The sequence below is a fragment of the Triticum urartu genome, chromosome 5, assembly GCF_003073215.2.
Source record: "Triticum urartu cultivar G1812 chromosome 5, Tu2.1, whole genome shotgun sequence".
Taxonomy (NCBI): domain Eukaryota; kingdom Viridiplantae; phylum Streptophyta; class Magnoliopsida; order Poales; family Poaceae; genus Triticum; species Triticum urartu.
In genome coordinates, this window is record NC_053026.1 from 559761537 (window position 1) to 559833625 (window position 72089).

General features: G+C 44.5%; 4 protein-coding genes and 1 non-coding gene across 5 annotated transcripts; 1 reads left to right on the forward strand and 4 right to left on the reverse strand.

Annotated features, from left to right (window-relative positions):
• Positions 1-36852: 36852 nt before the first annotated feature.
• On the reverse strand, positions 36853-40782 carry LOC125510704 (probable hexosyltransferase MUCI70). The gene is made up of 6 exons (XM_048675956.1): positions 40366-40782; positions 39422-39624; positions 38938-39114; positions 38702-38857; positions 38119-38395; positions 36853-37467 (listed from the first exon to the last, which is right to left on the reverse strand). Exons 1-6 carry the CDS (start codon positions 40667-40669, stop codon positions 37229-37231), a joined length of 1356 nt encoding a protein of 451 aa, XP_048531913.1. The 5' UTR covers positions 40670-40782; the 3' UTR covers positions 36853-37228.
• A 363-nt stretch (positions 40783-41145) lies between these two features.
• LOC125510705 (30S ribosomal protein S9, chloroplastic) lies at positions 41146-43128 on the reverse strand. Its single transcript, XM_048675957.1, has 2 exons — positions 42663-43128; positions 41146-41581 (listed from the first exon to the last, which is right to left on the reverse strand). Exons 1-2 carry the CDS (start codon positions 43050-43052, stop codon positions 41294-41296), a joined length of 678 nt encoding a protein of 225 aa, XP_048531914.1. The 5' UTR covers positions 43053-43128; the 3' UTR covers positions 41146-41293.
• A 3645-nt stretch (positions 43129-46773) lies between these two features.
• On the reverse strand, positions 46774-46847 carry TRNAE-UUC. Its single transcript has one exon. It is a non-coding gene; the product is annotated as a tRNA-Glu (tRNA).
• Positions 46848-48898: 2051 nt separating this feature from the next.
• Positions 48899-53114, forward strand: LOC125510703 (BTB/POZ domain-containing protein At3g50780). The gene is made up of 3 exons (XM_048675955.1): positions 48899-49631; positions 50374-51070; positions 51768-53114. The coding sequence occupies exons 2-3, from the start codon at positions 50441-50443 to the stop codon at positions 52713-52715; spliced, it is 1578 nt and encodes a 525-aa protein (XP_048531912.1). The 5' UTR covers positions 48899-49631; positions 50374-50440; the 3' UTR covers positions 52716-53114.
• Positions 53115-61741: 8627 nt separating this feature from the next.
• LOC125506010 (probable calcium-binding protein CML41) lies at positions 61742-62647 on the reverse strand. The gene has a single exon (XM_048670893.1). It carries the CDS (start codon positions 62570-62572, stop codon positions 62012-62014), a length of 561 nt encoding a protein of 186 aa, XP_048526850.1. The 5' UTR covers positions 62573-62647; the 3' UTR covers positions 61742-62011.
• Between the last annotated feature and the right edge of the window lie 9442 nt (positions 62648-72089).

A 72089-nucleotide genomic window follows, 5' to 3' on the forward strand; every position in this document is an offset into this window, starting at 1 on the left:
ATTTTTCCAAGGTTTGGAGTCCCTAGATATTTAATGACGGATGGTGGTTCACATTTTATTCATTGTGCCTTTCTTAAAATGCTTGCTAAGTATGATGTTAATCATAGAATTGCATCTCCATATCATCCACAGTCTAGTGGCCAAGTAGAATTGAGTAACAAAGAGCTTAAATTAATTTTGCAAAAGACTGTTAATAGATCTAGAAAGAATTGGTCCAAGAAACTTGATGATGCATTATGGGCTTATAGAACTGCATATAAAAATCCTATGGGTATGTCTCCATATAAAATGGATTATGGGAAAGCATGTCACTTACCTCTTGAATTAGAACATAAGGCATATCGGGCTATTAAAGAGCTCAACTATGACTTCAAACTTGCTAGTGAGAAGAGGCTATTTGACATTAGCTCACTTGATGAATGGAGAACCCAAGCCCATGAGAATGCCAAACTGTTTAAAGAAAAAGTTAAAACATGGCATGATAAAAGGATACAAAAATGTGAGTTCAATGTAGGTGATTATGTATTGTTATACAACTCCCGTTTAAGATTTTTTGCAGGCAAACTTCTCTCTAAATGGGAATGTCCTTACGTTATCGAGGAGGTCTATCGTTCCGGTGCCATAAAAATCAACAACTTCGAAGGCACAAATCCGAAGGTGGTGAATGGTCAAAGAATCAAACATTATATCTCAGGTAATCCCATAAATGTTGAAACTAATATTATTGAAACCGTAATCCCGGAGGAATACATAAGAGACACTTTCCGGAACGTTTCAGACTCCGAAAATGAATAGGTACGTTGTACGGTAAGTAAACCGACTCCAAAACAGTTCTAATGGCAATATTTCTCTGTTTTGGAATATATAAAAAATAGGAAAATAAGAAGCAGACCGGAAAGGACACGAGGCCTCCACGAGGGTGGAGGGCACGCCCCCCTGCCTCGTGGGCACCTTGTGTGCTCTCCGGACTTCGTTTTCTTGCACGATACTTCTTTTGGTCGGTAAAAATTCACTATATAATCTCCCGAAGGTTTTGACCACCGTATCACGCAAATATCTCCTGTCTTTGTTTCGAGCTGTCTTTCTAATAGATCTAGGTCGCCATGTCGTCTTCAAGTGCCCCCAAGGACAAGTTCTTCGAGAAGGTCATCAACCCCTATCTCGCAGAGGTACTGCAACACCCACAAACTATTGCGATGTGTGAGGGGTTGTTGCACATCCGCGATGTGGAGGGACCAAGGAGGACCGGAAGCATGGAGAAAAGGCTTGAGGCAATGGAGCAACAAGTTTTCAAGTGCCAGGAGATGGTGGAGCGTGGACTCGACTCCAATCACATAATGATCATGAAGTTCACCAACAACCACAAGCTGGACGCCAAGGACATTGGGGAGGCCATCTTCAAGCTTCATGAGAAAATCGAGCACCTCCAAGCCCAGATCTATGACCTGCAAAATCAAAACTGTGAGTATGAATATAGAATCAAGAGGATGATTTTGGCTGCAGATTTGAGGATTCCGGAGACTCGATCATCCTGCTATGATGGTGAGTCTATGCCTTGGAAGAGGGACGACAAGCCTACATCATCAACAACTCCATCTCCTTCACCAGCAAAAGAGATATAATCACATCGGGTATGGGCACTCCCCTTGGAAACTGCCAAGCTTGGGGGAGTGCCTCAGTATCGTATCACCATCATACCTTTTATCTTTACTGTTTTTCTTAGTTCGATCCTTTTGGTAATATCTTGATCTAGTAGAATAAAGTTTTAGTATGATCTAGTTGTGAGTTTTGCTTTATGATCTTCCTATGTAATCGAGTCCGTGAGCTATATATAATAAAGATTAGTGTTCAGTCAAGGGCTTGATTACCTTGCTATGATCTTGAGGGAATAAAATAAAATAGAAGAAATAAAAAGAAATAAAGAGATCATATGGATCTTATGGAGAGTAATGGGCTCACATATAAAGAGTATGATGAATAAAAGTTGTTGAGAGTTGACAAACATAGTTTTGGTCATCGTTGCAATTAATAGGAAGTAATAAAGAAAGAGAGGTCTTCACATATAAGTATACTATCTTGGACATATTTTATAATTGCGAGCACTCATTAAAGTATGATATGCTAAAGAGTTGACGTTGGACAAGGAAGACAACATAATGGGTTATGTTTTCTTACATCTAAGATAAATTATATTGTCATGGATCATCCAACATGTTGAGCTTGCCTTTCTCTCTCTTCTTAGAAATACTACTTGTGCTTCCAAATATCCCTAAACCCCGTTTTGCCATGAGAGTCCACCATATCTACCTATGGATTGAGTAAGATCCATCAAGCAAGCTGTTCTAAGAATGATCATGATGCCCTCATGTCTGTATTTTATTTTTATCGACACCTCTATCTCTAAACATGTGGACATATTTTTCAATTTCGGCTTTCACTTGAGGACAAGCGAGGTCTAAGCTTGGGGGAGTTGACACATCCATTTTGCATCATGCTTTTATATCAATATTTATTGCATTATGGGCTGTTATTACACATTATGTCACAATACTTATGCCTATTCTCTCTTATTTTACAAGGTTTACATGAAGAGGGGGAATGCCGGCAACTGGAACTCTGGGCTGGAAAAGGAGCAAATATTAGAGACCTATTCTTCACATCTCCAAAGGTCCTGAAACTTCACGGGAGCACGTTTCAGAATATATAAAAAATATTGAGCGCAAGAAGTACCAGAGGGGGCCACCCACCAGCCACGAGGGTGGGGGCGCGCCCTACCCCCTGGGCACGCGCCCCTACCTCGTGGGCACCCTGGTGGCCCTCCGATGCCCATCTTCTGCTATATGAGGTCTTTCGTCCGAGAAAAAATCATAAGCAAGCTTTCGGGACGAAACTCCGCCGCCACGAGGCGGAACCTTGGCGGAACCAATCTAGGGTCCGGCAGAGCTTTTCTGCTGGGGAAACTTCCCTCCGGGAGGGGGAAATCATCACCATCGTCATCACCAATGATCCTCTCATCGGGAGGGGGTCAATCTCCATCAACGTCTTCACCAGCACCATCTCATCTCAAACCCTAGTTCATCTCTTGTATCCAATCTTTGTATCCAAACCTCAGATTGGTACCCGTGGCTTGCTAGTAGTGTTGATTACTCCTTGTAGTTGATGCTAGTTGGTTTACTTGGTGGAAGATCATATGTTCAGATCCATTATGCATATTAATAACACTCTGATTATGAACATGAATATGCTTTATGTGTAGTTACGTTTGTTCCTGAGGACATGGGAGAAGTCTTGCTATAAGTAGTCATGTGAATTTGGTATTCGTTCGATATTTTGATGAGATGTATGTTGTCATCCCTCTAGTGGTGTCATGTGAACGTCGACTACATGACACTTCACCATTGTTTGGGCCTAGAGGGAGGCATTGGGAAGTAATAAGTATATGATGGGTTGCTAGAGTGACAGAAGCTTAAACCCTAGTTTATGTGTTGCTTCGTAAGGGGATGATTTGGATCCATATGTTTCATGCTATGGTTAGGTTTACCTTAATACTTCTGTTGTAGTTGCAGATGCTTGCAATGGGGGTTAATCATAAGTGGGATGCTTGTCCAAGTAAGGACAACACCCAAGCACCGGTCCACCCACATATCAAATTATCAAAGTACCGGACGCGAATCATATGAACGTGATGAAAACTAGCTTGACGATAATTCCCATGTGTCCTCGGGAGCGCTTTCATTCATATAAGAGTTTGTCCAGGCTTGTCCTTTGCTACAAAAAGGATTGGGCCATCTTGCTGCACCTTATTTACTTTTATTACTTGCTACTCGTTACAAATTACCATATCACAAAACTATCTGTTACTGATAATTTCAGTGCTTGCAGAGAATACCTTACTGAAAACTACTTATCATTTCCTTCTGCTCCTCGTTGGGTTCGACACTCTTACTTATCGAAAAGGCTACGATAGATCCCCTATACTTGTGGGTCATCACACCCACACATGATAGTCCTATTATCTTTTGAATTCCCCTAACTACATTATATCAGAGAAGTTTGTTGTTATTAAGGATTACATTGATGGGTTGCATTCTACTATTGCACATGATGATTTTGATGAGTATAATATGCATATGCTTGCTGTTCGTACTTGCAATTATTATGAGAGAGGAATTACATCTCCGCCTCTCTATGTTTCTAGTACGATAAAATTGCAAGAAACTGTTTATACTATGCATTTGCCTTTACTTGATGTGCATGAATTGTTCTTTTATGACATGTCGTTGCTTAGGAAGAGAGTTAGACTTTGTCATTGTATGATATATGTTGTTTTGTGCTCACTACAAAATTACAAATCATTGTTAATTAAAATTGACTTTGATAAACCTTGGGATCCGTGTGCATCAATTACTTGAGCATGATATGCCTAGCTTAATGGCTTTAAAGAAAGTGTTGCCTAGGAGACAACCCAGAAGTTTTAGAGAGTCATTTATTTCTATTGTGTGCTTTCAAAAAGTTTTAGAACAAAAAATATATAGGAAAACCTAAAAACTTTTTCAAAAAGAGAAATGATTGGAAGATGATACGTCCATTTTACATCATGTTTTCCCATTGTTATTTATAGGAGTTTTAATCATTACAACACTTTGTGAAGCAATTCTAATGCGTTTTCTCTCTTAATATGCAAGATTTACATGAAGAGGGAGATTGCCGGGAGCTAAAATTCTAGACCTGAAAAAGCTATGTCAGAGATACTACTACCTCTTGAGCACCGCGTTGGTTTTCCCTTGAAGAGGAAAGGGTGATGCAGCAAAGCAGCCTAAGTATTTCCCTCAGTTTTTGAGAACCAAGGTATCAATCCAGTAGGAGACCACGTGCGAGTCACCTCGTACCTACACAAACAAATAAGAACCTCGCAACCAATGCGATAAAGGGGTTGTCAATCCCTTCACGGCCACTTGCAAGAGTGAGATCTGATAGAGATGATAATAATAAGATAAATATTTTTGGTATTTTTATGATATAGATTGAAAGTAAAGATTGCAAAATAAAATAGATTGGAAACTTATATGATGGAGAATAGACCCGGGGCCATACGTTTCACTAGTGGCTTCTCTCAAGATAGCATAAGTATTACGGTGGGTGAACAAATTATTGTTGAGCAATTGATAGAAAAGCGAATAATTATTAGAATATCTAGGTATGATCATGTATATAGGCATCACGTCTGTGACAAGTAGACCGACTCCTGCCTGCATCTACTACTATTACTCCACACATCGACCGCTATCCAGCATGCATCTAGAGTATTAAGTTCATAAGAACAGAGTAACGCCTTAAGCAAGATGACATGATGTAGAGGGATAAACTCATGCAATATGATATAAACCCCATCTTTTTATCCTCGATGGCAACAATACAATACGTGTTGTTTCCCTTTCTGTCACTCGGATCGAGCACCGCAAGATTGAACCCAAAGCTAAGCACTTCTCCCATTGCAAGAAAGATCAATCTAGTAGGCCAAACCAAACTGATAATTCGAATATACTTGCGAAGATAACCAATCATACATAAAAGAATTTAGAGAAGATTCAAATATTGTTCATAGATAAACTTGATCATAAACCCACAATTCATCGAATCTCGACAAACACACCGCAAAAAGAGTTACATCGAATAGATCTCTAAGAAGATCGAGGAGAACTTTGTATTGAGATCCAAAGAGAGAGAAGCCATCTAGCTACTAGCTATGGACCCGAAGGTCTGAGGTAAACTACTCACACATCATCGGAGGGGCCATGTAGTTGATGTAGAGGCCCTCCGTGATCAATGCCCCCTCCGTCGAAGCTCCAGAAAAGGCCCCAAGATGGGATCTCTTGGGTACAGAAGGTTGCAGCGGTGGAATTAGGTTTTCGTGGTGCTCCTGGATGTTTGCGGGGTATATGGATATATATAGGAGGAAGAAGTAGGTTGGTGGAGCAACGAGGGGCCCACGAGGGTGGAGGGCGCGCCCCTGCCTCGTGGCCTCCTCGATTGTTTCTTGACGTCCACTCCAAGTCCCCTGGATCACGTTTGTTCCAAAAATCACGCTTCCGTAGGTTTCATTCCGTTTGGACTCCGTTTGATATTCCTTTTCTATGAAACACTGAAATAGGCAAAAAAACAGCAATTTGGGCTGGGCCTCCGGTTAATAGGTTAGTCCCAAAAATAATATAAAAGTGTAAAATAAAGCCCAGTAACATCCAAAACAGATAATATAATAGCATGGAACAATCAAAAATTATAGATACTTTGGAGACGTATCAAGCATCCCCAAGCTTAATTCCTACTCGTCCTCGAGTAGGTAAATGATAAAAACAAAATTGTTGATGTGGAATGCTTCCTAACATATTTCTCAATGTAATTTTCTTTATTGTGGCATGAATGTTCAGATCCAAAAGATTCAAGATAAAAGTTTAATATTGACATAATAATAATAATACTTCAAGCATACTAACTAAGCAATCATGTCTTCTCAAAATAACATGGCCAAAGAAAGTTGATCCCTACAAAATCATATATTTTGGTCATGCTCCATTTTCATCACACAAGAATGCTCTCATCATGCACAACCACGATGACAAGCCAAGCAATTGTTTCATACTTTAGCAATCTCAAACTTTTTTTCAACTTTCACGCAATACTTGAGCGTGAGCCATGGATATAGCACTATGGGTGGAATAGAATATAATGAAGGGGGTTATGTGGATAAGACAAAAAAGGAGAAAGTCTCACATCGATGCGGCTATTCAATGGGCTAGGGAGATGCCCATCAATTGATGTCAATGCAAGGAGTAGGGATTTCCATGCAACGGATGTACTAGAGCTATAAATGTATGAAAGCTCAACAAAAAAAACTAAATGGGTGTGCATCCAACTTGCTTGCTCACGAAGACCTAGGGCACTTGAGGAGGCCCATTGTTGCAATATACAAGCCAAGCTCTATAATGAAAAAATCCCACTAGTATATGAAAATGAGAAAACAAGAGACTCTCTATCATAAAGATCATGGTGTTACTTTGAAGCACAAGTGTGGAAAAAGGATAGTAGCATTGCCCCCTTTTATTTTTATATATTTTTTTCTTTTTTTGGGCCTTCTCTTTTTTTGGCCTTTCTCTCTTTTTTGGAGACAATGCCCTATTAATGATGACCATCACACTTCTATTTATTTACAACTCAGTGATTACAACTCGATACTAGAACAAGTATGACTCTATATGAATGCCTCCGACGGTGTACCGAGATGTGCAATGACTCATGAGTGACATGTATGAAAGAATTATGAATGGTAGCTTTGCCACAAATATGATGTCAACTACATGATCATGCAAGACAATATGACAATGATGATGCATGTCATAATAAACGGAACGGTCGAAAGTTGCATGGCAATATATCTCGGAATGGCTATGGGAATGCCATAATAGGTAGGTATGGTGGCTGTTTTGAGGAAGATATAAGGAGGTTTACGTGTGATAGTGTATCGTATCACGGGGTTTGGATGCACCGGCGAAGTTTGCACCAACTCTCAAGGTGAGAAAGGGCAATGCACGGTACCGAAGAGGCTAGCAATGATGGAAGGGTGAGAGTGCGTATAATCCATGGACTCAACATTAGTCATAAAGAACTCACATACTTATTGCAAAAATCCACAATTCATCAAAAACCAAGTATTACGCGCATGCTCCTAGGGGGATAGATTGGTAGGAAAAGACCATCGCTCGTCCCTGACCGCCACTCATAAGGAAGACAATCAAATAACACCTCATGTTTCAAATTTGTTACACAACGTTTACCATACGCGCATGCTATGGGACTTGCAAACTTCAACACAAGTATTTCTCAAATTCACAACTACTCAACTAGCACAACTTTGATATCACTATCTCCATATCTTAAAACAATCATCAAGTATCAAACTTCTCTTAGTATTCAATGCACTTATATGAAAGTTTTTATTATGCCTAAAAGAAAATTGCCATGTTGTTCTAAAGGACTCTCAAAATAATATAAGTGAAGCATGAGATATCAATTATTTCTATAAAATAAAACCACCACCGTGCTCTAAAAGATATAAGTGGCGCACTAGAGCAAAAACTATATAGCTCAAAAGATATAAGTGAAGCACATAGAGTATTCTAATAAATTCCAATTCATGTGTGTCTCTCTCAAAATGTGTGTACATCAAGGATGATTGTGGTAAACTAAAAAGCAAAGACTCAAATCATACAAGATGCTCCAAGCAAAACACATGTCATGTGGCGAATAAAAATATAGCTCCAAGTAAAGTTACCGATGAACGAAGACAAAAAGAGGGGATGCCTTCCGGGGCATCCCCAAGATTAGGCTTTTTGGTGTCCTTGTATTTACCTTGGGGTGCCTTGGGCATCCCCAAGCTTAGGCTCTTGCCACTCCTTGTTCCATAATCCATCAAATCTTTACCCAAAACTTGAAAACTTCACAACACAAAACTTAACAATAAAATATCATGAGCTCTGTTAGCGAAAGAAAACAAAACACCACTTCAAGGTACTGTAATGAACTCATTCTTTATTTATATTGGTGTTAAACCTACTGTATTCCAACTTCTCTATGGTTTATAAACTCTATTACTAGCCATATATTCATCAAAATAAGCAAACATCACACGAAAAACAGAATCTATCAAAAACAGAACAGTCTGTAGTAATCTGTAACTAACGCAAACTTCTGGAACCCCAAAAATTCTAAAATAATTTTCTGTACGTGAGGAATTTATCTACTAATCATCTGCAAAAATAATTAACTAAATAGCACTCTCCAATAAAAAAATGGCAGCAATTCTCGTGAGCGCTAAAGTTTCTGTTTTTTTACAGCAAGATCAAAAAGACTTTCCCCAAGTCTTCCCAATGGTTCTACTTGGCACAAACACTAATTAAACACAAAAAACACAACCAAAACAGAGGCTAGATAAATTATTTATTACTAACAGGAACAAAAAGCGAGGAACAAAAATAAAATTGGGTTGCCTCCCAACAAGCGCTATCGTTTTACGCCCCTAGCTAGGCATAAAAGTGAGGATAGATCTAGATATTGCCATCTTTTAATTTTTTAGCAGAGTCATGCTCGAATCCGGGAGGTTCTTTACGTTTACCTTCATATTCGGAAATTTTTAGATCCAAAGAGTCCAACCGCTTATTACAAAGAGTGATCAACATATTCATGCGGTGAAGATTCCCGCTAACACTCTTAAGAGGTTCAAGAGATTTTTGTAATATTTTCGTTACTTCACAAATTTTCTCAAAAACTTGGGTTTCTTCCTGGGTATGATGAGGCCCCTTTTGTTGAGGTAGTGTCCCCACTATTCCCTCTATAATTTCATGCGCAATACTGGGATCAATTTCGATAAAATTTCCTTTGGCAATGCAGTCCAAGAGTTGTCTATGGGACATATTTAGTCCAACATAAAAATTACGAAGCAAAATTCTAAAATTCACCTCTAGGGTGCAATTACGATAAGATTCCATCATCCTAAACTATGCATCTTTTAAGTTTTCTCCTCGTCGTTGTTTGAAGTGAAGAACCTCAAACTCGGGAGACAAAGGAACGGATAAAGGACTATCCATAACGACAAAGCAAGCGGAAAAGGGGCGAACGAAAAGAGAGGGCGAAAGGAAAAGAGGGCGAATAAAACAGTAAGGGTGAAGTGGGAGAGGAAAACGAGGGGCAAATGGTAAATAATGTAATGCAAAGGATAAGAGTTGTGATGGGTACTTGGTATGTCTTGACTTGGCGTAGATCTCCGCGGCAACGGCGCCAAAAATCCTTCTTGCTACCTCTTGAGCACTGCGTTGGTTTTCCCTTGAAGAGGAAAGGGTGATGCAGCAAAGCAGCGTAAGTATTTCCCTCAGTTTTTGAGAACCAAGGTATCAATAGTAGGAGACCACGCGCGAGTCACCTCGTACCTACACAAACAAATAAGAACCTCGCAACCAACGCGATAAAGGGGTTGTCAATCCCTTCACGACCACTTGCAAGAGTGAGATCTGATAGAGATGATAACAATAAGATATTTTTTTGGTATTTTTATGATATAGATTGAAAGTAAAGATTGCAAAATAAAATACATTGGAAACTTATATGATGGAGAATAGACCCGGGGGGCCATAGGTTTCACTAGTGGCTTCTCTCCAGATAGCATAAGTATTACGGTGGATGAACAAATTACTGTCGAGCAATTGATAAAAAAGCGAATAATGATGAGAATATCTAGGTATGATCATGTATATAGGCATCACGTCTGTGACAAGTAGACCGACTCATGCCTGCATCTACTACTATTACTCCACACATCGACCACTATCCAGCATGCATCTAGAGTATTAAGTTCATAAGAATAGAGTAATGCCTTAAGCAAGATGACATGATGTAGAGGGATAAAATCATGCAATATGATATAAACCCCATCTTTTTATCCTCGGTGGCAACAATACAATGCGTGTCGTTTCCCTTACTGTCACAGGGATCAAGCGCTGCAAGATTGAACCCAAAGCTAAGCACTTCTCCCATTGCAAGAAAGATCAATCTAATAGGCCAAACCAAACTGATAATTCGAAGAGAGTTGCAAAGATAACCAATCATACATAAAAGAATTCAGAGAAGATTCAAATATTGTTCATAGATAAACTTGATCATAAACCCACAATTAATCGGATCTCGACAAACACACCGCAAAAAGTGTTACATCGAATAGATCTCCAAGAAGATCGAGGAGAACTTTGTATTGAGATCCAAAGAGAGAGAAGAAGCCATCTAGCTACTAGCTATGGACCCGAAGGTCTGAGGTAAACTACTCACACATTATTGGAGGGGCCATGAAGTTGATGTAGAGGCCCTCCGTGATCAATGCCCCCTCCGGCGGAACTCCGGAAAAGGCCACAAGATGGGATCTCTGAAGGAAATATGCCCTAGAGGCAATAATAAAGTTATTATTTATTTCCTCATATCATGATAAATGTTTATTATTCATGCTAGAATTGTATTTGCCGGAAACATAATACATGTGTGAATACATAGACAAACATAATGTCACTAGTATGCCTTTACTTGACTAGCTCGTTGATCAAAGATGGTTGAGTTTCCTAGCCATAGACATGAGTTATTATTTGCTCAACAGGATCACATCATTAGGAGAATGATGTGATTGAATTGACCCATTTCGTTAGCTTAGCACTTGATCTTTTAAGTTTACTGCTATTGCTTTCTTCATGACTTATACATGTTCCTATGACTATGAGATTGTGCAACTCCCGAGTGCCGGAGGAACACACTTTGTGTGCTACCAAACGTCACAACGCAACTGCGTGATTATAAAGGTGCTCTACAGGTGTCTCCGATGGTGTACGTGGAGTTGGCATAGATCAAGAATAGGATTTGTCACTCTGATTGTCGGAGAGGTATCTCTAGGCCCTCTCTGTAATGCACATCACTATAATCCTTGCAAGCAATGCAACTAATGAGTTAGTTGCGGGATGATGCATTACAGAACTAGTAAAGAGACTTGCCGGTAACGAGATTGAACTAGGTATTGAGATACCGACGATCGAATCTCGGACAAGTAACATACCGATGACAAAGGGAACAACGTATGTTGTTATGCGGTTTGACCGATAAAGATCTTCGTAGAATATGTAGGAACCAATATGAGCATCCAGGTTCCGCTATTGGTTATTGACCGGAGACATCTCTCGGTCATGTCTACATAGTTCTCGAACCCGTAGGGTCCGCACGCTTAAAGTTCTATGACGATCGGTATTATGAGTTTTTATGTTTTGATGTACCGAAGGTAGTTCGGAGTCCCGGATATGATCACGGACATGACGAGGAGTCTCAAAATGGTCGAGACATAAATATCGATATATTGGATGACTATGTTCGGACACCGGAAGGGTTCCGGGAGGTTTCAGACATATACCGGAGTACCGTGGGTTACCGGAACGAGTAAAGAGACATGCCGGTAACGAGATTGAACTAGGTTTTGAGATACCGACGATCGAATCTCGGACAAGTAACAAACCGATGACAAAGGGAACAACGTATGTTGTTATGCGGTTTGACCGATAAAGATCTTCGTAGAATATGTAAGAACCAAGATGCATTACGGAACGAGTAAAGAGACTTGCCGGTAACAAGATTGAACTAGGTATTGAGATACCAACGATCAAATCTCGGACAAGTAACATACCGATGACAAAGGGAACAACGTATGTTGTTATGCGGTTTGACCGATAAAGATCTTCGTAGAATATGTAGGAACCAATATGAGCATCCAGGTTCCGCTATTGGTTATTGACCGGAGACATCTCTCGGTCATGTCTACATAGTTCTCGAACCCGTAGGGTCCTCACGCTTAAAGTTCTGTGACGATCGGTATTATGAGTTTTTATGTTTTGATGTACCGAAGATAGTTCGGAGTCCCGGATATGATCACGGACATGACGAGGAGTCTCGAAATGGTCGAGATGTAAAGATCGATATATTGTATGACTATGTTCGGACACCGGAAGGGTTCTGGGAGGTTTCACACATATACCGGAGTACCGTGGGTTACCGGAACCCCCCGAAAACTATTGGGCCTTATGGGCCTTAGTGGAGAAGAGAGAGAGCAGCCAGGAGGTGGCGCGCGGTCCCCCTTGCCCCAATCCGAATTGGACAAGGGGAAGGGGCGGCGGCCCCCTCTCCTTCCTTCTCTCCACCTCCCCCTTCCCCCTTCCCCTTCTTGGAATACGAAAGGGAGGGGGCAAACCTACTTGGAGTAGGATTGCCCCCCTTGGGCGTGCCTCTCCCTTGGCCGACCCTCTCCTCCTCCCCCCTTTATATACGGTGGTAGGGGGCACCCCAAAGACACAAAAATTGATCTGTTGATCTCTTAGCCGTGTGTGGTGCCCCCCTCCACCATAATCCACCTCGGTTATATCGTAGCGGTGCTTAGGCGAAGCCCTGCGACGGTAGCCTCATCAACATCGTCACCACGCCGTCGTGCTGACGGAACTCTCCCTCGAGCTCTACTAGATCGTGAGTTCGCGGGACGTCACCGAGCTGAACATGTGCTAAACGCGGAGGTGCCGTACGTTCGGTGCTGAGGATCGGTCGATTGTGAAGACGTACGACTACATAAACTGCGTTGTTATAACGCTTCCGCTTAATGGTCTACGAGGGTACGTGGACGACACTCTCCCCTTTTGTTGCTATGCATCACCATGATCTTGCGTGTGAATAGGAATTTTTTTGAAATTACTACGTTCCCCAACAGTGGCATCCGAGCCAGGTTTATGCGTAGATGTTATATGCATGAGTAGAACACAAGTGAGTTGTGGGCGATACAAGTCATACTGCTTACCAGCATGGCATACTTTGGTTCAGCGGTATTGTTGGATGAAGCGGCCCGGACCGACGTTACGCGTACGCTTATGCGAGACTGGTTCTACTGACGTGCTTTGCACACATGTGGCTGGCGGGTGTCAGTTTCTCCAACTTTAGTTGAACCGAGTGTGCCTACGCCCGGTCCTTGAGAAGGTTAAAACAACACTAACTTGACAAACTATCGTTGTGGTTTTGATGCGTAGGAAAGAATGGTTCTTGCTCAGCCCATAGCAGTCACGTAAAACTTGCAACAACAAAGTAGAGGACATCTAACTTGTTTTTGCAGGGCATGTTGTGATGTGATATGGTCAAGACATGATGCTATATTTAATGTATGAGATGATCATGTTTTGTAACGGAGTTATCGGCAATTGGCAGGAGCCATATGGTTGTCACTTTATTGTATGCAATGCAATCACCATGTAATTGCTTTACTTTATCACTAAGTGGTAGAGATAGTCGTAGAAGCAATAGTTGGCGAGACGACAATGATGCTACGATGGAGATCAAGGTGTCGCGCCGGTGACGATGGTGATCATGACGGTGCTTTGCAGATGGAGATCAAAGGCACAAGATAATGATGGCCATATCATATCACTTATATTGATTGCATGTGATGCTTATCCTTTATGCATCTTATTTTGCTTTGTTTGACGGTAGCATTATAAGATGATCTCTCACTAAATTTCAAGGTAAAAAGTGTTCTCCCTGAGTATGCACCATCGCCAAAGTTCATTGTGCCGAGACACCATGTGATGATCGGGTGTGATAAGCTCAACGTTCATCTACAACGGGTGTAAGACAGTTTTGCACACGCAGAATACTCATGTTAAACTTGGCGAGCCTAGCATATGCAGATATGGCCTCGGAAAACTGAGACCGAAAGGTCGAGCGTGAATCATATAGTAGATATGATCAACATAGTGATGTTCACCATTGAAAACTACTCCATTTCACGTGATGATCGGTTATGGTTTAGTTGATATGGATCATGTGATCACTTAGATGATTAGAGGGATGTCTATCTAAGTGCGAGTTCTTAAGTAATATAATTAATTGAACTTAATCTTATCATGAACCTAGTACCTGATAGTATTTTGCTTGACTATGTTATTGTAGATAGATGGCACGTGATGTTGTTCCGTTGAATTTTAATGCGTTCCTTGAGAAAGCAAATTTGAAATATGATGATAGCAATTACACGGACTAGGTCCGTAACTTGAGGATTATCCTCATTGCTGCACAGAAGAATTACGTCCTGGAAGCACCGCTAGGTGCCAAACCCGATGCAGGAGCAACGCCAAATGTTATGAACGTCTGGCAGAGCAAAGCTGATGACTACTCAATAGTTCAATGTGCCATACTTTACGGCTTAGAACCAGTACTTCAACAACGTTTTGAACGTCATGGAGCATATGAGATGTTCCAGGAGTTCAAGTTAATATTTCAAGCAAATGCCTGGATTGAGAGATATGAAGTATACAATAAGTTCTACAGCTGCAAGATGGAGGAGAATAGTTCTGTGAGTGAACATATACTCAGAATGTCTGGATATCATAACCACTTGACTCAGCTGGGAGTTAATCTTCCAGTTGATAGTGTCATTGACAGAGTTCTTCAATCACTGCCACCAAGCTATAAGAGCTCTGTGATGAACTATAATATGCAAGGGATGGATAAGACAATTCCCGAGCTCTTTGCAATGCTAAAGGCTGCGGAGGTAGAAATCAATAAGTAGCATCAAGTGTTGATGGTCAACAAGACCACCAGTTTCAAGAAAAAGGGTAAAGGGAAGAAGAAAGGGAACTTCAAGAAGAACGGCAAACAAGTTGCTGCTCAAGAGAAGAAACCCAAGTCTGGACCTAAGCCTGAGACTAATTGCTTCTACTGCAAAGGGACTGGTCACTGGAAGCGGAACTACCCAAGTATTTGGCGGATAAGAAGGATGGCAAGGTGAACAAAGGTATATGTGATATACATGTTATTGATGTGTACCTTACTAGAGCTCGCAGTAGCACCTGGGTATTTGATACTGGTTCTGTTGCTAATATTTGCAACTAGAAACAGGGACTACGGATAAGCGAAGACTGGCTAAGGATGAGGTGACAATGCGCGTGGGAAATGGTTCCAAAGTCGATGTGATCGCCGTCGGCACGCTACCTCTACATCTACCTTCGGATTAGTTTTAGACCTGAATAATTGTTATTTGGTGCCAGCGTTAAGCATGAACATTATATCTGGATCTTTTTTGATGCGAGACGGTTATTCATTTAAATCTGAGAATAATGGTTGTTCTATTTATATGAGTAATATCTTTTATGGTCATGCACCCTTAAAAAGTGGTCTATTTGTGTTGAATCTCGATAGTAGTGATACACATATTCATAATGTTGAAGCCAAAAGATGCAGAGTTGATAATGATAGTGCAACTTATTTGTGGCACTGTCGTTTGGGTCATATTGGTGTAAAGCGCATGAAGAAACTCCATACTTATGGACTTCTGGAATCACTTGATTATGAATCACTTGGTACTTGCGAACCATGCCTCATGGGCAAGATGACTAAAACGCCGTTCTCCGGAACAATGGAGCAAGCAACAGACTTGTTGGAAATCATACATACTAATGTATGTGGTCCAATGAATATTGAGGCTCGCGGCGGGTATCGTTATTTTCTCACCTTCACAGATGATTTGAGCATATGGGTATATCTACTTAATGAAACATAAATCTGAAACATTTGAAAAGTTCAAAGAATTTCAGAGTGAAATGGAAAATCATTGTAACAAGAAAATAAAGTTTCTACGATCTGATCGTGGAGGAGAATATTTGAGTTACGAGTTTGGTCTATATTTGAAACAATGTGGAATAGTTTCGCAACTCACTCCACCCGGAACATCACAGCGTAATGGTGTGTCCGAACGTCATAATTGTACTTTACTAGATATGATGCGATCTATGATGTCTCTTACTGATTTACCGCTATCGTTTTGGGGTTACGCTTTAGAGACGGCTGCATTCACATTAAATAGGGCACCATCGAAATCCGTTGAGACGACACCTTATGAACTATGGTTTGGCAAGAAACCAAAGTTGTCGGTTCTTAAAGTTTGGGGTTGCGATTCTCATGTGAAAAAGCTTCAACCTGATAAGCTCGAACCCAAATCGGAGAAATGTGTCTTCATAGGATAGCCAAAGGAGACTGTTGGGTACACCTTCTATCTCAGATCCAAAGGCAAGACATTTGTTGGTAAGAATGGATCCTTTCTAGAGAAGGAGTTTCTCTCGAAAGAAGTGAGTGGGAGGAAAGTAGAACTTGATGAGGTAACTGTACCTACTCCCTTATTGGAGAGTAGTTCATCACAGAAACCGGTTCGTGTGACACCTACACCAATTAGTGAGGAAGCTAATGATGATGATCATGAAACTTCAAATCAAGTTACTACTGAATCTCGTAGGTCAACCAGAGTAAGATCCGCACCAGAGTGGTACGGTAATCCTGTTCTGGAGGTCATGTTACTTGACCATGACGAGCCTACGAACTATGAGGAAGCGACGATGAGCCAATATTCCGCAAAATGGCTTAAAGCCATGAAATCTAAGATGGGATCCATCTATGAGAACAAAGTGTGGACTTTGGTTCACTTTCCCGATGATCGGCAAGCCATCGAGAATAAATGGATTTTCAAGAAGAAGACTAACGCTGACGGTAACGTTAGTGTCTACAAAGCTCGACTTGTTGCAAAAGGTTTTCGACAAGTTCAAGGAGTTGACTATGATGAGACCTTCTCACCCATAGCGATGCTTAAGTCCGTCCGAATCATGTTAGCAATTGCCGCATTCTATGATTATGAAATTTGGCAAATGGATGTAAAGACTGCATTCCTGAATGGATTCTTGGAAGAAGAGTTGTATATGATGCAACCTGAAGGTTTTATCGATCCAAAGGGTACTAACAAATTGTGCAAGCTCCAGCGATCCATTTATGGACTGGTGCAAGCCTCTCAGAGTTGGAATAAACGTTTTGATAGTGTGATCAAAGAATATGGTTTTATGTAGACTTTTGGAGAAGCCTGTATTACCAAGAAAGTGAGTGGGAGCTCTGTAGCATTTCTAATATTATATGTGGATGACATATTGTTGATTGGAAATGATATAGAATTTCTGGATAGCATAAAAGGATACTTGAATAAGAATTTTTCAATGAAAGACCTCGATGAAGTTGCTTATATATTAGGCATCAAAATCTATAGAGATAGATCAAGACACTTAATTGGAATTTCACAAAGCACATACCTTTATAAAGTTTTGAAGAAGTTCAAAATGGATCAAGCTAAGACAGGGTTCTTGCCTCTGTTACAAGGTGTGAAGTTGAGTAAGACTCAATGCCCGACCACTGCGAAAGATAGAGAGAAAATGAAAAGTGTTCCTTATGCTTCAGCCATAGGCTCTATCATGTATGCAATGCTGTGTACTAGACCTGATGTGTGCCTTGCTATTAGTTTAGCAGGGAGGTACCAAAGTAATCCAGGAGTGGATCACTGGACAGCGGTCAAAAACATCCTGAAATACCTGAAAAGGACTAAGGATATGTTTCTCGTTTATGAAGGTGACAAAGAGCTTTTCGTAAATGGTTACGTCGATGCAAGCTTTGACACTGATCCGGACGATTCTAAATCGCAAACCGGATACATGTTTATATTGAACGGTGGAGCTGTCAGCTGGAGCAGTTCTAAACAAAGTGTTGTGGCGGGATCTACGTGTGAAGCGGAGTACATAGTTGCTTCGGAAGCAGCAAATGAAGGAGTTTGGATGAAGGAGTTCATATCCGATCTAGGTGTTATACCTAGTGCATCGCGTCCAATGAAAATCTTTTGTGACAATACTGGTGCTATTGCTTTGGCAAAGGAATCCAGATTTCACAAGAGAACCAAGCACATCAAGAGACGCTTCAATTCCATCCGGGATCAAGTCCAGGTGGGAGACATAGAGATTTGCAAGATACATACGGATCTGAATGTTGCAGACCCGTTGACTAAGCCTATTCCACGAGCAAAACATGATCAGCACCAAGACTCCATGGGTGTTAGAATCATTACTGTGTAATCTAGATTATTGACTCTAGTGCAAGTGGGAGACTAAAGGAAATATGCCCTAGAGGCAATAATAAAGTTATTATTTATTTCCTCATATCATGATAAATGTTTATCATTCATGCTAGAATTGTATTAACCGGAAACATAATACATGTGTGAATACATAGACAAACATAATGTCACTAGTATGCCTCTACTTGACTAGCTCGTTGATCAAAGATGGTTGAGTTTCCTAGCCATAGACATGAGTTGTTATTTGTTCAACGGGATCACATCATTAGGAGAATGATGTGGTTGACTTTACCCATTTCGTTAGCTTAGCACTTGATTGTTTAAGTTTACTGCTATTGCTTTCTTCATGACTTATACATGTTCCTATGACTATGAGATTGTGCAACTCCCGAGTACCGGAGGAACACTTTGTGTGCTACCAAACATCACAACGTAACTGGGTGATTATAAAGGTGCTCTACAAGTGTCTCCGATGGTGTTCGTGGAGTTGGCATAGATCAAGAATAGGATTTGTCACTCCGATTGTCGGCGGGGTATCTCTGGGCCCTCTCGGTAACGCACATCACTATAAGCCTTGCAAGCAATGCAACTAATGAGTTAGTTGCGGGATGATGCATTACGGAACGAGTAAAGAGACTTGCTGATAACGAGATTGAACTAGGTATTGAGATACCGATGATCGAATCTCGGACAAGTAACATACCGATGACAAAGGGAACAACGTATGTTGTTATGCGATTTGACCGATAAAGATCTTTGTAGAATATGTAGGAACCAATATGAGCATCCAGGTTCCACTATTGGTTATTGACCGGAGACATGTCTCGGTCATGTCTACATAGTTCTCGAACCCGTAGGGTCTGCACGCTTAAAGTTCTGTGACAATCGGTATTATGAGTTTTGATGTTTTTATGTATCGAAGGTAGTTCGAAGTCCCGGATATGATCACGGACATGACGAGGAGTCTCGAAATGGTCGAGACATAAAGATCGATATATTGAATGACTATGTTCGGACACAGGAAGGGTTCCGGGAGGTTTCGGACATATATCGGAGTACCGGGGGTTACCAGAACCCCCTCCCCCCCGGGAAGCTATTGGGCCTTATGGGCCTTAGTGGAGAAGAGAGAGGGCAGCCAGGTGGTGGCACGCGGCCCCCCTTGCCCCAATCTGAATTGGAAAAGGGGAAGGGGAGGCGGGCCCCCTGTCCTTCGTTCTCTCCACCTCCTCCTTCCCCCTTCTCCTTCTTGGAGTAGGAAAGGGAGGGGGGAAACCTACTTGGAGTAGGATTTCCCCCCCTTGGGCGCGCCTCTCCCTAGGCCGGCCCTTTCCTCCTCGTACCTTTATATACGGGTGTAGGGGGCACCCCAAAGACACAACAATATGTTGATCTCTTAGCCCTGTGCGGTGCCCCCCTCCACCATAATCCACCTCGGTTATATCGTAGCAGTGCTTAGGCGAAGCCCTGTGACGGTAGCTTCATCAACATCGTCACCACGCCATCGTGCTGACGAAACTCTCCCTCGAGCTCTACTAGATCGTGAGTTCGCTTGATGTCACTGAGTTGAATGTGTGCTGAACGCGGAGGTGTCGTACGTTCGGTGCTGAGGATCGGTCGATCGTGAAGACGTACGACTACATCAACCACGTTGTTATAACGCTTCCGCTTAACGGTCTACGAGGGTACGTGGACGACACTCTCCCCTTTCGTTGCTATGCATCACCATGATCTTGCGTGTGCGTAGGATTTTCTTAAAATTACTACGTTCCCCAACAATCTCCTGGGTACAGAAGGTTGCGGCGGTGGAATTAGGTTTTCGTGGTGCTCCTGGATGTTTGCGGGGTATATGGGTATATATAGGAGGAAGAAGTAGGTCGGTGGAGCAACGAGGGGCCCATGAGGGTGGAGGGCGCGCCCCCCTACCTCATGGTCTCCTCGATTGTTTCTTGACGTCCACTCCAAGTCCCATGGATCATGTTTGTTCCAAAAATCACGCTTCCGAAGGTTTCATTCCGTTTGGACTCCGTTTGATATTCCTTTTCTACGAAACACTGAAATAGGCAAAATAACAACAATTTGGGCTGGGCCTCTGGTTAATAGGTTAGTCCCAAAAATAATATAAAAGTCTAAAATAAAGCCCATCAACATCCAAAACAGATAATATAATAGCATGGAACAATAAAAAATTATAGATACGTTGGAGACGTATCAGATACCTATTCTGCACATCTCCAAATGAGCTAAAATTTCACGGAGATTTATGTTGGAATAAATAAAAAATTGGAGAAAAGAAGTACCAGAAGGGGTCACCAGGTGCCCACGAGGCACCAGGGCAAGCCCTGGTGGCTTGTGGGGCCCCTGGCCAGCCTCCGGTGCCCATCTTCTGGTATATAAGCCCATTTGCCCTAGAAAAAATAAGGAGAAGATTTTTGGGACAGTGCACCGCCGTCTCGAGGCGGAACTTAGGCAAGAGCACTTTTGCTCTCCAGCGGAGCGATTCCGCTGGGGATACTTCCCTCTGGGAGGGAGAAATCGAAGCCATCGTCATCACCAACAACCCTCTCATCATGGGAGGACCAATCTATCAACATCTTCACTAGCACCATCTCATCTCAGACCCTAGTTCATCTCTTGTATATAATATTTGTATTAAAACCTCAGATTGGTACCTGTGGGTTGCTAGTAGTGTTGATTACATCTTATAGTTGATGCTAGTTGGTTTATTTGGTGGAAGATTATATGTTCAGATCCATTATGCTATTCAATACCCCTTTGATCTTGGACATGAATATGACTTGTGAGTAGTCACTTTTGTTCTTGAGGACATGAGAGAAGTCTTGTCATAAGTAATCATGTGAATTTGGTATTTGTTCGATATTTTGATGATATGTATGTTGTTGATTCTCTTAGTGGTGTCATGTGAACGTCAACTACATGACACTTTACCATCTTTGGGCCTAAGGGAAAGCATTGTGGAGTAGTTATTAGATGATGGGTTGCTAGAGTGACAAAAGCTTAAACCTAGTTTATGCATTATTCCGTAAGGGGCTAATTTGGACCCATATGTTTAATGCTATGGTTAGTTTTATCATAATTCTTCTTTCGTAGTTACGGATTCTTGGTAGAGGGGTTGATCATCAGAGGGAGGTTTGTTCAAGTAAGAACAACACCCAAGCACCGATCCACCCACATATCAAAGTAGCGAACGCGAATCAAACAAACATTATGAAAGTGACTAGATGAAATTCCCTTGTGTCCTCAAGAACACTTTGCTTATTATAAGAGACCATTTCGGCATATCCTTTGCAACAAAAAAGATTTGGCTACCTTGTTGCACCTTAGTTACTATTGCTACTTATCACTTGTTACAAATTATCTTGCTATCAAACTACTCGTTACCGATAATTTCAGTGCTTGAAGAAAATACCTGGCTGAAAACTGCTTATCATTTCCTTCTACTCCTCATTGGGTTCGACACTCTTACTTATCGAAAGGACTTTGATTGATCCCCTATACTTGTGGGTCATCAAGGCTCTTTTTCTGGCGCTGTTGTCGGGGAGTGAAGCGCCTTTGGTAAGTGGAATTTGGTAAGGAAACATTTATATTACGTGTTGAAATTTACTGTCACTTGTTACTATGGAAAATAATCCTTTGAAGGGTTTCTTCGGGGTATCTTTACCTCGACCGGAAGCACAAAGAGTAGCTCCTCAACCTACTTCACCCACTGAAAATATTTATTATGAGATTCCTTCGGGTATGATAGAGAAACTGCTAACTAATCCTTATGTAGGATATGCACCTAATCTGTGTGGATGAAATTTGTGGATTATTTAAGCTTGCAGGTTTACCCGGAGATGAAGTTAAGAAGAAGGTTTTCCCTTTATCTTTGAAGGGAAAGGCATTGATATGGTATAGGCTATGTGATGATATTGGAACGTGGGGTCAGCGGGCAGGGGGCGGGGGCAGCAGCTGGAGGGGGTGGAGGTGGGGGCGCCCGCGACTGCCATGGAGGAGCTCGGTGACGGGAGGAGGCGCAACAGGCCCGAGCCGCGCGGGGGGTAGGCCGACGAGGGGAGGCCGGATCCGGCCGTCCAGCACAGCCAGGGCGCACCCGTATCCCCGCCGGACCACCATACAGCCGCCGGGAGGGGAGGGGGAGGGTGGCACGGGGTCGTGGTGAAGCGCGCGTGGGGCCAAATCCGCCCCGCCACCACCTTCATGGCGTCTGGCGTAGCTTCGCCGGCCGGCCCTCCGTTGACGGCGATGTAGGGGAGGGCTGCGGAGGTGACCTCTAGCGGCGGCTAGGGTTCCCCCGCGTCGCCAGAGGAGGGCCTTCCTGAAGGAAATATGCCCTAGAGGCAATAATAAAGTTATTATTTATTTCCTTATATCATGATAAATGTTTATTATTCATGCTAGAATTGTATTAACCGGAAACATAATACATGTGTGAATACATAGACAAACAGAGTGTCACTAGTATGCCTCTACTTGACTAGCTCGTTAATCAAAGATGGTTATGTTTCCTAACCATGAACAAAGAGTTGTTATTTGATTAACGGGATCACATCATTAGGTGAATGATCTGATTGACATGACCCATTCCATTAGCTTAGCACCCGATCGTTTAGTATGTTGCTATTGCTTTCTTCATGACTTATACATGTTCCTATGACTATGAGATTATGCAACTCCCGTTTGCAGGAGGAACACTTTGTGTGCTACCAAACGTCACAACGTAAATGGGTGATTATAAAGGTGCTCTACAGGTGTCTCCAAAGGTACATGTTGGGTTGGCGTATTTCGAGATTAGGATTTGTCACTCCGATTGTCGGAGGGCTATCTCTGGGCCCTCTCGGTAATGCACATCACATAAGCCTTGCAAGCATTGCAACTAATGAGTTAGTTGCGAAATGATGTATTACGGAACGAGTAAAGAGACTTGCCGGTAACGAGATTGAACTAGGTATTGAGATACCGACGATCGAATCTCGGGCAAGTAACATACCGATGACAAAGGGAACAACGTATGTTGTTATGCGGTCTGACCGATAAAGATCTCCGTAGAATATGTAGGAACCAATATGAGCATCCAGGTTCCGCTATTGGTTGTTGACCGGAGACGTGTCTCGGTCATGTCTACATTGTTCTCGAACCGTAGGGTCCGCACGCTTAACGTTACGATGACAGTTTCATTATGAGTTTTTGTATTTTGATGTACCGAAGGTTGTTCGGAGTCCCGGATGTGATCATGGACATGACGAGGAGTCTCGAAATGGTCGAGGCATAAAGATCGATATATTGGAAGCCTATATTTGGATATCGGAATCGTTCCGGGTGAAATCGGGATTTTACCGGAGTACCGGGGGGGTTACCGGAACCCCCCGGGGGGTTATTGGGCCTACATGGGCCTTAAGGGAGAAGAGGAAAGGAGGCAAGAGGTGGCCGCGCGCCCCTCCCCTTCCTAGTCCGAATAGGACAAGGGAAGCCCCCCCCCCTTTCCTTTCCCTCTTCCTCCTCTTTCCCCTTCTCCTTATCCAACTAGGAAAGAAGGGAGTCCTACTCCCGGTGGGAGTAGGACTCCCCCTTGGCGCGCCCTCCTTGGCCGGCCGCCCCCTCCCCTTGGCTCCTTTATATACGGGGGCAAGGGGGCACCCTAGGACACACAAGTTGATCTTCATGATCGTTCCTTAGTCGTGTGCGGTGCCCCCCTCCATGATATTACACCTCGGTCATATTGTAGCGGTGCTTAGGCGAAGCCCTGCGACGGTTGAACATCAAGATCGTCACCACGCCGTCGTGCTAACGGAACTCTTCCCCGAAGCTTTGCTGGATCGGAGCCCGGGGAGCGTCATCGAGCTAAACGTGTGCCAAGAACTCGGAGGTGCCGGAGTAACGGTGCTTGGATCGGTTGAACCGGGAAGACGTACGACTACTTCCTCTACGTTGCGTCAACGCTTCCGCTTCGGTCTACGAGGGTACGTAGACAACACTCTCCCCTCTCGTTGCTATGCATCACCATGATCTTGCGTGTGCATAGGAATTTTTTTGAAATTACTACGTTCCCCAACAGTGGCATCCGAGCCTAGGTTTTATATGTTGATGTTATATGCACGAGTAGAACACAAGTGAGTTGTGGGCGATATAAGTCATACTGCTTACCAGCCATGTCATACTTTGGTTCGGCGGTATTATTGGACGAAGCGGCCTGGACCGACATTACGCGTACGCTTACGCGAGACCGGTTCTCCCGACGTGCTTTGCACATAGGTGGCTTGCGGGTGACAGTTTCTCCAACTTTAGTTGAACCGAGTGTGGCTACGCCCGGTCCTTGCGAAGGTTAAAACAGCACCAACTTGACAAACTATCGTTGTGGTTTTGATGCGTAGGTAAGATTGGTTCTTGCTTAAGCCCGTAGCAGCCATGTAAAACTTGCAACAACAAAGTAGAGGACGTCTAACTTGTTTTTGCAGGGCATGTTGTGATGTGATATGGTCAAGACATGATGCTAAATTTTATTGTATGAGATGATCATGTTTTGTAACCGAGTTATCGGCAACTGGCAGGAGCCATATGGTTGTCGCTTTATTGTATGGAATGCAATCGCGCTGTAATGCTTTACTTTATCACTAAGCGGTAGCGATAGTCGTGGAAGCATAAGATTGGCGAGACGACAACGATGCTACGATGGAGATCAAGGTGTCGCGCCGGTGACGATGGTGATCACGACGGTGCTTCGTAGATGGAGATCACAAGCACAAGATGATGATGGCCATATCATATCACTTATATTGATTGCATGTGATGTTTATCTTTTATGCATCTTATCTTGCTTTGACTGACGGTAGCATTATAAGATGATCTCTCACTAATTATCAAGAAGTGTTCTCCCTGAGTATGCACCATTGCGAAAATTCTTCGTGCTGAGACACCACGTGATGATCGGGTGTGATAGGCTCTACGTTCAAATACAATGGGTGAAAAACAGTTGCACACGCGGAATACTCAGGTTATACTTGACGAGCCAAGCATATACAGATATGGCCTCGGAACACGGAGACCGAAAGGTCGAGCGTGAATCATATAGTAGATATGATCAACATAGTGATGTTCACCAATGAAACTACTCCATCTCACGTGATGATCGGACATGGTTTAGTTGATTTGGATCACGTAATCACTTAGAGGATTAGAGGGATGTCTATCTAAGTGGGAGTTCTTTAAGTAAATTAATTGAACTTAAATTTATCATGAAACTTAGTACCTGATAGTATCTTGCTTGTTTATGCTTGATTGTAGATAGATGGCTCGTGCTCTATCACCTTGAGAAAGCAAAGTTGAAAGATGATGGTAGCAATTACACGGACTGGGTCCGTAACTTGAGGATTATCCTCATTGCTGCACGGAAGAATTACGTCCTGGAAGCACCGCTGGGTGCCAGGCCTGCTGCTGGAGCAACACCAGATGTTATGAACGTCTGGCAGAGCAAAGCTGATGACTACTCGATAGTTCAGTGTGCCATGCTTTACGGCTTAGAATCGGGACTTCAACGACGTTTTGAACGTCATGGAGCATATGAGATGTTCCAGGAGTTGAAGTTAATATTTCAAGCAAATGCCCGGATTGAAAGATATGAAGTCTCCAATAAGTTCTATAGCTGCAAGATGGAGGAGAACAGTTCTGTCAGTGAGCATATACTCAAAATGTCTGGGTATAATAATCACTTGATTCAATTGGGAGTTAATCTTCCAGATGATTGCGTCATTGACAGAATTCTCCAATCACTGCCACCAAGCTACAAGAGCTTCGTGATGAACTATAATATGCAAGGGATGAATAAGACTATTCCCGAGCTCTTCGCAATGCTGAAAGCTGCGGAGGTAGAAATCAAGAAGGAGCATCAAGTGTTGATGGTCAACAAGACCACTAGTTTCAAGAAAAAGGGCAAAGGGAAGAAGAAGGGGAACTTCAAAAAGAACAGCAAGCAAGTTGCTACTCAAGAGAAGAAACCCAAACCTGGACCTAAGCCTGAAACTGAGTGCTTCTACTGCAAGCAGACTGGTCACTGGAAGCGGAACTGCCCCAAGTATTTGGCGGATAAGAAGGATGGCAAGGTGAACAAAGGTATATGTGATATACATGTTATTGATGTGTACCTTACTAATGCTCGCAGTAGCACCTGGGTATTTGATACTGGTTCTGTTGCTAATATTTGCAACTCGAAACAGGGACTACGGATTAAGCGAAGATTGGCTAAGGACGAGGTGACGATGCGCGTGGGAAACGGTTCCAAAGTCGATGTGATCGCAGTCGGCACGCTACCTCTACATCTACCTTTGGGATTAATATTAGACCTAAATAATTGTTATTTGGTGCCAGCGTTAAGCATGAACATTATATCTGGATCTTGTTTGATGCGAGACGGTTATTCATTTAAATCTGAGAATAATGGTTGTTCTATTTATATGAGTAATATCTTTTATGGTCATGCACCCTTAAAGAGTGGTCTATTTTTATTGAACCTCGATAGTAGTGACACACATATTCATAGTGTTGAAGCCAAAAGATGCAGAGTTGATAATGATAGTGCAACTTATTTGTGGCACTGCCGTTTGGGTCATATCGGTATAAAGCGCATGAAGAAACTCCATGGGCTTTTGGAACCACTTGATTATGAATCACTTGGTACTTGCGAACCGTGCCTTATGGGTAAGATGACAAAAACACCGTTCTCCGGTACTATGGAGAGAGCAACAGATTTGTTGGAAATCATACATACAGATGTATGTGGTCCGATGAACGTTGAGGCTCGTGGCGGATATCGTTATTTTCTCACCTTCACAGATGACTTAAGCAGATATGGGTATATCTACTTAATGAAACACAAGTCCAAAACATTTGAAAAGTTCAAAGAATTTCAGAGTGAAGTTGAAAATCATCGTAACAAGAAAATAAAATTCCTACGATCTGATCATGGAGGAGAATATTTAAGTTACGAGTTTGGTGTACATTTGAAAAATTGTGGAATAGTTTCACAACTCACGCCACCCGGAACACCACAGCGTAATGGTGTGTCCGAATGTCGTAATCGTATTGTACTAGATATGGTGCGATCTATGATGTCTCTTACTGATTTACCGCTATCGTTTTGGGGATACGCTCTAGAGACGGCCGCAATCACGTTAAATAGGGCACCATCAAAATCCGTTGACACGACGCCTTATGAACTGTGGTTTGGCAAGAAACCAAAGTTGTCGTTTCTGAAAGTTTGGGGCTGCGATGCTTATGTGAAAAAGCTTCAACCTGGTAAGCTCGAACCCAAATCAGAGAAATGTGTCTTCATAGGATATCCAAAGGAAACTATTGGATACACCTTCTATCACAGATCCAAAGGCAAGACTTTTGTTGTTAAATTCGGAAACTTTTTGGAGAAGGAGTTTCTCTCGAAAGAAGTGAGTGGGAGGAAAGTAGAACTTGACGAGGTAATTGTACCTACTCCCTTATTGGAAAGTAGTACATCACAAAAACCTATTTCTGTGACACCTACACCAATTAGTGAGGAAGCTAATGATGATGATCATGAAACTTCAGAACAAGATACTACTGAACCTCGTAGATCAACCAGAGTAAGATCCGCACCAGAGTGGTACGGTAATCCTATTCTGGAAGTCATGCTACTAGATCATGATGAACCTACGAACTATGAAGAAGGGGTGGTGAGCCCAGATTCCGCAAAATGGCTTGAAGCCATGAAATCTGAGATGGGATCCATGTATGACAACAAACTGTGGACTTTGGTTGACATGCCCAATGATCGGCAAGCAATTTAGAATAAATGGATCTTCAAGAAGAAGACTGACGCTGACGGTAATGTTACTGTCTACAAAGCTCGACTTGTCGCAAAAGGTTTTCGGCAAGTTCAAGGGATTGACTACGATGAGACCTTCTCACCCGTAGCGATGCTTAAGTCTGTCCGAATCATGTTAGCAATTGCCGCATTTTATGATTATGAAATTTGGCAGATGGATGTCAAAACTGCATTCATGAATGGATTTCTGGAAGAAGAGTTGTATATGATGCAACCAGAAGGTTTTGTCGATCCAAAGGGAGCTAACAAAGTATGCAAGCTCCAGCGATCCATTTATGGACTGGTGCAAGCCTCTCGGAGTTGGAATAAACGCTTTGATAGTGTGATCAAAGCATTTGGTTTTATACAGACTTTTGGAGAAGCCTGTATTTACAAGAAAGTGAGTGGGAGCTCTGTAGCATTTCTGATATTATATGTGGATGACATATTACTAATTGGAAATGATATAGAATTTCTGGATAGCATAAAGGGATACTTGAATAAGAGTTTTTCAATGAAAGACCTCGGTGAAGCTGCTTACATATTAGGCATTAAGATCTATAGAGATAGATCAAGACGCTTAATTGGACTTTCACAAAGCACATGCCTTGACAAAGTTTTGAAGAAGTTCAAAATGGATCAAGCAAAGAAAGGGTTCTTGCCTGTGTTACAAGGTGTGAAGTTGAGTAAGACTCAATGCCCAACCACCGCAGAAGATAGAGAGAAAATGAAAGATGTTCCCTATGCTTCAGCCATAGGCTCTATCATGTATGCAATGCTGTGTACCAGACCTGATGTGTGCCTTGCTATAAGTCTAGCAGGGAGGTACCAAAGTGATCCAGGAGTGGATCACTGGACAGCGGTCAAGAACATCCTGAAATACCTGAAAAGGACTAAGGATATGTTTCTCATATATGGAGGTGACAAAGAGCTCATCATAAAAGGTTACGTTGATGCAATCTTTGACATTGATCCGGACGATTCTAAATCGCAAACCGGATACGTGTTTACATTAAACGGTGGAGCTGTCAGTTGGTGCAGTTCTAAACAAAGCCTTGTAGCGTGATCTACATGTGAAGCGGAGTACATAGCTGCTTCGGAAGCAGCAAATGAAGGAGTCTGGATGAAGGAGTTCATATCCGATCTAGGTGTCATACCTAGTGCATCGGGTCCAATGAAAATCTTTTGTGATAATACTGGTGCAATTGCCTTGGCAAAGGAATCCAGATTTCACAAGAGAACCAAGCACATCAAGAGACGCTTCAATTCCATCCGGGATCTAGTTCAGGTGGGAGACATAGAGATTTGCAAGATACATACGGATCTGAATGTTGCAGACCCGTTGACTAAGCCTCTTCCACGAGCAAAACATGATCAGCACCAAGGCTCCATGGGTGTTAGAATCATTACTGTGTAATCTAGATTATTAACTCTAGTGCAAGTGGGAGACTGAAGGAAATATGCCCTAGAGGCAATAATAAAGTTATTATTTATTTCCTTATATCATGATAAATGTTTATTATTCATGCTAGAATTGTATTAACCGGAAACATAATACATGTGTGAATACATAGACAAACAGAGTGTCACTAGTATGCCTCTACTTGACTAGCTCGTTAATCAAAGATGGTTATGTTTCCTAACCATGAACAAAGAGTTGTTATTTGATTAACGGGATCACATCATTAGGTGAATGATCTGATTGACATGACCCATTCCATTAGCTTAGCACCCGATCGGTTTAGTATGTTGCTATTGCTTTCTTCATGACTTATACTGTTCCTATGACTATGAGATTATGCAACTCCCGTTTGCCGGAGGAACACTTTGTGTGCTACCAAACGTCACAACGTAAATGGGTGATTATAAAGGTGCTCTACAGGTGTCTCCAAAGGTACATGTTGGGTTGGCGTATTTCGAGATTAGGATTTGTCACTCCGATTGTCGGAGAGGTATCTCTGGGCCCTCTCGGTAATGCACATCACATAAGCCTTGCAAGCATTGCAACTAATGAGTTAGTTGCGAGATGATGTATTACGGAACGAGTAAAGAGACTTGCCGGTAACGAGATTGAACTAGGTATTGAGATACCGACGATCGAATCTCGGGCAAGTAACATACCGATGACAAAGGGAACAACGTATGTTGTTATGCGGTCTGACCGATAAAGATCTTCGTAGAATATGTAGGAACCAATATGAGCATCCAGGTTCCGCTATTGGTTATTGACCGGAGACGTGTCTCGGTCATGTCTACATTGTTCTCGAACCGTAGGGTCCGCACGCTTAACGTTACGATGACAGTTTCATTATGAGTTTATGTATTTTGATGTACCGAAGGTTGTTCGGAGTCCCGGATGTGATCATGGACATGACGAGGAGTCTCGAAATGATCGAGACATAAGGATCGATATATTGGAGCCTATATTTGGATATCGGAATCGTTTCCGGGTGAAATCGGGATTTTACCGGAGTACCGGGGGTTACCGGAACCCCCCCGGGGGTTATTGGGCCTACATGGGCCCTAAGGGAGAAGAGGAAAGGAGGCAAGAGGTGGCCGCGCGCCCCTCCCCTCCCTAGTCCGAATAGGACAAGGAGAGGGGGGCGGCGCCCCCCCTTTCCTTTCCCTCTTCCTCCTCTTTCCCCTTCTCCTTATCCAACTAGGAAAGAAGGGAGTCCTACTCCCGGTGGGAGTAGGACTCCCCCTTGGCGCTCCCTCCTTGGCCGGCCGCCCCCTCCCCTTGGCTCCTTTATATACGGGGGCAAGGGGGCACCCTAGGACACACAAGTTGATCTTCATGATCGTTCCTTAGCCATGTGCGGTGCCCCCCTCCACGATATTACACCTCGGTCATATTGTAGCGGTGCTTAGGCGAAGCCCTGCGACGGTTGAACATCAAGATCGTCACCACGCCGTCGTGCTGACGGAACTCTTCCCTGAATCTTTGCTGGATCGGAGCCCGGGGAGCGTCATCGAGCTGAACGTGTGCCAAGAACTCGGAGGTGCCGGAGTAATGGTGCTTGGATCGGTTGAACCAGGAAGACGTACGACTACTTCCTCTACGTTGCGTCAACGCTTCCGCTTCGGTCTACGAGGGTACGTATACAACACTCTCCCCTCTCGTTGCTATGCATCACCATGATCTTGCGTGTGCGTAGGAATTTTTTTGAAATTACTACGTTCCCCAACACTTCCTACGAATTTTCTCCAGATCCCACCCGGTTCCATCAAGTTGTGCATAAAGGTGTGTAACGGTTAGATTTTTAGTTATGACTATATATACCCCACCCACACCACCTACTCTTAGGGAGAGCAACCAGGACGAAACTATCACTTACCATATCCATTTTCTGAGAGAGAACCACCAACATTTGTGTTGAAATTAAGGGGATTCCACTCCAACCTTTGATCCATGATTTCTAGCCCCCTCAAGTTGCTTTCCACTCCAATCCTTCTCCTACAACCATGCCAAATCCGCCAGAGAGTTATTGAGTGTTGAGAAGACTATCTTTTAAAGCACAAGAGCAAGGAGTTCATTATCAACAATATCTATTACCTTTTGGAGAGCGGTGTCTCCTAGACTGGTTGTGTGTCACTTGGGAGCCTCCAAACCTTGTGGAGTTGAACCAAAAAGTTTGTAAGGGCAAGGAGATTCCCTACTTCATGAAGATCTGTCCCGAGTGAGACTAGTCCTTCGTGGACGAAAGCCATGTTGACATAGACAAGGTTACTTCTTAGTGGACCCTTTGTGGGTGGAGCCCTCCGTGGACTCGCGTACCCGTTATCCTCCGTTTGTTGAAGTCTCCATCAAGGTGGATGTACGATAGCACCACCTATCGAAATCACACCAAAAATCATCGTGTCTTCATTGCGTTTGATCTTCCGATCTTTACCTCCCTTTACTTTCTTGCATTTGCATGTTGTCCTTTATCTGCTACCTATACTCTAGATATGCATGTGTAGAAAGTATTGGTTGTCATTTAACTTGTGCTAAAATCTGCCTAAATTCCATGAAACTTAAAGTTGCTACTTTGCCTAAGTGTCTATTCACCCCCCCTATAGACTTATCTTCTCGGTCCCTCAACAATGTGTGTGTTGAGCAAAGGGAGGGGCTCCTTGTCGCAGCGGCTAGGGTCCCCCCCCCTCGATGCCCATGGGGGCGTTGTGGGGCCGGGAGACTCGAGTTGATTTTCTTCTTATCCCTTACGGTGGGCATTGCTCCCCAATTATTAGTGTTATTAATTGATATGGACATGTTGTCTTTGCTTGTACCCTTTGGCTCGGGTGTGCACCCAGCTGCCCTAGGGTTTCTTGTGCCTCCAGTCGGCGCCGCTGTCGATCTACCTTGTCTACTGTGGTCTTAGGGTCATGGCGGCGCAGTGGATCCCGACTCTTGTCGGGGGGAGGGCTCAGTTTTTAAAGTTCTTTTGAGTTTCATTAGGGTTTGTTTCGTGTTTGGAGAGACGAGGCAGTGGCGGCTCTTTGAAGATGGAATAAGATTCGCCCCGCCTAGCCCCCATCCCGATGGTGTTCTAGCATCATTGGAGGGCGTGTGGAGGTTTGTCTCCGGCGTATCTCGCGGGATTCGCTCGGAGTATGTCTTCGGTGGATCCACGTGGATCCGGTCTTCGTTTGTCTGTGTTGGTGTGTCTACAAGTTGGATCATTCTAATCTACGCTTCTATTCGTCAGCGGTGGTTGCTATTCTGGTGCGTTGGTCCTATGAGGCCGTAGCATGACGACTTCCTTACTGTTTACTAGAACAAGGTATACCCGACTCCGATGAGGGAGTGATGATGACGGCGGCACGCCTTCGGCTCGCTCCAGTGCTAATAGTCCTTGATAGATGGTCTACGGATCTGGATGTATTTTTTTTACTTTGAGTGTTCTTTGTACTACCTTGACAGTTGTCGAATTGATTGGAAGTTTTCTCCGCAAAAATAATAATTGATATGGACATGTTGCTTTCATCTTATCTACCTATATTATATGTCTACTATGCATCGAACTATTTTTCGTTTGATCATCTTGTTTATTATTTTTCTTCATGATTTATTTACCAGTAGAAGATTGCTCAAATATTCAACACTTACCAGTGTTGTCCCTGTTTTTTTGTCTGCGATCCATATTCAGACAAAACTGGGCAGCATTAATTCTGATAGAAAAAATGACCGAACTCCTACCGGGACAAAATTGGCAGTGTTCTTGGTGACTGCAGTTAATCATGGAAGGCGTGGAGCTTCTGGACGGTCTCGGCTCGCCATCGTTTCGCTGGAGGAGACGAGAGAGGCAGGACCGGTGCCTCTGCCATCTTTTTCACAAGCCTCCACATGGCCTGTCCAAGTCAATCCATGATTGATCCCGCAGCGCATCACTAACAATCACACATACACACAAACACAAAGCCCTGAGTAAGCACTCACGTTACTATTCCTACCACCACTAGCTACTCCTACTAGTCACAAGCCAGTGAGTGATTAATCCATTAATTGATACCACCGTCATTTCATCTCATGTCCTTTGCAGAAAAATAATTGAGGGAGAGCAGAGAAGGAAGGCCCCAAGGGCGCCATAGGTCGGCACTGGGCAGACAGACATGCCCGCGGGCCGCGAATGGGGCTTGGAATCTTGCTCCCCAGCGTCAAGCGTCACATGGATTAGACAACATGCTTAGCAGCGGCAGTACCAGTACTACTCCGACTACAGTATGCTTTGCCTTTTGCACTGCCGCACATGGACGATGGATTCGCCTCGCTGTGTTGTGCGTTGCGTTGCATGGATCTTGGTGAGATCCGGGAAGATGCATGTGTGTTCTGTGCATGCAGAGCTGAGATGAGATGGATCGGTGTCCGGTTCTTTCTTTCTATCAAATCCATCAATTTTTATCAGTCTCGCTCGCCAGCCCCAAGGTCGCCTGCCCAGCGCTGCTCCGCTGTTGCCCCGCTCCTAGGCCGTCGCGCCACGCCGCTCGCGCCTTCTTTATTGCGAGGTCAAAAGACAGGCGAATCCCATGTCCTTTTGCGCGCGCCAAGGTCCACGATCACGATGCATGCCCATTTTAATACCAAGGTCCTGCCTAATCACCACGTTAATCTGCTCCTGAACTCGCACACTCAGTATTAAGCCACTAGCTGTTTACTAGCAGTATAGGAGTATAAGAAAACATTCATGGTGAGAAGTCAGAGCTTCACTCAGCAACTACACCCAACCTGCAGCTACCGGAAAATATTTTACGAGAGGGAGGGGAGAAAACATGTCGGAAGCGAAGGTCTTGACTCAGAAAACCATACTGGCGTCCTTTGAGAAAACAGACGATATCACAATTACCAACACCAGAAGCATGTCTGAGACTGTCTGCATTGCTTTAAAGCGGCCAGCCAAAGCACCAAAGCTAGCTAGGTAAACGTTGCCATGCATGCATGCAAACTCAGCGAGCGACCGCTACCCCTCCATTCCAAAATATAGTGTGCCCGCGCTTTCCGAGGTCCAACTTTGATCATAAATTTAACGAACGAGACCGATTGCGCCGGGAGAAAAAGTTACATTATTAAAAACTTCTTTCGAATACGAATTCACTGATATTACTTTTGCTCCCGCCGCAATCGGTCTTGGTAGTTAAATTTACAGTCAAAGTTGAAGCACGAGGATAGAGAAAGCACTACATTGTGGAATAAAGGGAGTACATTACGGAACAGAAGCACATCTCGCACGCAGCGGCCGGGAATCGTGCGTGGGTTCGCGCGTCCCCGTGCCAGTCAGTGCTACTACGTGCGCCTGGCCTGGAACAATTCTTTTTTTTTTGGAGAAACCGGCAGGAGCACTGCCTTTTCATATAAGAGGAACAATCCTTTTACGCTGTGAAGGCTGTGACGAAGAAGCGTGAAGAGCGAAGGCCCAGAGGAGAGAGGCCAGAGGGAAGGCGACGCGGGAAGAGATCAAAAGAGAAAGGCTAAGGGAGAAAAGCCAAGCGAGAGGAAGAAGCGAAAGAAAGAAAGTGAAAGTGTCTGGAAAAGACTGTTAAAAAAAGTGGGAAAAGCTCAGAAACAAAAGCGGCAAGGCGAAACCAGAGATTCCTGTATATGCTACGCACGGCCGAACCTGATAAAGAAATTTCAGCAAAGGGAAAAAAAGGGGAGAAAGATTGAGATAAAGAGCAAAAGGAACGAAAGGGACGAGAACTCCGAGCTTCCAGCCATCTTTTCGCCGGAAAGATGGCCGGGTTACGGGATGGATTTAACGAGATTCGTCAGGATCCAGGGACGCTACGCCTACGTTGTGTACGTAGAGTGCGTACGTGGGCGCTCGGGCTTTGGATTCGGACGCTTTCCTTTTGGTTTGGGTCCGTCGTAGTGGAACTTGATAGATACTCCTACTACCGCTACGTTGACACTTTCTTCCTCGAAGAAAGAAAAGTTACTACTACTACTACGTTGACACAGCGCGATGTGAAAAAGTGGCGGGACACACACACGGTATGGGAGGACGAACGCATTGGATTCGACGGCGGCGAAGAGGGAGGGGGCCGCCCGCCCTCTTTTCCTCTCATCTGCTTGCCGGAAAAGAAAACCCCACGAAATATTGTCCGGGAAAAACGTCGTACGTACTATCAGGTGCAGCCGTGCCTCGCCGTGGTACAGTACAGCACAGCCTCGCCGTCCCTACCAGTACTACGACTATCACAACGTCCACTGTTCACGTCCCTGGTGAACCGTAGCAAGTAGACCCATCCACAGTCACAGTGGAAGCAACGTGCTACTGTAACTTGTACCTTAACAACACTGCACTCTTTCCATTCTCCAGCAGCGAGCTCTGGCCGTGCGGCCGAAAAGCTCCTGTAAACGTTCGGCGCTGGCCCTGGCCGGGCCAGCCGGGGAAACAAGACAAGCGGCTCCAGTTGAGGCTCATTCATTTTCGCCACGGTCGCCTCACCAACCAACCTGGCTACGGACCCGGGGCCAGGAGGCACGTACAGGCACAGGGGCTTAAATGCAGCGCCAGATGGTAAATGCGTCGACGTCTCGGCCCATGGGGAGCCTACCGACGGACGAAAGAAGCGATGCACTGGCAGCCGCACTTTCGCGGCGTATGTTGGGCAGCGAGATGCATCAGATCGGATGCGTGCCTCAGTAGGTAGGTACGCCGAATAATTGCTCCCGACGGACGGTACCGTGGGGGTTTGGCCGTTTATGAGAAATTTCACTCGAGTTCATGAGAAGCGGTTTAGTTTCCAGATGTACGAGTTCAAGAAAAGACGATGCAGCCAACAGGATTTTTAATGACCTCTACTTGAAACGACGATTCTGCAAGCCACCTTTCCCTGAACAACATTGCTCAAGACATTTCGCTTCTCTGTGTACCGCTGCACTGGTACTGGCTATGGACCCTGAACAACTGCTGTTTCTACGCCAGCATCATCTACAGGGCAATTCGAGAAGAAGAAAAACAACGATAAAGACTATTGATGATGCCAGAGGACCAGGCTGAAAGCTGCACATGAATTTCATGAGAATCAGCTACTTCATGGCAGGATCAAGAAGGACTTGGGGTAGCCGAAATTCTTTGATTTCGTTTCCGCGAGAAGAATGGCGAATTGGCGATCTACATTTGCCTTGAACAACATCAGGCAAAGCCATTCTCCTGTGTACCCCCCTGCCAGCATTGCACTATTACCAGTACCATCTGAGAAGTTTGAATGACTGCTCCTCTCGCTACGTCAGGATAATCTACACCTCAAATCAAGACGACTATACTGCTCGTGCTGGTGGAGCGGATCGATCGAGGCCACGCATTGTCAGAAATTCCAGTCAGGACAACACCCAGGGCACTAGATTCAGAAGCTCATCTTCCCTCCTTCGCGAGAGGCTTCACCTTGCGCCGATGGCCGAAGCTGTTGACCAGATCCTTGCGGGCGCACACCGGGAACAGGTGGACGCCGGGGAGCCTGAGGCGCCGCAGCACGTAGGGGAAGCTCAGCTGATCCCGGGACGTGAACCTCACCACCTCGTTGAACCAGAGGCACATGAAGAGGTTCGTCGAGGGGGCGTGATCCCTCACAATGGCCGAAGCTTCTGCCAGAGCTGTAAATAAAAAAGGCAAACGAATGAATGAGAACCACACTTATTATCCGGGTTCAGAGGGCCGGACCACTGGCAGCAAAGGCCTCAAGGACGACGAACATGTATGATTTGGGGCGAAACATTGTGTTTACTACTGCTTGGAGCGTGCTTCTGGTTCTTCTACGTAGCCCACATGTGGGCTAAAAATGGCGTGTCCTGTATCACTTGGATGAGGTGCAGAAAGCCGGAAAGGAGCCATAGCTTTTATGCTCAACGCATGCAACTGGCCAGCCTTTATAGCTCATGCCTTTTGCACAATCACAGCTGCGCAGGTAGTAACACCAAGCATGGTTATCTAGAGTACTACGACATGATGTATTTTTATTTCTTTCACTACGTGTCTGGCCCAGCACCCTAAGGCCCATGCCCTGCTCTGCAAATACGACATTGATGTCTGCTCTCGTTTAAGCTCATCCTGCTGACTTTTCCTATGAGGTGAATGAATGGCCAGGGCCAGCCATCTATGTTGCACACTACGCGGGGCATAACGTGAGAGCCAGCCAGCCAGGTAGTAGTGATATTGATGTGCAATCTAGAGAAACAAAACTATGCAAGGCATGATAAGAACGGTGAAAGCGAACAATGGCAAGCAAGTCAGGATTACAAGCTAACCTTTCTTCCCGTTGAATCGTTTGTCATCTGGAATGCCATCTTGTCGGTACTGATCCAACTGTATTTTAACTTCTTCTGGGGTTGCTTTGTGTTTCCTAACAATCGCGTTACCCTCGTCATACAAGCTGCTCCGAGCTCCATGTTCCGATAATGCCAAGGAAGAGTTTGAGCGCCACAGAAGGGCCTCAATGACTCCTAGTGGATCTCTCCGGAACTGGGATTTCGAATCCACCCAAATCGAGTATCTTGCCATAGGAAAAAGGCGATGGCTTATCAGCTGAAGACAATAGAACAGCAAAATGGAAGTCAGCTTCTGACGGAAAGGATTCACCCTACACAGGCATCATATGCACTGATCATAGAATGTACTCCCTCTGTAAAAACGATCTTATATTAGTTTACAGAGGGAGTATGTAATATCTGTTCTTGAAAAAATAGAATGTAATATCTGCAAGACAATCTCCTCCTAGCTCTGTTGTCCATAGAGTACAACAAGATGAATACTGGAAACACAATGTTGAGGCTTCTACTAACACTTTTTATCTCATCAAGACAATGAAGGCACAGGGTTTTCAGATGGTACCTTGGGAATTTTGCCATTCAGCCGTTGATCTGTGAAAGGAAGGTCTCTCACAAGAATGATCCTCCAAAGGCCAATCCTGAGATCTTCACCAATCTTCTTACCTTCCTCATGTTGAGCTGAGAGAGTGACTTCATCCCAGAATGCAACATAGCATACCTAGCAAAACAACAAGTATCAGCAGATAGGCAGGAAAGAAGCTCAAGACATCAACACACAATGCAAGATAAATACTAAACCTTTTTGACAGATACTTCTGTCATCCCTACAGGCTGGTGAAGGTCATCCCCTCCACCAAACGCACAAGTGGCCACAACAACTCTGCAAGATCTCATGTAATCTTTATCTACATCAGAAACTCTGAACCCTCCATTTTCACTGTAGAAGCCACAGTGGACCGCTGTAGTTTCCTTTGGCTGCAGCATTAGTAGAATTAAAAAAAGTGAGGATGGCAGCTAACACAGAATTTTCCGCAATTTAGCATTTTGATTTTTGACAATGTTTATCATGTACTCCCTCTGTCCCATAATGTAAGACGTCTTTTGACTCTAGTGTAGTGTCAAAAAACGTCTTACATTATGGGACGGAGGGAGTAGCATCTACTATCTGCACATATGGTATTCTTATACACATACTAAACAGGAACACACATATTTCATAGAGCAACTCCAATATCTTACATAATTTTCAAAAACTTCATGAAATATAGAGCCTGAACAAAACCTTGAAACTCTCTTCTCTTTCAGTAAGGGTCTGATATCCCGTGAATGAATTAAATCGCGAATTCGTCATATGGGATGAAATGTTATCTTCAAGATGGGGCAGACTGGACCTGTACACAACTTCCTTGACTGGCAGATTTTGTTCAGGGGGTTCACGAAGTTCCAGATTTTGAAGCATCTCAGTATCGAGCATCTTCAGGCATGCTGTCAATATAACACCGAATTCATCAGGAAGCACATGTCATAATGATTTACACTGATATTTGATCTAAGAAATAATCACACTGTTACTCTAGAAGTCGAAAAGATAGAAAAAGAAACAAAATAGCATAGTATACCAGAAGAAGTCAAAAGAATCAATATCAAAGATGGGCTAGAACCTTACATGTGCTAAACAAAAGAGAGTTAGTAGCTAACATTTCCTATTACTCAGTACATGGATAACTTTCACAAGAGTAATTTAGCACATCAGAATAAGCCACGTATAACACGCTGTACAATTGCATTAAGGCTGAAGGATAAATCGGCACCTCACTTTGAGTTTGAATAACCTTAAGTCCCTAACATTCATACAAACGATTTTGGGCAACTTGCATTATTGAACGCCCATACCAGCCGCTAAAATAGATCCTCTGAGTAGCATTGAAAGTAAGCAGTAAACAGGGGAAACTACAATCAACAGATCAGATTGCATCATACAGATCAGAAAATAAATAGATCGCTCAATAATAGGGATATAAACCTACAGCACAGCTAAGCAGGTCACTGGGTCAGCTCATATACTGCGGTATCACCTCCATCACCACAATACAGACTAACTGAACAAGTCATTATAATATAGCCAGACCTACAGATCGCCAAATTAAAATAACAAATAACAGCATTAAACTAAGACGCAGTTCTATCCACGCCAATTTAGGGTTTAGCTATCAGGGGCGAGCTTACACTTCCGGGCGCGGTCGACGCGGCTGAGGTTGCCGGCGGCCTGCGTCGGAGGCGGCGGCGGGGGCGAGGAGGACGAGTAGAACGGGGAGAGGCGGTAGTACTCATAGGCGAATAGGGAGACAGCGAGGGCGGCGAGGAGGAGCGGGCCGCCCAGCCGCGCGGCGCGGCGGAGGAAGCGGCGGTGGGCCGAGACCGGGTGGCGGTTGCGCTTGCGGCGCACGCGGACGCGCACCTTCCCGGAGGCCTCGTCGTCGTCGGAGACCGAGATTGAGATGCCTTGGATCAGCGACGACGAGGACGACATGGGTGGACGGACGGAGCTGGGGACGACGAGGAGAGAGGGTTCGGCTTCCGTGGTGGGCTCGGTTAGGCCGCGCGTGCCGGAATCGTGATGGGCCTCGTTCGGCTCGGTCGGTGTGTGGTGGACTGCTCTGTTTCTCTCTGCAGTCCCTGTCCCGCTCCAGCAGAATTGCCACACCAGTCAACATCTATTTCTACTTTTTTGATTGAAATCAAAACCACAATTCAATTAAATGAGAGAAATTTCGATTTTAACATTTGAAGTTCTGCAGTCCAACCAGATACGAAGAGGCGACATATTTGTTCACATTTCAAATCTCCATCAGAAAAACAGAGTATCACTCTACAAATTGCCACGGGAACATGTACATTATGTTGATAGCTTTTCGAATGACCTCATATACGCTCACTCAATGAGAAAGCCGTGCTTCAAGTTTGAGCAACGACTCGTCAAACTTGGTAGACCAATTGCAAGAAAACTATCTTCTGTAACCTCAAGAAAATTGCTTTCAGAAAACGAATATTACAAATCTGTGGCGTCCAGCACAGAACAAAGACACGAGAGGGACTTTTTTCAAGTGGGGAAAGATGGCACAGAAACGACCCTAACAACAATGAAGTATCCTGCTTAACGCTTGGAGAACTGGGGACGCTTGCGCGCCTTCCTGAGACCCGCCTTCTTCCTTTCAACGACGCGAGTGTCTCTGGTCAGCAAGCCCTCTGACCTCAGGGGAACTCTATTGGCGGGGCTGATCTTCAGCAGCGCACGCGCCACGCCGAGGCAGATCGCCTGGGCCTGGCCTGAGAGGCCACCTCCCTGAACTTTCACGAAGACGTCGTAGTTGTTCTCAAACCCTAGAGTCACCAGGGGGATCTTGCAATACTCCACCCACATCGGATTCGCTTGCAAATACTCCTGCATATTTGAAGTATATAAGTACAGACAAGCGACTGAATATTTATCAAATTTTTTTATTTCCATGTATTCCCTCAGGTACAGAAAAAGAAAAGCTGTGCCTTAATGAGGTTAGCACCATAATTTACTCATTTAGTATATATGCAGCTGAAACCATCTACTTTGCTACAGTTTAACCTTAATGAAGTTAGCAGCATCATAGTTGGTCATTCATCCAAATAGCTGCGCGTAATGTACGTCAAAGAGAAAATTATTTTTCCCATGAAATTTGATGAGTGATGACTGAACTTGTGTCCGTATCATGGTCCTTGAGCAAATGAACAAAGGTGTTACATGATTTCAACTATTCTCACTATCTAGAATCTAAATCTTAGGCATTTGGAAACCACATTCAACATCAGTTACCAAACTGCATTCTTGGTGATGGCAACAATGTGAAGCAAATAGAGCCAGTGAAGTGAGTATCCAACACTATAAAGTATAAACAGGATAGAAGTAACATGCTATTAGACATCCTAACCGTGTGAAATGCAGAATCCTCCTTTCACTAGTTAAGCTTGCAACCCTCATTCTGCTAATCTATTCACAGAGTCAAGTGCTCCGGTCACATGTTCCGCTTGATATGACATCTGAAAATAAGTTCCCCGTTTGAGGTGCTTTACCACCGAACATCCCCGCACCAATTTCGACCAAATAGTATTTTAGGCCGTGCATTACCGCAAACCAAAAACACAAGGAGGGACTGATTAACCTAACAGATTAAAATCTGCGACAAGTATGCATTGTTGTTTATCTAAATGAATCTATGCAGACCCATTAGCACCTGACAAACTAGAATCTCGGAGCCTGAAACATGGAATGCAAACTAAGTATGTTCCATTACCCGACTACTAGTAAACATACATGGTTGGGGTCGATTATTACATTAGCAATGAGCAGACATGCTAGCAACCAAGCACAGTGGACAAACATTCGACGGATAGCTAATTCTAGAGCCATGCCACATTCAGAGTCGCAGAATGTTGGAGCAGTTTCTGAAACCAGGACGTGCATTCATCGAATGGGGGAAGGGGATAACCACCTTGGCGTCGCGGAAGTTGATGAAGACCTTCCCGGTGCCCTCCTGGAGCACGACGCGGGCGGACGCCATCTTCCGACGGCCCGTGGCGGTGATCCGCTGCGCGGCGAATCCCCCGGGCAGCCGCTGCTTCACGTACTTGCGCAGCGCCAGCCCGGAGAGCGCGTCCTCCTCGGCCTCGACCGCGAGCACCTCCTCGGGCCCGTCGTCGGCGGCAGGCGCCTCCGCCTCGACCGGCTCGGCGGCGTCGGCCCCGGAGGCGGAGAGGACGAGGCGAGCGGCGCGGCGGGTGGTGGGGTGGAGGCGGAGGAGAGGGAGCGGGTGGGGCGCGGAGGTGGAGGGGAGGGAGAGGTGGGAGAAGGCCGAGGCGAGGGAGGAGACGGAGAGCGCCATGGCTTGCCTGCTGTGCGTGCGTGCGTGCGGGGTGGATAGGCCACGGCCGGAGTGGGATAAGCTTTCGCTCTGCCGGTGCTGAGTGCGAAGGTCGTCAGTTTGGAGTTCATCCAGCCTTGTTCCAACCGCACATCTCCGGATGGAGATCCGCAATCAACGCTCGAGATTAACCTGAATTGCAGATTTCGTTAAAGCGAAGCTGTCTCAAGTCAAGAAATTTTGTGGGAGAAGATTTGTACCACGCAGTTGTGGGGCACACAGATTTGGAGCCGCCCAATTGCCTCGTAATTCGAAAACTGATTCAGTCTTTGCATGTGTCTTAGCTTTTTTTGCCAGAAGATCAAATCTATTATAAATATTCACCGGAAGTATAAAATTCCCAAACAAAACTAAAACCGCGTCAAGATTTCGAGACCACTAGACGACCATAATTGACTCCAAAACGAGTGGCCAACGCCGTATCTTCCCTACCAGATCCGGCTTGACCTTGTCGATGACAGTCGAGAAGTCTTCGTGACCGTGCCTCTAAGGACCGGCATCATGGAGCCTCTTTGTTTCCTTTGACCTTCTTTCGAAGATACGGCTGCGCCAGGATGATTGCCGTTCGTCATGATGCTTGTGACTGTCGTCTCTGTCGTGGTCGTCATTAAGCTTGTCTTTGTCGTCGCGGTGGCGGCCTGATGGCACGTTGTGATCGCGCATTCGTGCCTCCTCATCGACCACACCATGTCGTCAGTAAAAACCGATGTGATAAGGTAGGGCGGTTAGGCACCACCACACCTGTAACGCCCCATATGTAACCTGCCATATTTGTATTCCAACTCTTGTTATTTCCGACACTAAGTTATGATATTTCCACGTTGTCGGGTTTTTGTCTTCGTGTTGCTTTTGCCTTTGTCATGCATCTCATATCATGTCATCGTGTGCATCGCACTTGCATACGTGTTCGTCTCATGCATCCGAGCATTTTTTCCCCGTTGTCTGTTTTGCATTCCGACGCTCCTATGTCCTCCGGTGTCCCCGTTTACCTCTTTTCATGTGCGGGTGTTAAACGTTTTCGGATTGGACCTAGACTTGCCAAGCGGCCTTGGTTTACTACCGGTAGACCGCCTGTCAAGTTTTGTGCCATTTGGACTTCGTTTGATACTCCAACGGTTAGCCGAGGGACCGTAAAGGCCTCGTGTGTGTTGCAGCCCAACACCTCTCCAGAGTGGCCCAAAATCCATCTAAACCCCCTCCATCATCTAGGTCGTTCGATCACGATCGCGTGACCGAAAAACATGCTCAATTTGGAACCTCCTAACTCCTCCTACTTATAAAAAGGCATCTCCCCCGAAAATTCCGGATCCCGAAACCCTAGCCCCGCCCCCTCTCCGTGCCGGACACGTCCGCTCCGGCCGGACGCGTCCGCCGCCGCCACCGCGCCAACCGCCGGTCGCCACGTGGCACCGCGCGCCCACATCCCCACCGGCCCGCCGAAGCCCAGGTCGGGCCCTCCCGGCCCGCGCACCCACCGCCGCCCGCTCCGCCGCACTTCGCCTCGCGCCGCCGCCCGCTTCGTCTCTGGCCGCCGCCGGCAGCTACCAGCGCGCCGGAGCTCGCCATCTCCACCGCAGGGTCGCCGCTCCCGGCACGAGGTCGCCACGCCCGGGGCCCTTCCTCGCCGCCGCGCGATCCTGATCCAGATCTGGAAACAATAACGGTTGACCTAATTTTGCCCCGTTCCAGTATTTTTATGCATATTTCATCGCATCATAACTCTGCATCCGTGGCTCCATTTTGGGCGTGTAGCATGTCAAATTGTTCGTCTCAACGAGTATTTCATTTCATTTCATTGCACCATGTTCATTTGAGCTCATCTTGATGCCTTAAATGCTGTTGCAAGAGTGCTAGTTTATATTAGTTTCAGATTCTTATCAATAATTGGACATTTGTCATTTTTGCCATGATTGTTGTGTGCCTCCTATGAACTTGAGCCCTACATAGGATTTGAAGTATTTCATGCCATCTTTACAGGGGTGTATGTCATGTATTTTTTGTGATCTTTGTGGTGACTAGCACAAGCATGCAAAGTAGCTCTCGTAATGCTGCTGATTTCAGGGACTTAGAAATCTTCTAAGTCTTTTCCCTGATTATATTTTTATGCAATGTGTTCTTGTTGCTATAGAGTGATCCATGCCTCTTTTGAGCATGATCAGTAAGGATGTTTTTGGAGATAATGCTATGCTCTATCCATCCATGTCTTTGTTTGCAATTATGGAGCACCCTAGCTTGAGTCAATCGAGCTCTACTTTTCCTATAAAATGTTCCTGGCAGATTGTTTACATGTTAAGCAATTTTGCCGAGCTTGTCAACTCGGACGCTGAAGGCCAAGCAACTCGGACTCTTTGTTTGCAAGTAGTGAAGCCCAGTTGGGGCGATCGGGGACTTTGTTGCATTTGGGGTTATCTTTATTTTGGTTCCGTAGTCGGATCTTGATTGTATCTGGATGAATGCAATGTTATTTATGCTTTTGTGTGAAGTGGCGATTGTAAGCCAACTATGCATCTCTTTCCTTATTCAGTATATGGGTTGTGTAAAGATTACCCCTGTTGCGACATTGCCTTCAATGCGGTTATGCCTCTAAGTCGTGCTCCGACACGTGGGAGATATAGCCGCATCGAGGGTGTTACAACACCGTTGGCATCGGGGGTGAAATCTTCATGGAGATCGAGATGAACAACAACACGGCGCCAGAGCCCCGCCTCCCCACGATCGCCGATAGGCCATCAACGACACCCATCGGCTGGTTGTTGCCCACCCTTAGCCAGGTAACCTTTGGGCTGGCCGACGGGTTTGTCGACCACACCCAAAGGCTGAGAGTGGTAGCGTCCTCGCGTCTGGTGTGTCTGGTGATGGCAATGTCGAAGTAGTGCATAAAAGTGTTGAGGCCAAGCACCTGCTCAACGACAGTGTTGTTCCAGGCGTTCAAGAGAATGTTCTCGATGTAGAGGTGGACCTGGTGGTACGCGTCGACGGTGTCAACATGTCAAGGCCATCTCTGGAGAACCTATTGGGGAGCACGGCGACGAGGTCATAGTTATGCGGGTGCTGGAACGTGGCTAGGAAGTTCCCTAGAAAGTGGGACACCACCTTGATGCGATTGTTAGCAAACTTAGTTTAGATTAATTGTTCCCAAAATTTCGGGCCGCTAATTTTTTTGACCTTACCAAAAAGAGAGAGAAAAGGCTTAAAATGTGACGTTAGATTATTAGACATGACAAATTGGACATTTTTTTATGAAAATTTATATTGACCCGAGGATGACAAATTTAGTTTGTAAGGACGACTGGTAAAAATGAACTGAGATGGATTTGCCACGCTCGGCAACCAAACTTGCATATCCGACGAACACAATTTACCATGAAAAACGTTCAATTTGTCATGCCTAAACATTTGGTTTCCGCTCGATATCCGGGTCCAAAGAGAGTGATGCATGGATAGTTTGCCAAAACTTCGGCATGCCTTAGACAACTTTATTTCGTTTTTCTTGCCGATGGTGATACAGGAGTATCATCCAAAACATGAGCTACCCAGCTGTAGCAAAATGCATCCTTAGATTGGATAAAAAAAATGGGCCATATTTACTAGTCGAGGAAAAAGATTTATAGGCCGGGACTGTGGACGTTAAAAGTTACGAGTTCAACAACGTAAATAAAAAGAAAAAGGGAAAAAAATTGCCCTCCATTGCCGGGATTTGAACCCGGGTCGCCTGGGTGAAAGCCAGGTATCCTAACCGGGCTGGACGACAATGGACAGCGATGACGATTCCCACAGTAACTATATATTCATTTCCGGTGTTGTGTTTGCTTACCAACTTTTCGAGCTTAACTTAATCAACATTTTTAATGGAATAATATATCGATTACCTGTCTGACCAAACGGATCCAAATCACAGAACAGTTTCCGCGAACTGGCCTCTTGTATTCTTGCGCTTGTTTTGCCGCCGTAGTGAAGCCATCCCGTACATGTAAACATGGCCTTGTGGCCTTGTCTCCCGCCGTGGTCGCCGCCGCAGACCGCGAAACTCGTGCAGAGGAAACAGCCGGCGACGCCACGCATGCATGTACGTGGCCCCGCACAGCAGCGCAGGCACGTAAAAAGGTCGCCGTACGTGCCGGCCGCGTGCGCGCGCGATGACGGTAGTAGAGAAAAACCAGCGGCAAGCAGCCAAGCAGCGCCGTGCCGAGGGCGAGGGGCTCCGGCTCCGGCAACGGCCGAGAGGGGGGCACAGTCGCACGCGGGCACACAGTGAAACTGACCACGCATGCGCGGGAGGAACCCGCGACCGCCGGCTGCTCGCTCGTCCCGTCGATCGCCAGCGCACCTGGCATTTTCCCGGTCCCTGCCTTGCTGCCGCCTCCGTCAGCGTCACGTCCTGCTCCAGGGTGTCGCCGTAGCCCGGGCTCCCGTTCACTGTTGACTGCTGAGGGCCGGTACGTGTGCGCTGTTGAACGTCGAGTCTCTCTCTTTCTTTTTCGCGACAGATTGAGCATTGAGCTATGAGAGCTAGTAGTAGATATCCCAACTGGCCTGTACCGTGCTCTCATCATTGCCCATGATCGATCGATCGACCGATCTGCTCGCTAACTGTTTGTAAAGTGCAGGCCAAAAGCGAGAGCTCAGCTCTGAGCGTTCGCCAGTTTTCAGCTTAACATATCACGGAAACGGAGCTCGCGTAGAGATAGAGGGAGGGCGTGTTCAAACCAAAAAGTCCAGAATCAACACCGCCCGAAGAAGAAGAAAGAAGAGGAAAACACGGGTCAATTCACATGTGTCTTTCTCGTAGTCGTAGTAGTACCATCAAAGGGATCAAAAGGAGCATCGACTGAAAGAAACTCTGTTCAATCAAGAAGAAGAAAAGCAAAAGAAATGGCGGGGCAACTTTAAGAAATTTGAAGCAGACTGCCGATCCAAAGCAGAGTATCTTGGACAGTATGGAGCATGACACACATGGGTTTGGGTTAAGCACTTATGCATAAGCCCATCTTGAGTATTGTAATTAACGATGCCAGGCACGAGCTCTGATGGCCTTTTGGATTTCACTTCGTCTCGTACGGTTTCTCTTCTCCTTGCCAGCGTCTCTGTGTCAGTGGGATTTCGTTTCCACGGTTCTCAAGGCGGGTCCGGTCCCCTGCTCGCCGTTGCAGATTCTCGGCGAGGAAGAGTGGTCTTTACTCTAGAGATGTTCGTTCGTAGTACTAACCTACTACGTCGACGATTACACTAGGTTAGGCACAATCCCAAGCTCTAACCCCTAGGGCAATGATCAGTAGTTATCATGAGAGAGGACGTGTCCTGCTGGCGTGTTCCTCCCAAGCAACACGGCAACATGCTACTCCTACTCGCTTCAGAGTTTCATCGACCGAATAATGTTTCTTGTGCACCTGTTGATTCCGTCTACGCAGATTTGCAGCAAAAAAGGTAGAGGCTAGTCCGTCCTTGCAACACCGTTCAGTAAAAGCGAAGCAAGAGGAGTATTGGGGGCTGCCAGACCAAGGCGTGCATGCGATGAAAAGTCTTCTCTCCGGTGCAAAACCAAACGCCGAGATAGATTACGCTTCCACAGGCCAGACCGCCGGATAGAGGTCGAGGTTAGGGGTGAAAACAAAAGCAGCTGCAGGCTGCAGCGCCCGAGAGGATAGCAGTGAACGAGTAAACGTCGAAAGGAGGAGTAAATCGGACAGGACACCAGCAGACCGGAGTCCCAGACCACTCTGACTCACTCAGACTGACCGCTGCCCGTGGCCCGCACACTGCGGCGAAGGAGAAAGAGAGAGAGAGAGAGAGAGAGGCTCCTCGCAAGAACCGACGGGGACTGGACAGCGTGGTGTGGTAAAAGAAAGAAGTGCACAAGTGTACAGCCACCAAGGAAGAGAGAAGAACCAGAAGTAGCAGAGGGGGGAGGGAGAGCGCGGAGTGGGGCAGCGGAGGAGAGGCCCGGAAGCAAGGGTACAAGGGGAGAGGAACAAGGAGATTCAGAGCGGGGAGGAGGGAGAGAGGCTGCCATGCCATGCGCCCGTGCCATGATGGCCGGGGTGGCATCATCGTAGGCGGTTAAAGGGGGGACACCGCTCGTCGTTCTCTCGCCCGTCCGGAAAGAAGCTGCCGGCCCTGCTTTGCTGCTGCTGCTCTCTTTCTCTTTTCCTTCCCCAGTCTCCTTCCTTCCTTCCTTCCTTCCTTCGGTGGCCGCTTTTCGCTCCGTCTTTTCCCCGTCGGCTTTGGGGTGGGGGCAAAGAAATGATGCGAGGTTCCGTCCATGCCTGCCTAGATGCTGCGGCTGCTCCTCTTTAGTAGTAGTAGTACTACTGCCTGCGGTTTGAGCTGCGGTGGCGGGGGAGGGACGGAGCTCCTCCCGGTGATTCGCTCGGTGCCTCTGATAGTCTCTGATGTCCTGAGGTGTTGAGGGCTTGAGGCGGCTCTGCTCAAGTTACGCTCGGTGGTTCCTGGGGAGCTGGTGATTTGGTGGAGGATTGGGGGCGTCTGCGCGTGGCCGGAGCTTGAGGAGGATTTGTGGTGCCGGATTGGAGAGCAGGAGAGGTATGTGTCACATTCTCACGCTCCTCGTTATTTTCCTTTTGCTGCGTGTTAACCTGGCTGAAATTGGTCTCCCTGAGTCGCCAACTGCGGAAGATTTTAGGTGGATTTGGTATTTTTATACGGTGGCTTTGTTTCAATTTGCTCAAGATTGAGCATCCCTGCAGCCTGACTCTAGAAATGTTTGGAGTTTGTCTGGTAGTCCATGCGTGTTTGCTCATGAATCTTCAGAGCATTTGCTGGCGGTTCAGATTTCTGTCTGGGCTTCAGAGCCCGGTCTGAATTTGTACTAGCTTTCAGATGAAAAAACAGAGAGATCTAGGTGTTAACTATGAACTAGGAGCTGTACTCACACTGCACATAAAGAAGATGCTGTAAACTGTCTTGGTGAATTTGTTCCAATTTGCTCAAGATTGAGCAACCATGTAGTCAGGTTCTATAAATGTTTAGACTCTAGAGTTGGTCTCGTAGTTTGATTATGAAATTTCCGAGCATTTGCTGCTGGTTCGAATTTCTTTCTGGGCTTGAGAGATGGATCCCAAGTTTGCACCACTTTCGTAATGAAGAAGAGTGTGAACTATGTACTTGGAGGTACACTCACTGCTCATTGAGAGAGATACTGTAAACTGTCTGCTCTTTACTTCTTGATAAAATCTTCTCTTTCTTACTTACAGAGCAAAACATATACACTATTAGTTCCAGCTTCAGTTCATCAGTCTAACTCCTGCGTGTTACTTATTCTCAGGTATACGAACTAGTGCTGGTTCAGCAGCTGCCTCCAAGGGTCACTGGTCATAAGCTTCCTACATAATATGGCAGACTTCAAGGTTGGAAGCCTTGATGCCCGAGCAACAAAGTTCAGAACCGTCCCAATTGCTGTTACCCCGGAAGGGTTCTGGTGCTGCCCATCACAGACCGTGCTCCAGAAGACAGTGAAGAACCAAAACCAGCAGACAAGGCCTAAAGTGGGTGCATCCCCTCCTGCATCAAAGGCCTCCTCGGTCCAGAGGGCGCCAACTATCTCGTCGGAGAGGAGAACACATTCGACTCCAACAAGGTCCAGAGCTAATTCAGACGAGCAAAGATGCCCGGCGGCGGCGGACAATGCCACGTCCAATCCACCGAAGGCGGCGAGCGAGAGGCCACCGAAGCAGCATAAGATATCTGTTGGGTTTGGTCAGATTGAGATGAGTGACTTGAGAGTTGTGCTGTATGGCAAGGATGGTGTTGCTGTAAAGATGAGTGTGCACAAGAACATCCTTGCTGAAAATAGCACCTTCTTTGCCGATAAGCTGTCAAGGCAATCTCCAGTGTCCAGCATAGAAGTGCCTGATTGTGAAGATGTGGAGATTTATGTTGAGACTGTTGGCTTGATGTACTGCAATGATGTCAAGCAGAGGTTGATCAAGCAAAGTGTTCCACGCGTACTTCGGATCTTGAAGGTTTACCCAACGTTAACTCTGCATCTCCTTTTCTCAGTTTGATTAACTCTATAGTTTAATAATTAGCTAGTATAGATGTAGAAACGGTAAAAAGCCGAGCCTTCTGCTTTTGTTAGAGATAAGAAAGTTAGAATTGACATGTGCTGGTGCTTTAAGTTTTCTTTCTGGTGCTTTAAGTTAGTGCAATATTTTTCCTTAATATGGGGGCCTTTTTTTCCTTCACCGAAATGCTTTCAAATCTAGAAGCTTGTCATGTGTAGGGAAATCTAGTACTTAAATAAAAGTTAACTTTTAACTTGGTATGTCTACCTAAGGAAGCAACATATAATTATGAACCACCACTAGCCATTTTTTAAGTGTAACGAGTACTATATCCATGTCTGTTGCGTGTTGTTATATCAAAGGAATATTTTCTTCTATATAAATATTGCATTGTCACTTAATCCATGATAGTAAGTCAGCAAAGACGGCACAGCCCATGACTGATAATGCATCTTGCTTGCATGTACCGATTGGTGCAGATTGAGATAATCATACCAATCAGGCCCATGCTTCCATGCACATTGGCCATTCCTTAGCAACATGGTGCCTCAATTAGGATGAATGACCAACTTAGAATCTTCAGAACAAATGCACCTTTTTTTTCAACTTCTGTTTGCTGTTCGCTATGTAATTTAGTTCCTTCTATACTGTACAGGTTGCAGAACATTTGGGTTTCCGAGCATGTGTTCTGTCATGCTTGAATTACTTGGAAGCGGTCCCTTGGGCCGGGGAAGAAGAGGAGAATGTGGTCTCATCTGTTCGGCATCTTCAGACCGAGGATTACGGTGTCACCCCAATACTGAAGAGGGTATGCTCTGACCTAACGAGCCCACCAAATGACACGTTTGTGCGTATCATAGAACTAGTTTTGAAAAGCAGTGATGACAGAGGGAGGCGCGAGATGAAGTCCTTGGTGCTCAAGCTTCTCAAGGAGAGCAGCAGCAGCTGTGCCAGTAGCTCTGCTGACCTATGTGTTGAGACCCTCTACAGCTATTGCCAGAATTGCCTGGAGTCTCTGCTGACCCTGTTTCAACAAGCATCTGACAGTGATTTCTCTGAGCAGTCTTTGGAGCTTAAGGAACCGGTTCTTCGGCAGATTACTCTCGAAGCGGATAATCTGTTATGGTTAACCGAGATTTTGGCTGGCAGGAATGCTGCAGAAGAATTTGCAGGCTTGTGGTCTAACCAACGTGAGCTGGCTGGGCTTCATTCCAAGCTACCGACCAAGTCGCGCCACCTTGTGAGCTGCGTCACTGCCAGGCTCTTTGTGGCGATTGGGAAAGGCGAAATGCTCCCGTCCAAGGACACCAGGCAGCTCCTCCTGGATGTCTGGCTGCAGCCTCTCATGGATGACTACAACTGGCTGCAGCACGGTTGCAGGTCGTTCGACCGGACCGTCGTCGAGGAAGGGATCGGGTCGACCATCCTGACGCTGCCGCTGGAGGATCAGCAGACGATACTGCTCTCGTGGCTCGGGAGCTTCCTCAAGGTTGGGAACAGCTGCCCCAACCTGCAGAAGGCCTTTGAGGTGTGGTGGAGGAGGACCTTTGTGCGGCCTTACGTCGAACAGCAGGGGAGCCGGTCGCAGTCGGGTCGGAGTTGAGATCTCCGGTGGCTTGCGCAGGGAAGCTATCGCGCGCCGTTTCGTAAGTAGAACATCGCTGAAAAAGGGTTTAGTCGTATAAGTTGATTTGTGTGAGGCTTGAGAATATGTTTGTGCGCTGTGCTTTGTGGTGCTTCTTCGGGTCTTCGCTGATACGTCAAGTTCTCTGAATTCTGGCTTACCGAATGCCTGGTCTGATGTGCTGCTTATTTACCACGAGACATCAGTTTGTTGCATTGCGTTTTGTTACCACAGACATTGTGCGGTAGTGGTGACACTGTATTATTGCGGCTCACCTGTAGAAACTGCATGCTTGTGATGCAATTGTAAATATTTTGCTGGGATGTAGGAGTACGTACTATTGTGATATTATTATCTGAGATTTGGGAGAGTTGAGTATTTTGAATCTTGCTTCAACGACATGCTTGCCTGGGATTCTACAAATGTTGCGGCTTCCTTTGGTTTGTAGGGTTTTTTTAGAAATTCTATAGGATAGAATTTGCAAAGGAAAAATTTCTTTAAAACCCTTTGGTTTGTAGGAATGGATTCCTATTCCTATGTAGGATAGGAATCAATCCTTCACATTTTGGAGGAAAAAAAACATTAGCCTAGACTCAATAAAAAAAATCATATTCTATGCATCAAATGGTATCTCATTCTTTATAGGAATTGACATACACGTCATCTCACTTCCTATGATTTTCCTATCTTTATCTTTACCTAATAATAAAGCAAATTGGATTTCTTTCGTCCGTCATGACATTTTTCAGAGAAGTCCCTCTATTTCAGAGAATTCAACCCGCAGTCCTATTTTAAGTTAAAATGAATCGTTGTTTTCGTATTTTACACAAAAGTCCATGTCTTTTCTGGAAATCAACCCGCTGTTCGGATTTAAGTCACACCCGAACCGTTATTTTAAATTTTTTGAAAACCCCCCTGATGTTTTAGGTAATTCATTCACGGATCATATTTTTGTCAAACAAATGTTTTTTAAAATCATCCATATCTTTTAAACCGTAACTCCGATTTAAACATGTTATATATGAAATTTGATTAGAAAAATATGTAGAATATAAATATGAGATTATTTTTACCTGTTAAGTATTTTTAAATATTATTTTGAAATATATTTGAGTCAAACCAAATGATTTTCTAAATTATCTGTATCTTTTAAACCGTAACTTCGATTTTAACATATTGTATATGACATTTTATTAGAAAATTATGTGGAATCTAAATATGATGTTAATTTTACCTGTTAAATATTTTTAAAATATTGTTATGGAAGCAAACTTATAATTTATAGCGCAAGATTCGTTTTTTCATACCAGTGGCGATCCGGATTGCAAATAAACACCCCACTATGACCATATGCGGAAAAGCAAACATCGATAACTACACATGCATACCTCTGAAAAATATCGCAGGGGAAAACAACAGATTTCTCATCGCGAGAGAGAGAAAGCGAGCGAGAGAGAGAGAGAGAGGGAGAGGCAGGAGAGAGGGAGAGAGAGACGCCTGAGGATTAACCATATTCAACACACGTTTTTTTGTTGTTTTGTGTGAATACCGAGGCCATCGAGGGTGAGAAGAAGGATAAGCGGCAAAGCAAATATGATGCCTTGCAAAAATAAAGAAGATGGACCTATTGTGGTCTTGAGTGATAGTTGTTGAGTTAAGAGCGTGTGTTATGTTTTCTCTCCCAATGCAACGCACGTGCTCTTTTGCTAGTTCCTATAAAATCTCTATCCTATGAACCAAAGAAGACCTGAGCTACCTCGCAGCTTCCTGCTAAGGCAGCGTTATTAATTTTGCCTTCCAGGTCAGAGGACCAGATGTCTTCCTGTTTCAAACTTCAGATGGGACATGTCAGCGAAATCTGTCAGTTTTCTTTTCATGAAGCTTGTCAATTTGAATCATGTCGATCCCATGGATAATCAATCTGGGATGCTCGTAATGCAAAAGTCTTCTGCGATGATTACATCCTCTAGAACTCATGAAAGTATCATGCTCTCGTAGTCGGCGACGGACCGGTCATCGCCGAGCTGGGCGAGCGCCCTCCGCGGCCTGCAGCCCCCTGATGGTGATCCTCCCAGCGGGCGATCTAACCTAGCCCCCGCCTCTTGTTGGTTTCCTCTCGCCGCCGGGCCAACACCTCGAACGACTCCTCAGATCCTCCTCCTGGCCGTTCACAATGATATGGACGAAGCTATATTGTAACGGCACGGCTATTTGTCAGTTGCCTGAAAAACGTTGTACTATGTGAGCAGCAATTTGTGGTTGGATGATCAGTGGGGCGTCTTCAGTGGAAGATAATATTCCGTCGACAACTAGACGTCTATGGTGACTTTGTCAATCTTAAGGCCACCAGCTTAGTCTCACATAGATGCTCACAGGGATGAGATTTGCATGCTTGTGTTCATACAGATGAGTACATATATGTATATATTTGAGCGTTTGCATGTGTACTATTTCTAAAAGAGGTTAAACTAACCCATGTTCGGGTTTATAAGTCCTTCTTGAATTTTGAGCATAACTTTGACCCAAAATTTAAGTAATAATTATGAATTCTATAACAAAAAAGTATATAATTGAAAACACTTTTCAAATGCGAATTCAGCGATATACTTTTTGTGGCATGTAAGTTATATTTTGTTAGTCAATTTTCTAGTCAGATTTGGACTCAAAAGCTGAGGTGGATAAACTCGCATAGAGAAAATATGTAGCAGTAACTTTTTTTAAGGTTATCCAACAGTAGTTAGGTGCGGCAGTTGCAAAGCCTTCTTCGGTACCGTTTCGAGAGAGGAGGCTACCCGCGGGCGATCTAACCTAGCGGCCGCCTCGTGCTCATTTCCTCTCGCTGCTGTGCAAAGCCCTCGCGGCGCTGGCGGTGGAGGAGAGGTTGCTTCTCATCGGAAGGCGAATGGTCGGTATGGAGGAACTCAGGGGCTACGGCCGGACGACGATAGTTATGTGTGGGTGGATAATGGATGTCAGCAGACGATGATCGATGGGGGCGTTAGTGATCCATCACAGTGATCTTCAACGGCGGGCTGACCTGGCTAGGTCACCGAAGAAGAGGGAGTTGGTGCATTGTTTTGTATGACGGTGAGCTCAACATCGCACGCAGACCCGTCGTGCAAAGACATAGGCAATTTTTTCTTCTAATATTCTTTCGGGAGTCTTCGAATTTGGTTTGGCGCGGCGAGGTGGCGGCACTGTTCCCATGTAGGAATATTGTTCTCCCCACTCTTTCCATGTTCCCTTGGTGTGTTTATCATTGGCGAAGGGCATGTAGAGCTGCGTCTCCGATGGGTCTTTCGTGATCCGGTCAGTTTAGGTTTTCCTGGATCTGTCTGGATTCAGTCGGCGTTCGTGGTCTTTGGAGTTTCCACACGCCTTTATCGACATTTTCTTCTCCGGAATGACGATTTGCTTCGCAGTTCACGGCCGATGGCATCTCCTAGTCTGCACAGATGACTTCCTAGCCGTTGCTTCTACAAGCTTCTGGATTTCAAAAAGTTTTCTTCGCTAAGGCGGAGGCCCGGAGGCGACATCAAGCTATGGTCACGGTACACCATCTGGATGTAGGAGGAAGAAGACTTCCGCACCCCAAGAATTTGGAAGTAATTTTATTTTTTTGCATGGGTGTGTTTGTAAGGACCTGTAATACTTAATATATGGCCTTGGGCCCTTCCCAAAAAAGCTAGGTGCACTAGTTTTTCACAACATGTGTGTGTGTGTGCACGCGCTCGTATACGTCTGTGAGAGAAGAGAGGGGAGAGAAAGTCTGGGAAGGCAACACCACCACGTGAGATGCAATTCATCTTCGACGTGGCCATGGACAGTTAATCTTTGATATTGATGTTTTATTTGAACACTAGGTATAAACACAAATGTGCACAACAAGTTTTATATGCAATCTACTTGTAAATTATATTGTTGTCTAAAAGTTACACTACTATATGTGTGTTTTTGTATACTGTGGAACGGTGCAAATTTTATATAGTCTGTGTCAAAGTTTTGTCATAATTTAACATAAAGTATTTTTTTTCTTTTTTAGAGTATCCTTGATTATTCTATTTTTTTACCAGAGTACCCTTTCTTTATTCTACCTTACAAGAACTCATATTTTTGTCATAGTTCTAGTTTATTCTACCAAATAATGCCGGAACTTCCGAGAGAATCACTCTGATATCGCTACAAAAAAGTGTTCTCAGAAATGAGCTATCATGCGTGAAGATTCATGACTTTCAAGCCAAATGATCAATCTTATGGCCGCATTCATGGCATGGTTTATTCAAATGATCTCATATTTTGCACAATGGTGCATCTTGGAATTCCAAACAATGTTGCTTAAGGGAGTTTTCATTTTCTTTGCATGAAAAATCAATTTTCCATTTTCCGAGTGCCCGAAATGAGTTTTTTTGTGAAGGACCTACCATATATTTGTTGCAAAATTGGACCAAATCAATTTTATAAAATACTAGGACATATTTAATGCATAATTGAAAAAATGGTTGGGTGTCAAAAGTCTTGATCCACCTCTGGTGAAAAAGATAAATTTCTGCCGATTCAATAGGAAGCGGGTCAAATTTGAACTGCAACTACCTTATTGTTTGCTCTTTATTTTTCCCAAAAATCATTTCTAGGTACATAAGTATCTATTTAAGAATAAATACATGGTTTGGTGGCGATACGTCGAGTTTGGGATGGTGGCCCAAGGCCCCAACTCCAAAGCGTGTAAACTCGCATGCCCGTCGCGTGGTCACCGCGTGACCTTGGCGTTGACATGCGTTCTGGGAGGTATAGACATGTCTAGTGGGTTGGGAACTCCCCAGGTAGGTGCTAGGAACAAAATTACAACAGAAGAATCTCACGAGGAGACCGACCTATGCTCAAAGATGAATTAGCAGCCAAGTGTTTGATTAGCGGTATGGAAAATGCACATGGCCAATGGGTGTGAGTTTTGGCTAAGTATGATCATCTACTAAGAGGAATGTCTTCACAAATTTTCAGCTCAAAAGGAGGATCCTAGGTGGTACTTGCTTTGCAAAGTACCACACTGGACAAAAATATGAATGTTGAAGCTGGGCTCAAAATAATGAATGGATTGAGCTGAAATTTGGTGGAGGATGGTTATTTGGGCATAGGAAACACTGTAGAAAATTGATACCATTTGGACATGCCAAAGTGGTACTTCCTTCACAATGCTCTTCTTTGGACAGAAACTTGGGAAAATTAGTGAGAGAAATTGGATGAATGAAATGATCTCAAATTTGATGTAGGTAAGTTACATAGGTATGGTCATGCGCTTGTAAATTTTCAGATCATTTGGGTAAGCCTAGCTACTACTTACTTCATAAAGCTTATCTCGAGGTAGAAACTTTGGAAATTTCCGGAGAAAGATTTACCAGGAAAATGGAGCTGAATATTATCATGTGGCGATGATTTGGGTATGGAAGAGTGCCCAAAAAGTTTGAGGGTAATAGGAGGTTCTAGATAACACTTGCTTTGCAACGTGCCAATCTGGCCATAAAATATAAATTGAACCTGGGCTCACGTAGATGATTTGAATGAGCTTCAATTTGGAGGAGGGTGATAATTTGGGCATATGAAGGAACTGTATAAATTTCATGTCATTTGGATATATAAAAAAGGTACTTCCTTCACAATGCTTCTAGGTGGACAAAAACTTTGAAAATTTGCCGAGGAAGATTTGCTAGGAAAATGGAGCTAAATTTTGTCATGAGGCAATGATTTGAATAGAAAAAAATTCCCAAAAATTTCAAGGGCAATCAAGAATATATAAATAGCACTTCCTTCATAAAGTGTTGTTGTGAACAGAATAGGAAAATGAATATTGTTGAATTATTTTTGAACTAGGCAAGGAAGGATTTTTACATATTTGATGAAGATATGACCCAAAGAATTTATGATATATTTTTAGGAATTTTGGGAATGACAGAAATATAGGTTGCTTCACAACCTAGGACAAAAATTGGCACATGGACATGACACATAGGCAAAACTGACGAGGTGGCGCCAAGTCATACCAACCCACCACAGTTTACAAGGTTATGACCATCTATATTGGTCATGATCAGCTAGAAATAAGGCAGCAGACTAGTGTTGTCTGCTTTATGACCATTTCGTGTAAGGAAATTATGACTTTTCTGACCAAAATGGTCGATATAGTTTAAGGTTTGGAGCCCCCGAACAGCTTTTGACCAATTGGTCTCAAATGGTCATAAATCTATGACCAATTCTTCCAGGGTCACTGATAGAAAATCACTAGTTGACATATTTCTTGTAGTGTATCGAGAAACACCTATGATATCAAATAGCTCGAAGGTACTAGATGAAACGGGTTTGAAGGTACCAAATAAAGGATAGCATGTTTCTGCCACCGCACAATCAGGTGCTCATAAGTACTGAGGTTGACAGGACACCTACGAAAATGATGGAAAAAATGGCTAAGTCCTAGCCCGGAGGTAACTAGGTGACACCGTCGGGTGGTGGCCCACCCGTAGTGATCCTAACACCACACTACAACTAAGGGCACGAAGGGGCACTCATAGCCTCACATGGCACCATGTGTTTCCCGATGTATGGAGTCGGTGGGACGAGAATTATAGAGGCAAAGATAGATCTACCATCTATTAGGACGACCAATCAACGTAGAAACTTTGGCACACATGCACTTTTTTTTGTTGTTGCTAATATTCTACTCCATTATTCAACGTGTACATTAGTTCTGTCGAATCTATACTACTATATAGTGTAACAGTTGTGAATTGGACCTATAGATCAATCCTAACCATTGATCTGCTAAATCTAACTGATTACTAAACAGTAAGACTCAGCTACCTGCGAGCCTTCACGGCCATTTGGAGCTCCCAGCCTTCGGATCGCTGATTTGCTGTAACGTACGCACATGATTTCGTAGTTCACGTGCTAAGGCCGTTTCACGGGCCGCTGCTCCACAGTCTCACGTTAACTGGGCCGTAGATAAGCCCAGTCGAAAGTGCAAACCCATTCACACGCTAACAGGCCAGTCGTCCAGGTTTTCTGTTCCCAGCGATATCCCCCGCTGCTCCTCTGTTCGTTCGTCCGCAAAGCGCCGCCGCCGTCCTACGTCCCGTGGGCAAGCGCGTCTGCCTCCACTGCTCCTCTACTGCGCGACTGCCTCCGTGCCCTCCACTTGCGCATGATGGTCGTTGATTTACCGGGAGGATGTAAAAGAATGATGAGGTGACGGCAGTGGCATTCTTGATGACCAAATCGAGACGGTGCCGCCGGTAGCACAAGCTACGTGCTCAAGGCGTTGGCACATTGCCGCGAAATCCACAGGTAGAGATGCTCCTAGGGTCCGGCTGGTTGCACGTGAAGCGGGTGCACATTATATGTTCATTCTTGTGCTGATGGTTATATTGCTTTTCCTTGCTGATTGATTTCTAATCACGTGGGTCTACTACTGGGAAGTATGATCATGCCAAGTGCCAATTTCGTACTAATGTCTTCATTGGAAAAAGCTAAAGATATGTTACATCCCCTCCCGAATGGTTTTTACTCCCTCTGTTCACTTATATAAGACGTTTTAGTAAATTCAGACAGTGTACTAAACAGTTCAAACTCAGCTGTCTGAAACGCCTTATAAAAACGAACGGAGGGAGTACTATATTTCGTGGCCTCTTCCAAGTTGGCATGCCTTTGGCTCTTGTGCTTATAGGTTCATGTGATATATCAAAATTCTTTTTTCATCCTTAATAAGATATAAATGTCTTATAATTTGGATTTCAGCTACAAAAGAATTATTGAATCCTTACAATTCAAATGCATATTATATCAGACTTTCCACTACTCTAGCGTATATGCAAGGGATAATGTAATTACTATTTTCTGCCTTTTTATTTATAGCTGCATTGAAATGTATACATTACTGTATGATAATGGGCGGTCCTTTGATCCTAACTGTATTAAATTTTTTATTAGCATATCTGTTGAAAATACCAGTTTTTCAATAATAAACTCTTATCACTGACTTTTGGTTTTCAATCATGTGCAGTTACAAGGTGCACGCCTTAATTCGTTCGCGTTCCAAAAAGTTAAGTTTTTACATATGTCCAGACTATATTAATTATAATTAGTTGTCTGCTTGTATGTACTATTTTGTGTCTGGTTTTCATTTCTTATATGCATGCAATGTAATATGAACTATCTGAATTTTATAGTGTGTTGCAACAATCTACAAATTTCAACCAATTATATAATTCTTTTCTGAAAATGAACGGACGCGGCAACGCGCGCCTACATGTTCTAGTGAACAGTAAAACATGGATGTCTCCATCCTATTGTAGAACCATCGCGTCCCATCCTTCCTGGGAAAGGAAAAACCCATAACTAATGCCTCCTGGGCCATGTTGCAGCCTGAGCAGAGGAGACATTAAGCCCAAGCGAGATGGTCTGGTTAGGTTAATGGGAGAGAGTAGAATACCACTTTAAATTTCTTCTATGTGTCACCATCAGTGCGATTGTGTACTACTCCTCTATAAAGAAATATAAGGGTACTTTTGTTATACTTAATTTCTGCATTTGTATAATGACATTTGTGATTTTGTAACTAAAACCACTCTGTAATTTAAGACAGCATTGCACGTATATACATACTAGTAATTATTAGGTTTTGTATGTACCTGTCACAGAAGGCATCGGGTCGATTATCTTGACGCTATCTGTTAGAGGATCAACAGACATATTACGGCTCACGTGTAGAAAGAAGCTGAATGATTGTGATGCAATTGTAAATCTTAATTGTATTGTGATACTGTGTAAGATTTGGGGGAGAAAGTAACTGAATCTTGCTTCAATAGTATATATGCCTGGGATTCTGTAAATGCTGAGCTACCTTGCAGCTTCCTGCTAAGTCAGTGTTATTAACTCAGCCTTCCAGATGAGAAGACCAGACCTCTTCGGCTATTCCCATCTAAAATTTCAAACGGTGCACCACAGTGAAATGTGTCAATTTTTGTTCATGGAACTTCTCATTTTTCACTCCCTTACAGCCATTTCGCAGAGATGAAGCTCTGGAGAAAACACAGTCTTCTGTAAAAAAAATACTGAAGAAAAATAAATCAAGAGTATAGCTTCATTGATACAATGGTGTCACTTGTGAGACACCAAACAACACAAGATGAGATAGCAAATCTGTAACGCTCTGCATGGGCTCATCTGGATGCAATGTAGAGTATGAACAACCACCACTGGCATGAAGCCAGCTCTACCTAGCTAGCCAGCTAGCTCATCATCCTCTGGAACTCATGGAAGTCGAGGCCGCCGTCGCCGTCGACGTCGTAGGCCCGTATCATGGCCTCGCAGTCGGCGACGGACCGGTCGTCGCCGAGCTGGGCGAGCACCCGCCGCAGCCCCCTGGCCGTGATCCTCCCGGCGGGCTGGTCCACGGCGTTGAACACCTCGAACGCCCTCCTCAGGTCCTCCTCCTGGCTGCCCTCCCCCCTCTCCATCAGCGCCACGAATCCGGCGAAGTCGAGCAGGTACCCGCCTTCTGACGACGAGGACGGCACCGTCAGGTCGTCGCCCATGGACGCGAAGAAGGCGCTCAGCTCGGCGCCGGAGATCTTCCCGTCGTTGTCCCTATCGAAGTGCTGGAAGATCCTGCGCAGCTCCGACTTCCTGCTGCTGCCGGTGCCGGACGACCTCCTGCTCGAGGACGACCGAGCGACGGCAGCACCGGGGCTCGCCACGTCAGACCGGCCACAGAACAGCGGCAAGCCGAACCTGAAGCTGCTCTTTCCCGTCAGGCGCTTGGCCGGCTTCGAGATGCTCACGTTCTCCATGAACTGAACCTTGCGTACGTCACAACTCACAAACACTAGAAGATCACTGAAGAAGTGCACTTGTCCAATGCTAAATTGCTAATGCAGCTGTGGAAGAAAGGTATGCCATGAGCCTCCTTTTATAGGTGCTCGGCTGGGAGCTTGGGATGCCAAAACCGGAGCAGATTTGCAGGAGCTGCCATCTTTGTGTGTGCGTTTGACCGGTCATGATGAGAAGTTCGTTGGCAACTGCCTCGCCTTCCTCAGATACTGTCAGCTACTCCCCATAGGGCAACGTGATCACATGGCTCGCGATCCGAGCGCCGCCGTCCAACCAACAACGATATCTCCGATCGAGACAGCGCCCTACTTCTTTAGTGCTTCTCCTCAGTTCAGCGACTGACAACTGAGACACCTTCCACTGAGAATTTTAACTCTTGGCAGTTTGCAGGCCATCGGAAACTGTCAGGGAAAGCGCAAGTGATACAGTAGTATCTCTTCTTTCACGAGGTTGGGACGATGCAGATTTTGAATATTGGAAACTTATGGGTTCAGTGATAGTATCAACCGATCACAATGCTGATTCTTGATCTGGCTTTCTTGAAATGTCAAGTTTGGAAGGCAAAAAAAAAAGGAAAGAAGAAGAAGAAGATGGACACTGAGATTTCAAAAGAGATCTCCTTACTGCAGCTTGGGGAGCAGGGAAATCTGAAATTCTAATGCGATGGTTCAACAACAATGCAACCGCTGAACCTCCATGTGCCTCTCATGGATGCCATCAACCGCTAGGAGTTAGGAATTGTGCAGGTCACATGTTTGTGTGGCACCACCACATGGCACTAGATGCTGCTGCTTATCATCAGTCAGTTGGTAGATAAATAACCCACCTGAAGCTCATCATTGGGTTCCCGCATCCACTAGAAGAATCTTCCTGCTAGTTTATGCGCATCGTTAGTTTGACCAGAATGAAGATTGTCAGGTACCAACTTGGCATTCAAAACACAAGGTGTTGATACCCCCAAGTTCACCGCACCGACCACAAATATAATGATAGAAGGTTCATCACAACCAAGCATGTACTATAATTTTTCCAATGAGTCTGTATGACTCCAGAAGTTAAAGCATGTTACAGAAAAATTCAGTAGCTCTTTTTCCGGAAAACAGAGAAACCCCACATCGGTTAATGTAAGCGAAGTAATCTTCATTGTTGCAAAGTACCAATCTATAAAAAATTGAAATAGAGAACTAGTCTTAGAGGGAAGAACAACATGTTACATATTACACTCATGCAACATTAATCCTATTGCTAGACCTTCATTCAAACCGGTTGAACCTAACTCACCGGTTGAACATAACCCGAACTACCACCATCCAAGTGGCACACAGAGAGACCAAAGAATCACATGTCTCCACACATTGTAGCGAGTAAACCTATACAAATTTGGAACTATTTTTTTTAGAAAATTATCATTACAACAGGGACGTATATATAAAGCACACACGCCTACCTGGATTTGAACCTTAAGCTGTCTATTTGCCCCCTATAACCGATTCTTAAACACATTTGAGAAAAATATCAGCGAGGGCAGGAGCCACGAACACAGTCTGACTCAAAAGCATGCGAAAGGACAGGAGAGAAACAAATATTGAATTGTTTCCTCCATATTGCAATAGCAACACTTCTGAATGAAGGAAGTAATAGTTCGGCTTTCGTTGGTTTGACCGAGGAAAAATAAGAAGCATTGTGCATCCAACGAAACATTTCTACATCTAGCTACCTGTTAAGTTGACTACATTAACCACTGAACCAAATTAACCATGAAGGCCATTCTCACTAGTTAGTGTTTGTCAAAGCTAACATTCACCGAAACCCCCGTTATAGCATCTGCTAGTTAACATTCAACATGTTTTCTCTAAACAATGTTGGATAGTGCTCACTAAGTGGACAATCAACCAGCCATGAGTTTCTAAAAACGTGTGTTAGTGCCATTCATACGGTAGAAGAAATCATATTTGATCCACTTTAGTCGGAATCATAGGGCTTCAAAACAAGTTGTGATAATGTTTTAGAGCGGAAGTATTTGTTTCATAGTAGCTCTTGCCACACCATGTTCTCATCTAATAACTTAAGCAACCATTTGTAACTTTGATATTCTCCACTGCTAGTACACTTTTTAATGACATCGAGGCCCATAGTTAGATTTTAGTAATTAATGATGAGAAATCAAGGGACTAGTATGTGTGAAGTGTATGAACAAGATTGATTATCACAAGTGAAAAAGGAAAAGAAGGAAAACTTTAGGCTTCCGAGAAGTATATTGTGTGTTGGTGATATTATTGAGTCACAAAAGCCACACTATTTTAGAGGAGGTGTTCAAGGTGAACAATAAGTGATCATTGCTCTATCTTTTCTCGCTACAAAAAGGAAAAAAAAACAAATCATAAGTCGATTTTGAGCTGAAAACAACGGGACGCTAGACTATGTGGGGTGTGAACCCTAGTGTGATGGATATGAATAAGGGCGCTAGGGCGTTTGTTGATGGTAAGGATACCTACTCAGACGAGTTTCTACGGATTCCCAAGTCATGCACCCGATAGACACTCGTAGAGGATAAGCACATGTGAACTATGTCGGGGATCTGGCAATTATGGGAGAACATTCCCCATAGTAGTGGATCACCTAATTGTATCATATTCCATGAAGATAGCTACCGAACAACTGGCTCCTGCCTGCCTATACAAGGGACATGATAGCCCCTCCCAAAGGATAAAGACACATGGAAAGCATTATGTGCATAATCTAGTGCTTTGGATGAGTTCAACACTACTATAATCCCTTCATTGATCAATAAAGATATATAGGCAAGATGTAGTGCTATTACCCATTTGGGGCATGAACCTGGTAAAATCACCATGCCACCTTCATCGTTGGTGAGTTCCCTTTGGGTATCACCCATCCCTCTACTTCCTTCCACAACTAAACATAGATAGTAAGATCGACGGTGCATTAATCGTCGATATTTAGAGCATTGTTTGGACCTATGTTTAGGGTTGGTTGCTCTGTGAGGTGGGCTACCTGAGTAGTAAATCTCGGAGTGTCCAAACCAAACCTATGTCTGGGAGTATCTGGCCTCGCTCGATTCCCTTGCCGAACTATCGGGGCTAATGCCAAGAATGTTCACAGTCGGACTATTCGGGGCTTATGCCCCGTACTATCCGGATGTTGTTTTCCCCTATTGAAGTTGGTTTGACCAAGTTGTTGACCTACTAGAACATAGTACCCCCAAACAATCTGTGATTGATGGCTCAGATTCTCCATGGATGTTGGCTCAACTGCTCGTGGTTGCTCACTCGGAGATCATAGGTGTATTAAAATCATGTAATTCTTCTCTTGGATATAGATTTATACATAATGTTGTGTCCCCCTTTGCACCCAACTCTTTGTCTAAATTTGCATCCTTTGAGCACTCCCGGCCACCTCCAACCAATTTGAGCCAACCCTAAGTGGAAATAGCTCATGTTCTCTGAAGTTAGACGAATGGTCGCCAAATGTGTGGGAGCGACGTACCCGGCTGACTTGCATATCCAACATCTTCTAGGTAGAACTTATCATCAAGGATATTGATCCCATTAGGTCGAGCCATGTTTTCAGCAAGAATGTTTGCATCACGGGTTGATCCTTCCCAACCAGCTAACATATATGTGAACTTGAGATCGGAATCAACATCAAGAAGCATATTATGGCTAGTGTTGTGCTTGGTATCCCCATATGTTGTAGCTTGTGACCTTGCACTCTAGCATCAATTGTGCCAATACAATCCTATGATGGCATGAACAAACATGTATGGTTTAGAACAATACAATCATGTCATGGCATGAACTAACAGTTAGTACTGCTCCCCTTGAGATATCGATACCATTTGCAGCTCGTTCATATCTTCAACGAGTTAGACCAACATGTGATTTAATTATCTTTCCTCTCAGCTCTCTAATCGCAGAGAAGACCTGCTTGAAATACAAGGATACCTGAATGTGTTATCACTCTGAACCTTTGGTTATGACCTACAACATGAAGGAACATTGCTACACTTGCAGTTTCACAAAGGTGTGGATGCTATCTTTTAACAACAACTTTTCCCTAAACGCCTTCACCAGTTGGGCAAAGGGAGCCCTTCTCATTTCTAGCATGTCCAAACCTTTGCATCATTACGAATGTAGATGTAGTTCACACTCTCTATCCTCTCCCTTTCTCGGGGAAACATTGAAGCATATGTGACCACACTCCTGGAATTGCGACGAACCGTTCTCTTGTGGATTGTAGGATCGATACGTATGTCTAGAGGGGGGTGGGGTGAATAGACAACTAAGAAAAAGGACTCTTTTCCCAAATTTTAGTTTCCTTGGCAATTTTAAGATTTTCGATGGTAATCTAAGTGAAGGAAATATGCCCTAGAGGCAATAATAAAGTTATTATTTATTTCCTTATATCATGATAAATGTTTATTATTCATGCTAGAATTTTATTAACCGGAAACATGATACATGTGTGAATACATAGACAAATAGAGTGTCACTAGTATGCCTCTACTTGACTAGCTCATTGATCAAAGATGATTATGTTTCCTAGCCATAGACAAAGAGTTGTCATTTGATTAACGGGATCACATCATTAGGAGAATGATGTGATTGACTTGACCCATTCCGTTAGCATAACACTTGATCGTTTAGTTTATTGCTATTGCTTTCTTCATGACTTATACATGTTCCTATGACTATGAGATTATGCAACTCCCGTTTACCGGAGGAACACTTTGTGTGCTACCAAACGTCACAATGTAACTGGGTGATTATAAAGGTGCTCTACAGGTGTCTCCGAAGGTACTTGTTGGGTTGGCGTATTTCGAGATTAGGATTTGTCACTCCGATTGTCGGAGAGGTATCTCTGGGCCCACTCGGTAATGCACATCACTATAAGCCTTGCAAGCATTGCAACTAATGAGTTAGTTGCAGGATGATGTATTACAGAACGAATAAAGAGACTTGCCAGTAACGAGATTGAACTAGGTATTGAGATACCGACGATCGAATCTCGGGCAAGTAACATACCGATGACAAAGGGAACAAAGTATGTTGCTATGCGGTCTGACCGATAAAAGATCTTCATAGAATATGTGGGAGCCAATATGAGCATCCAGGTTTTGCTATTGGTTATTGACCGGAGACGTGTCTCGGTCATGTCTACATAGTTCTCGAACCCGTAGGGTCCGCACGCTTAAAGTTTCGGTGACGATTGTATTATGAGTTTATGTGATTTGATGTACCGAAGGTAGTTCGGAGTCCCGGATGAGATCAGGGACATGACGAGGAGTCTCGAAATGGTCGAGATGTAAAGATCGATATATTGGACGACTATATTCGGACATCGGAAAGGTTCCGAGTGATTCGGGTATTTTCGGGGGTACCGGGGAGTTACGGGAATACGAGGAAAAGTAATGGGCCTCATGGGCCAAGTGGTGGAAGAGAGGAGGCAGGGCGCGCGACCCCCCTAGCCCAAACCAAATTGGACTAGGGGGCCGGCCCCCCTTTCCTCCTTCTCCTCCTTCTCCTTCCTTCTCCTTCTCCTCCTTCCTTTCCTCCTCCTAGTAGGAGTAGGAAATGAAGGAAATATGCCCTAGAGGCAATAATAAAGTTATTATTTATTTCCTTATATCATGATAAATGTTTATTATTCATGCTAGAATTGTATTAACTAGAAACATAATACTTGTGTGAATACATAGACAAACTAAACATCACTAGTGTGCCTCTACTTGACTAGCTCGTTAATCAAAGATGGTTATGTTTCCTAACCATAGACATGTGTTGTCATTTGATTAACGGGATCACATCATTAGGAGAATGATGTGATTGACATGACCCATTCCATTAGCTTAGCACCCGATCGTTTAGTATGTTGCTATTGCTTTCTTCATGACTTATACATGTTCCTATGACTATGAGATTATGCAACTCCCGTTTGCCGGAGGAACACTTTGTGTGCTACCAAACGTCACAACGTAACTGGGTGATTATAAAGGAGCTCTACAGGTGTCTCCAAAGGTACATGTTGGGTGGGCGTATTTCGAGATTAGGATTTGTCACTCCGATTGTCGGAGAGGTATCTCTGGGCCCTCTCGGTAATGCACATCACATAAGCCTTGCAAGCATTGCAACTAATGAGTTAGTTGCGAGATGATGTATTACGAAACGAGTAAAGAGACTTGCCGGTAACGAGATTGAACTAGGTATTGAGATACCGACGATCGAATCTCGGGCAAGTAACATATCGATGACAAAGGGAACAAAGTATGTTGTTATGCGGTCTGACCGATAAAAGATCTTCATAGAATATGTGGGAGCCAATATGAGCATCCAGGTTCCGCTATTGGTTATTGACCGGAGACATGTCTCGGTCATGTCTACATTGTTCTCGAACCCGTAGGGTCCGCACACTTAACGTTACGATGACAGTTTTATTATGACTTTATATATTTTGATGTACCGAAGTTTGTTCGGAGTCCTGGATGTGATCACGGACATGACGAGGAGTCTCTAAATGATCGAGACATAAAGATTGATATATTGGACGGCTATATTCGGACACCGGAAGTGTTCCGGGTGATTTCGGAGAAAACCAGAGTGCCGGAGGGTTACCGGAACCCCCCCGGGAGAAGTAATGGGCCTTATGGGCCCTAGTGGAGTGAGAGAGGGGCGGCCAGGGTGGGCCGTGCGCCCCCTCCCCCTCTGGTCCGAATTGGACTAGGAGAGGGGGGGCGGCGCCCCCCTTTCCTTCTCCCTCTCCCCCTTCCTTTCCCCCTCCTAGTAGGAGTAGGAAAGAGGGGAGTCCTACTCCTACTAGGAGGAGGACTCCTCCTCCTTGGTGCGCCCTAGGGTCGGCCGGCCTCCCCCCTTGCTCCTTTATATACGGGGGCAGGGGGCACCTCTAGACACACAAGTTGATCTTCAAGATCGTTCTCTTAGCCGTGTGCGGTGCTCCCCTCCACCATAGTCCTCGATAATATTGTAGTGGTGCTTAGACGAAGCCCTGCGACAGTAGAACATCAAGATCGTCAACATGCCGTCGTGCTGACGGAACTCTTCCCCGATACTTTGCTGGATCGGAGTCCGGGGATCGTCATCGAGCTGAACGTGTGCTAGAACTCGGAGGTGCCATAGTTTCGGTGCTTGATCGGTCGGGCCGTGAAGACGTACCACTACATCAACCGCGTTGTCATAATGCTTCCGCTGTCGGTCTACGAGGGTACGTAGATTACACTCTCCCCTCTCGTGGTTATGCATCACCATGATCTTGCGTGTGCGTAGGAATTTTTTTGAAATTACTACGTTCCCCAACAGTGGCATCCGAGCCTAGGTTTTATGTGTTGATGTTATATGCACGAGTAGAAGACAAGTGAGTTGTGGGCAATATAAGTCATATTGCTTACCAGCATGTCATACTTTGGTTCGGCGGTATTGTTGGATGAAGCGGCTCGGACCGACATTACGCGTACGCGAGACTGGTTCTACCGACGTGCTTTGCACACAGGTGGCTGGCGGGTGTCAGTTTCTCCAACTTTAGTTGAACCGAGTGTGGCTATGCCCGGTCCTTGCGAAGGTTAAAACAACACCAACTTGACAAACTATCATTGTGGTTTTGATGCGTAGGTAAGATTGGTTCTTGCTTAAGCCCGTAGCAGCCACGTAAAACTTGCAACAAACAAAGTAGAGGACGTCTAACTTGTTTTTGCAGGGCATGTTGTGATCTGATATGGTCAAGACATGATGCTAAATTTTATTGTATGAGATGATCATGTTTTGTAACCGAGTTATCGGCAACTGGCAGGAGCCATATGGTTGTCGCTTTATTGTATGCAATGCAATCGCGATGTAATGCTTTACTTTTATCACTAAGCGGTAGCGATAGTCGTAGAAGCACAAGCTTGGCGAGACGACAACGATGCTACGATGGAGATCAAGGTGTCACGCCGGTGACGATGGTGATCACGACGGTGCTTCGGAGATGGAGATCACAAGCACAAGATGATGATGGCCATATCATATCACTTATATTGATTGCATGTGATGTTTATCCTTTTATGCATCTTATCTTGCTTTGATTGACGGTAGCATTATAAGATGATCTCTCTCTAAATTATCAAGAAGTGTTCTCCCTGAGTATGCACCGTTGCGAAAGTTCTTCGTGCTGAGACACCACGTGATGATCGGATGTGATAGGCTCTACGTTCAAATATAACGGGTGCAAAACAGTTGCACACGCGGAATACTCAGGTTATACTTGACGAGCCAAGCATATACAGATATGGCCTCGGAACACGGAGACCGAAAGGTCGAGCGTGAATCATATAGTAGATATGATCAACATAACGATGTTCACCATTGAAAACTACTCCATCTCACGTGATGATCGGTTATGGTTTAGTTGATTTGGATCACGTAATCACTTAGAGGATTAGAGGGATGTCTATCTAAGTGGGAGTTCTTTAATTAATTTGATTAACTGAACTTAAATTTATCATGAAACTTAGTACCTGATTAGTATCTTGCTTGTTTATGTTATGTTTGATTGTAGATAGATGGCCTCGTGCTGTTGTTCCGTTGAATTTTAATGCGTTCCTTGAGAAAGCAAAGTTGAAAGATGATGGTAGCAATTACACGGACTGGGTCGTAACTTGAGGATTATCCTCATTGCTGCACAGAAGAATTACATCCTGGAAGCACCGCTGGGTGCCAGGCCTGCTGCTGGAGCAACGCCGGATGTTATGAACGTCTGGCAGAGCAAAGCTGATGACTACTCAATAGTTCAGTGTGCCATGCTTTACGGCTTAGAATCAGGACTTCAACGACGTTTTGAACGTCATGGAGCATATGAGATGTTCCAGGAGTTGAAGTTAATATTTCAAGCAAATGCCCGGATTGAGAGATATGAAGTCTCCAATAAGTTCTATAGCTGCAAGATGGAGGAGAACAGTTCTGTCAGTGAGCATATACTCAAAATGTCTAGGTATAATAATCACTTGATTCAATTGGGAGTTAATCTTCCAGATGATTGCGTCATTGACAGAATTCTCCAATCACTGCCACCAAGCTACAAGAGCTTCGTGATGAACTATAATATGCAAGGGATGAATAAGACTATTCCCGAGCTCTTCGCAATGCTGAAAGCTGCGGAGGTAGAAATCAAGAAGGAGCATCAAGTGTTGATGGTCAACAAGACCACTAGTTTCAAGAAAAAGGGCAAAGGGAAGAAGAAGGGGAACTTCAAAAAGAACGGCAAGCAAGTTGCTACTCAAGAGAAGAAACCCAAACCTGGACCTAAGCCTGAAACTGAGTGCTTCTATTGCAAGCAGAGAGGTCACTGGAAGCGGAACTGCCCCATGTATGTGGCGGATAAGAAGGATGGCAAGGTGAACAAAGGTATATGTGATATACATGTTATTGATGTGTACCTTACTAATGCTCGCAGTAGCACCTGGGTATT

Coding starts and splice junctions, on each gene's coding strand:
- LOC125510704 (XM_048675956.1), bottom strand. CDS start 40,669: ATGTCGTCCTCGTCGTCGCTGATCCAAGGCATCTCAATCTCGGTCTCC. Junction 39,625..40,365: donor CGTCGACCGCGCCCGGAAGT/GTAAGCTCGCCC, acceptor TTATATTGACAG/CATGCCTGAAGATGCTCGAT. Junction 38,396..38,701: donor TGAATGGCAAAATTCCCAAG/GTACCATCTGAA, acceptor TATTGTCTTCAG/CTGATAAGCCATCGCCTTTT.
- LOC125510705 (XM_048675957.1), bottom strand. CDS start 43,052: ATGGCGCTCTCCGTCTCCTCCCTCGCCTCGGCCTTCTCCCACCTCTCC. Junction 41,582..42,662: donor TCAACTTCCGCGACGCCAAG/GTGGTTATCCCC, acceptor TCAAATATGCAG/GAGTATTTGCAAGCGAATCC.
- LOC125510703 (XM_048675955.1), top strand. CDS start 50,441: ATGGCAGACTTCAAGGTTGGAAGCCTTGATGCCCGAGCAACAAAGTTC. Junction 51,071..51,767: donor GCGTACTTCGGATCTTGAAG/GTTTACCCAACG, acceptor TATACTGTACAG/GTTGCAGAACATTTGGGTTT.
- LOC125506010 (XM_048670893.1), bottom strand. CDS start 62,572: ATGGAGAACGTGAGCATCTCGAAGCCGGCCAAGCGCCTGACGGGAAAG.